Raw genomic sequence first — 72089 nt, forward strand, 5'->3', positions numbered from 1 at the left:
TCACATCATGGGAGTGCCAGAAGGAGAAGAGAAAGAACAAGAAATTTGGAAATCTAGTTGAAAAAAATAATGCACGATAACTCCCCTAATTTTGTGAAAGAAATAGACTTGCAAATATAGGAAGTACACAGAGTCCCAAACAAGAAGGATGCAAAGAGATCCATGACAAGAGACATCATAATTAAAATGCCAATGGTTAAAGACAGAGAGAATCTTAAAAGCAGCAAGAGAAAAGCAGTTAGTTACCTACAGGGGAGCTCCCATAAGACTGTCAGCTGATTTCTCAAAAAGAAACTTTGCAGGCCAGAAGGGAGTGACAAGAAACATTCAAATTTATGAAAACCAAGGCAGTCATGAGTAGTAGAGCTTAGCAAGAGGACCAGGCCCAGGGGAACATCAGGAATGTGTCCAGGGCCAACACAAAGTAGCTTTTTCTAATTGTTTTAATTTAGTTTTATAGTCAAGCTTGATAAGAGCGGAACTGACTCCACTGAGAGAGGGCACCTCCAACCAAGGGGATTTTGGCATTTAAGGCCTCTATTGGGAAAGATTACAGGAGCTTTTGATGGCTGATGTAAGAACACAAAATGAGAAATGGAATCATGAAACTTCCTTATATACTATTTATAACATCTAAAATACAATGTGTACAAGTGATTTTGGAAATCCTGTGCCCACCTAACCTGGAAGCTAAGTTTTTTTGTCTAGATAGTACAGGGAACAACTCTAAATACTTTTCTTCTTCTGCTATGGCTTGATTCAGGTCCACATGATTTCTTTCTTGGACTCCCAACTAATTTCCTTGTTGTATACTTTCCTCCCCAAAATGTATGTACTACCTTTTATCAGAGTATCGCCCACCCTTGTTTAGGGGTGTCATAATTGCTTTCTGGGTTTCTTGGCATGTCTTTTAAGTATCTCCTTTACCCCAACTTTGCTTTCCTCAAGGTATCTTCTAACTCCATCCTACTGAACCTTTTGACTTTTGTGTTTTTATTTGATTTTATCTTTGCTTAGGTTCTACTAATGTCTGGAGTGCCCCACCTCACCCTAGTCTGAAAAGTTCCTTGTGAATTGGTAACTTCTGCTCACGTTTCAAGTGGTCTCCATGTCCTTCCCGAAACCTTCATTAATCCTTCCTCTTCTTTCATGTTCCACTGTTTCTTGGCTGAGTTCTCCCAAAGGTGTTCCCATACTATTCCATGCTTATCTTAATCTTTGCACTTATCATACTGTATGAAATATTTTTCTCTGTAAATCTGTATCATTTATTACAATTCTTTCTTCATTAGACCAAGAGTAGGGACATAGGTGTGTGGCTTAAGCCAATAGAGAAACACTCCTGCTCATCCCTTTGGCCCCAGCATCTGTCATCATCTATAACTTATTTTAATTTAATCAATACTACATGTAACTCAGAAACTAACCTTTTTTTTTTTAAGAGGGAGGAAGGATGATAAATTTTGTAGCAAGAAGTATAACATTGTGTTTGTCAAAATTCCAATGAGGCTAGGGAAAGCAGACTGGCCTAGCAGGGTTGTTCCCAGGGAGAGGAACAATCAGATGAAAGTGATAAAAGTAGGCTTCCCATGAGGCTGAGCCTTGTGGAGAAGTTCACATTTCATATCTATAAACCTGCTGGCAAAAGGCCAAACCAATGCAGCATGCATGGTGCAGAAGTGGAGAGAAGAGTGAATTTCAGAGACAATTTCTCATATATATTTTAAGAGTTCAGTACAGAATATTTAAGACATTCTCATATATAAAAAATTTGATTTTTTTTAATACAAAATTTTATATTGATATAAATATGTATAAATATATATTTATATAAATACAGACTAAAATATTTCTATATAAAATATAAAACTAAGAAATACTCTCATTTTTTAAAAAAAATCCACCAATTTCAGATTATCTGGAAAAATGACTACCTGCTTTTGAAGTGCCCCCTAAGTGACCACCAAAGAGAATTTCAAGCACATTATGAACTTATATTTTAAGGCAGACCATCCTGAACATATCTTACAAATTTGATAACAATCTGGCTAACAGTATTTTCCCCAAATGTAGTTGCAAATACAAAGATTAAATTTTTTCTGATTTATATAAATTTATCCTCATGAAAACCATATACAAATGCTGTTGTCATCTGGTTTTTATATGAGGAAAGTCGGACTCAGTGATGTGAAATAATAGAATTTGAACCCTAGCATATTAGTTTGTTTTTTTTAAATTTATTGTTGTTCCGTTACAGTTGTCGTGCCTTTTTCTCCATTGGTCACCCCTACCCCATCCCCCCACTCCCACAGTCAATCCTCCTCTATTGTTCGTGCCCATGAGTCCTCTATTTGTGTTCCTTTGCTTGGCCCTTTCCCTCCTTTCCCCTGTTACTCCCCTCCCTTGTCCTCTCTAGTCACTGTCAGTTTGTTCTTTATTTTCAAGTCTCTGGTTCTATTTTGCCCATTTTTTGTTTTGTTGATTAGGTTCCACTTATAGGTGAGATCATGTTTGAATTCTGAAGCTATCATACTGTATCTTCAAGCATTTTTTGTCAATGTTGGTCTTATACTGCACACTCTTTCAATGGAAATTTTTAAAGCTTAACTGCTTGAAAATCTTCCTCAGCCCTAATCGTTTTCTATGGTGTTTCCCATTTTTTTATATTAGGTTACATAGAGCTTGTTCCATCTAAAAACCAATAGGTTGGCATCTGCTTTTGTGACTAGTCTTAACTATTGTAGACTCTTTTGGAAGGCTTGGATTGTTGATATATCTCCTCCTGATGTAGAATTTTCCACTTTTGTTCCTCTGGACATTCAGAAAGTGTTCTTTTATTTCATTTCTTCTCATGCTCAACTCCTGTTTATGTTCTACCCCACCCCTTACCTCCATCCCCACCCTCACCTTCAAAATATTTCAGAAATATCTCAGACACACTTCTTAGCATGCAAGAACTTTCATAATTTGTTCCAAGCTTATCTCTCTAGTCTCATTTCCGATTATAAAATATTAGTCTTCCCTCCACACACCCTACCCTCCAGCCACACTGAATTCACTTTTCTCAAAACATACCAAGTCTTTTCATGCCTCTTCCAGGAATGCCATTACTTTCTTTCTCATGCCAATTACAACTCATCATTCAAGGTCAAGCTCAAAGATTGATTCATCTGCATATAGTCTCTCTTCCTGCACCCCATCATACATTATAGGTCTTCAGTTCCTTGAATGTAAATTCTGGGGTCAAATGTGTTTCAAATTGAGTGTTTTGAATTTTAGAAAAGTAACATGGTGCCTTCATTGTCTGTTATGCAACTTTCTCATTGCTAGAGAAACAACACATTCAAATGCTTTAATATTTCAGTAGCAAAACATACACAAAGTAACACTAATTGGACTAAAGTTTATACATTATCCTGCATCAGATCAGATCAGGTTTTGCTTCCAAATGAGCTATTTTCACCTTTCAAATTGTTTTGAACTTTGTAATTGTGAATAAAGGACTATAGACTTTGTGTTACTGAATTAAATATATCAAGACAAAGTAGAGTTCATCTCACAGATGCAATAATTATTTAATATTTAAGAATATATTAAAATAATGCACCATTTAGTAGCTCAAAAGGGAAAAAGGGTTTCTTGACTCAACAGTTTTTAAAATGGCATTGGACAAAATCTAGCATTCGGTGCTTATTTCTAAAATAAAGGAATATGTGGATCCATACCATATATATGCCTAGATTTTTTTAATGGTATAACATTAAAATTATCTTCATTAAAAGTAACAGTACATGAGAGCACCTTATTTAACAATGTTATGGAGGTATTAACGAATTCAATTAGACTAGAGGAAGAAATAAAAGTTATAAATATTTTAAAATTACCTTCATTTTATTTGCAGATATATAAGATTGTATACCCCAAAAGATAAACTACTAAAAACCATTCAAAGCAAGAAGCTAATTCAGTAACATTGCTTGTTACAAATTTCTTTCATAAAATCAATAGCTTTCCTATACATAATCAAATAAAAATATATTGTAATATCTTATTAATAATAATAACCAGAAAGATAAAATTATTAGTAATAAACACAAAATGTGCAGAACCTATATGAATAAAAAAGGTTTTTTAGTTAAATTATTTTAAATTGTTATTCTATTACAGTTGTCCTCATTTTTTCCCCTTTGCCCTCCTCTGCCCATTTCACCCCCTGCTTTCACAGTCAATTTCCACACTGTTGTCCATGTCCATGAGTCATTCATACATGGTTTTTGTCTACTGACTTCCCCTTCCCCTTCCTCCTACCATAATCCACCCCCCGCCCCTCTGGTATCTTTCAGTCTGTTCCATGTTTCCATGCTTGTAGTTCTATTTTGTTAGATTATTTTGTTCATTAGATTCCTCTTATAGGTGAGGTCGCATGGTATTTGTCTTTCACTGCCTGGCTTATTTCACTTCAAATAATATTCTCCAGTTCTGTCCATGCTGTCACAAAAGGTAGGCGTTCCTTCTTTCTTTCTGTGGTGTAGTATTCCATTGTGTAAATATACCACAGTTTTTTTATCCACTCGTTTACTGATGGGCACTTAAGCTGCTTCCAGCACTTGGCTATTGTAAATAATGCTGCTATGAACATAGGGGAGCATAAGTTCTTTTCAATTGGTGTTTCAGGATTCTTAGGGTATATTCCCAGCAGTGGAATTGCTGGATCAAAAGACAGTTTCATTTTTATTTTTTAAGGAAATTCCACACTGCTTTCCACAGTGGCTGCACCAGTCTGTATTCCCATCATCAGTGCACCACAGTTCCCTTTCCCTCATATCCTTGCCAACACTTGTTATTTGTTGATTTGTTAATGATGGCCATTCTGACAGGTATGAGGTGGTATCTCATTGTAGTTTTAGTTTGCATCTCTCTGATGGCTAGTGATGTTGAGCATCTTTTCATATATCTATGGGCCATCTGTATGTCCTCCTTGGAGAAGGGTCTATTTGGATCCATTGCCCATTTTTTAATGGGATTGTTAGTCTTCCTGGTGTTCAGTTGTATGAGTTCTTTATTTCGGAGATCAAACCCAAAGTCTGAGAGGAAAACATAGGCAGGAAAATTTCAGGTATCACATATAGCAATATATTTGCTGATATATCTCCTAGGGCAAGGGAAATAAAGGGAAAAATAAACAAATGGGACTATATCAAATTAAAAAAGTTTTGGCAAGGCTAAAGAAACCATTATCAAAATGAAAACAGAACCGACTGTATGGGAGAACATATTTGCTAATGATACATTGGATGAGGGTTTGCTCTCCAAAATATATAAAGGAAAATGGGTTTTAAAAGAAGATATAGATAAATGGAAAGATACTACTGTATCCTTATATTTTAATATAATATTAATGTGATTTACAATAAAAATACTGGTGAGGATTTTGGAGGGAATTTGAAAAAATGCTGCTAAATTTCATATGCAAATATCCTAGTATATTCTGAACTAGAAGAGTATTATGATGAATATGACAGTGAGGAAGGAAGAACAGGATGAGGCCAGCCTTATCAGATAGATATTTTATTGTAAATAGCATATTATGAATCTACAAAGATTAAAACAGTTTGGTACTGGCAAATAAATACATAAGACAGTGGAACAAAATAGAAAGTACTAAAACAAATCTGAATATTTCTGGAAATTTAGCATATTTTAAAGGCTATATTTATGATCAATGGGGGGAAGCATGTTTGTTTAATAAGTGGCTTGGGGAGAACTGACCATTGGGGAAAAAACTTCATTATTTACACCAAAATAAATCCCAGATATATTTAAGATAAAAACATAAAAATTTCATAAGAAAACATTAGTACAGAGAGGGGAGAGAAAGATGGCAGAGGAGTGAAAGGGAGTCACGCTGACCTCCTCCAAAAACCAAACTGGAATTGCAACTAAATAATGGAGTAATCACCTGGAAAGCAGTGGAGCGATAGTGGGAGAGGAGCCTTGGTGCCGCGGACAGTGGATTCGACTCTCACACATCCCAACGGGTGAGAATTGCGGTGGAGGCTTGAGAGGGTGGGCTGGGTGCGCACGGGCACTGGCACCAGAGGGACATTGAAATGGCCAGTTAGCGTCCCCCCAAGAAGAACGGGGTCTGAATCATGAACAGGAACCCCTAAACTACAGCAGCTAAAGCCGAGAAAATACAGACAAAACGCAACCCCAAAAAGCTTAGGGGCGCTCTCTGCCAGAGACAGGTGGCTGGGGATGCAAAAAGACATTTAAAGGGCAAACGCAAAGTTGCAGCGGCAGCCACCCTCCTTGATCGCTGGGTAGAGGCGACAGCAGGGTGGCCTGGTGCCTGGGAAAAGACTGGTGAGGAAAACTTTGTGAAGAGAATTGACACGGCAGCTGGTGGAGCCAGGGTGATAATGCACCTCCCACTCTGCAGCTACCATCTCGCTCAGGCATAAGGGAATCAATGAACCTGCCTTTTGTGTGCTCCGCACACAGCTTGTAGGCGTGTGAGCTATGGGGCTGAGTGCAGACTGGCTGGGAGAGCCTTGAGGAGAGACTGGAGACGGAGGCGTTGGGGAAAGAACGGGAGGAAGAACCGGGGAGTCCCGACTCCCTCAACGTTCGGTAGTCTCCATTGTGGGCTGGAAAGGCGCGACCCCAAAGAGGCAGAAGCGGGGTGCGCATGAACCAGACTGCCTGAGATTGAAACGCAGTCCGCATAGGGGTTGGATCCTCGGCCGAAGGGGTCACAGAACTGCCTAGAGGCCCCTGAGGGGAGACTAGAAACGGAGGCATTGGGGAAAGAACGGGAGGAGGAACCGGGGAGTCCCGACTCCTTCTCCTTGCCGAAGTCTCCATTGCGCGGGAAGAGGCCACACCCCCAAAGAGCCAAAAGCCGAAAAGCAAACATAGACACCCCCAAAACACCCAGAGCAGGCGCGCACACTTGCGCCGAGTGACTGGCGAGGGTTGGCGAGTGTGTGTGTGACCCACGCGGGCTGGCGAACGCTTGCACCTGCTGGCAAGGCCTCAAACAGACTGGCACCCATACAGCCTGCAAGGGATTGCACAGAGGGGCAAGGGCAGGCATAAATTGACCTCCCCGCTGCGATTGCGGAGCGGCCCACAAAATAAGTAGAGCTGCCCAGAGTCCCTGGAGGAGAGACCAGAAACAGGATTAACCGGAGAGTCCTAGAGCTGATTTCCTCCCATTTCCGTAGTCCCCATTTGGCGAGGGCAAGCAACGCACCCAAAGAGCCAAAAGCGGGGAAAACACACAATAGAAGACCCTAAACTGACCAGTGCCGCGAAGCTCGCATGCCAGGGAGGCCAGATGAGCACGGGAGGTCGTGAATAAGCCCCCTGGTCTGGGGCAAACACATGCAAGCCCAGGCAGGTGGGGGACCCTGCCGGGCTGGGAACGCGCTCAAGGAGCTCTCGTGAGAGCGCAGAGAGATCCCAAAAAATAGCCCAGCCCTGACCGAAGGGGTCACAGAGCTGCTCCAAGCAGGAGTCAGACACAGGCATTAGACTCCTGAAAGGCTCAAACAAACAACCCAAGGCCCTATAGGGTCAACAACTGACATCATCAGAGGCAAGCCCAGAAAGAAAAGTAAAGGACAAAAATACTTAACAGACTCTCACAAAAATGGGAAGAAAAAGAAGTTCCCCCCAAATGAGTGGAAAAGGGGACTCCCCACAGAGAGAGCTCAATGAAATAGAGGCAAGGGAACTATCAGATATGGAATTTAAAACAATGGTTCTAAGGAAGCTCAATGAGCTCAGCCAGCTCAAAGAGAACTATGAGAAACTGCAGAGAAACTATCAGGATCTTACAGCAAACTATATCAGCTTGGAAAAGGACATAGAAACTATCAAGAAGACACAAGAGGATATGAAGAATACCATTTCTGAATTGAAGAACACAGTAGAAGGAATCCAAAGCAGGCTGGATGAAGCTGAGGATCGAATCAGTGAGATGGAAGACAAGCTAGAAAAAAGCTCCCAGAAAGAACAAGAAATGGAAGAACGGCTCAAAAAGAATGAAGAAGCATTTAGGGAAATGCAGGACAACCTGAAACGCAATAATATCCGTATAATAGGGATACCAGAAGGAGAAGAAGAGGAGCAAGGAATAGAGAACCTCCTCGAAAAAGTAATGATGGAAAATTTCCCTAATTTGAGGAGAGAAAGGCTCTCATGGATCCAGGAGGCACAGAGGACCCCACTCAAGAAGGACCCAAGGAGGTCCACTCCAAGACACATCATCATTAAAATGGCAAATGTCAAAGACAAAGAGAGAATCTTCAAGGCAGCAAGGGAGAAGGAGAAAGTAACATACAAGGGGGCCCCGATACGCTCCCTAGGAGCTGACTTCTCAACAGAAACACTACAAGCCAGAAGGGAATGGCAACAAATATTCCAAGCCATGAAAACCAAGGGCCTACAGCCAAGGCTGCTCTACCCAGCTAGGCTCTCCATTAAAATAGAAGGAGAAATACGGAGTTTCCCAGACAAAAGAAAGGTAAAAGAATACATCTCTACCAAACCAGCACTCCAAGATATGCTCAGGGGACTGGTTTAAGCAGATGAAGGAAAAGAATGAGACAGAGAGGAACACAAGTACAAAGAGAAAAGATGAGTAAGTTTCTATCAGTAATAACTCTCAGTGTGAATGGACTAAATGCCCCAGTCAAAAGACACAGGGTAGCTGAATGGATAAGAAAACATGACCCACACATATGCTGCCTACAAGAGACCCACCTCAGAGCAAAAGACCTACACAGATTGAAAGTAAAGGGATGGAAAACAATATTCCAAGCAAATGGACATGAGAAAAAGGCTGGCGTTGCCATACTTGTATCAGACAAAGTAGATTTCAAAGCAAAGACCATAAAGAGAGACCCAGAGGGGCACTTTATCATACTTAAAGGAAGAATCTATCAAGAAGACATCAACATTGTAAACTTATATGCTCCCAACATAGGAGCCCCCAAGTTTATAAGGAAATTGTAGGATGACTTCAAAAAAGATATAGATAGCAACACACTGATAGTAGGGGATTTCAACACCCCACTGTCAAAAATGGACAGATCTTCCAAACAAAACATTAATAAACATATCGTGGCGCTGAATGACACACTGAATCAATGAGACTTAACTGACATATATAGAACCTTACATCCCAAAGAAGAAAAATACACATTCTTTTCAAATGCTCATGGCAGTTTTTCAAAGATAGACCACATGATAGGACACAAAGCAAGCCTCAGCAAATTCAGGAAAATTGAAATAATACCAAACTTTTTCTCAGACGACAAGGCCTTGAAACTCGAAATCAAACTCAAAGAGAAACTTCAAAAACTTGGAAACTCATGGAGACTGAACAGTACACTATTAAACAATGAATGGGTCAATAATGAGATAAGAGAAGATATCAAAAAATTTCTGGAAACAAATGAAAATGAACAGACAACTGTCCAAAACCTATGGGACACAGCAAAGGCGGTCCTGAGAGGGAAGTTCATAGCAATACAGGCTTACCTTAAAAAGATAGAAACATTTCAAATAAAAGACCTAACACTACAACTTGAAGAACTGGAGAAACAACAACAAATAAATCTCAGAGCAAGTAGAAGGAAGGAAATAGTCAAGATTAGAGCAGAACTGAATGACATAGAGACAAAAAGAACAATTCAGAGGATCAACCAATCCAGAAGCTGGTTCTTTGAAAAGATTCATAAAGTTGACAAGCCTTTAAGCAGACTCATCAAGAAAAAAAGCAAGAGGACCCAAATTAATAATATCAGAAATGAAAGAGGAGAAATAACAACTGATACCACAGAAATACAAATGATTATCAGAAACTATTATGAAAAATTATATGCCAAGAAATTTGAAAATCTTGATGAAATGGACAAATTTTTAGAAAAGTATAATCTCCCAACACTGAAGGAGGAAGAAACAGAAAGCTTGAACAGACCGATAACAGTTGGGGAAATTGAAGCAGTAATCAAGAAACTCCCAGCACACAAAAGCCCAGGGCCAGAGGGTTTCCCAGGAGAATTTTACAAAACATTTAAGGAAGAGCTAACCCCTGTCCTTCTCAGACTATTCCAAAAAATCCAAGAGGAGGGAAGACTCCCAGACTCCTTCTATGAGGCCAGCATCACCCTGATCCCCAAACCAGATAAAGACCCTACAAAGAAAGAAAACTACAGGCCAATTTCGCTGATGAACATAGATGCTAAAATCCTCAACAAGATATTGGCAAACCGCATCCAGCAATACATTCAAAAGATTATCCATCACGATCAAGTGGGATTCATCCCAGGGATGCAGGGATGGTTCAATATACGCAAATCAGTAAACGTGATACACCACATCAATAAAAGAAAAGAAAAAAACCACATGATCATCTCGATAGATGCAGAAAAAGCATTTGACAAGGTACAGCACCCATTTATGATCAAAACACTCAGCAAAATGGGAATAAATGGGGCATTCCTCAATGTAATAAAGGCCATATATGAAAAACCTACAGCCAATATCATACTCAACGGGCAAAAATTGAAAGCTTTCCCACTAAGATCGGGAACACGACAAGGATGTCCGCTCTCACCGCTTCTTTTCAACATCGTATTGGAAGTCCTAGCCACAGCGGTCAGACAAGAGAAAGAGATAAAAGGCATCCAAATAGGAAAGGAGGAAGTAAAACTATCATTGTTTGCAGATGACATGATAGTGTACATAGAGAACCCTGTAGACTCTACCAAAAAACTCCTCAACCTAATAAGTGAATTTGGCAAAACAGCAGGATACAAAGTCAACATTCAGAAATCAAAGGCGTTTTTGTACACCAGCAATGCAATAGAAGAAGAAGAAATCAGGAAAAATATACCATTCGATATAGCACGAAAAAAGATAAAGTACCTAGGGATAAATTTAACCAAAGACACAAAAGACCTGTATGCAGAAAACTATACAACATTGAAAAAAGAAATTAAGGAAGACACAAATAAATGGAAGCATACACCGTGCACATGGATTGGAAGAATTAATATCCTTAAAATGTCCATACTACCAAAAGCAATTTATAGATTCAACGCAATCCCTATTAAGATACCAATGACGTATTTCACAGAAATAGAACAGACATTTCAAAAATTTATATGGAACCATAAACGACCTCGAATAGCCGCAAAAATTTTGAGAAAGAAACACAAAGTAGGAGGGATCACAATACCGGACATCAAACTCTACTACAAAGCCACCATACTCAAAACAATCTGGTACTGGCACAAGAACAGACCCATAGACCAGTGGAACAGAATAGAAAGCCCAGAAATAAGCCCAGGTCTCTATGGACATCTAATATTCGACAAAGGGGGCAGAAGCATAAAATGGAGCAATAACAGCCTCTTCAACAAATGGTGTTGGGAGAGCTGGATGGCTACATGCAAAAAATTGAAATTGAATCATCAGCTGACACCATACACAAAAATAAAATCAAGATGGATAAAAGACTTAAATATAAGTCGCAACACCATCAAAGTCCTAGAGGAGAACATTGGCAGGAAACTCTCAGATATCCCACGCAGCAATTTTTTCACTGATATGTCTCCTAAAGCAAGGGACATAAAGGAAAGAATAAACAAGTGGGACCTCATCAAAATAAGAAGCTTCTGCACGGCTAAAGAAAACATCAGCAAAATGAAAAGGGAGCCAACCATTTGGGAAAATATATTTGCTAATGATACATCAGATAGAGGTTTGATCTCCAAGATATACAAAGAACTCACTCGACTTTACTCCAAGAAGACAAACGATCCAATAAAAAAATGGGCAAAGGACCTGGGCAGATGCTTTTCGAAGGAGGAGATACAGAGGGCCCAGAGGCATTTGAAAGGATGCTCTGCATCACTAGCCATCAGAGAAATGCAGATCAAAACCACCATGAGGTACCACCTCACACCGGTCAGAATGGCCATCATAAACAGATCCACAAACAACAGGTGCTGGCGAGGCTGTGGAGAAAAGGGAACTCTAGTCCACTGTTGGTGGGACTGCAGACTGGTGCAGCCACTATGGAAAGCAGTGTGGAATTTCCTCAGAAAGCTGAAAATGGATCTGCCTTTTGATCCAGCGATTCCCCTGCTGGGACTATACCCTGAGAACACCAAAACGCCAATACAAAAGAACCTATGCACTCCAGTGTTCATAGCAGCACAATTTACAATAGCCAAGTGTTGGAAGCAACCTAAATGCCCATCAGTAGATGACTGGATCAAAAAATTATGGTACATATACACAATGGAATACTACGCAGCAGAAAGAAAAAAAGAAGTACTAAACTTTGCGACAGCATGGATGGAACTGGAGAGCATCATGCTAAGCGAAATAAGCCAGGGGGTGAAATACAAATACCATATGATCTCACCTATAAGCGGAACCTAACCAACAATGCAAAGAAGCAAGGAAAATATGACCAGCAACACTGAAAGGAAAAGAAATCAACAGAGACAAGAGGGAAGGCGGGGGCAGGGAAAGGGAAGGGAAGGGGAAAGTCAAGGAACATATAGCAAGGACTCATGGACAAAACCAAAGGGGAAGAGCTGAGGGAGGGAAGGTGGGAGGTGGCAAGGGAAAGAGGTGGGGGGAAGGCAGAGACAAATGTATTTAAAAAGTAAATAAATTAATTAAAATAAAAAAATAAATAAAAATAAATTCCAGAACATAAAAAAAAAATAAAAAAAGAAAAAACAAAGAAAACATTAGTACATATATTTATAATCTTGGCATGGTAAAGAACTGTCTAGCAAGATAGAAAATGCAGAACTGATAAATGAAATTATCAATACATTTGGCCATATTAAAACAATAATTTAGAAATCTCTGATTTTGCTTGGGACAATGGGCACCGGATGCAGTGTGCAGATGATGTTTTATTTAGTTGTACTCTTGAAACCTGAATGATTTCATGAAGCAATGTCACCCCAATAACCTCAATTAAGGTAAAAAAAAGAAATTTCCCGTGTATGGTCAAAAAAACCTAGGAACAAAGTTAAAAAAAACAAATGATGAGCTAGGGAAATAGAAATGATGAACTAGGCAGAGTATTTGCTAACATCCACATTAGGAAAAGGAATATTCTTTATACTCTACAAAGCAATAAGTCAGTAAAAAAAAATTGCAGTCATTTCAACAACAAAAAAAAACAGATGAAAAGTTTGAACAGGGGTTTCATGACAAGGGAAATCTAATGGCCAATAAACATTAGAAAATTATATTCTAATTTTTATAATTAAAGCATGCAAATTAAAATAAAGATACTACTTTCACTTCTCAGTTTGGGAAATACAAAAAAGTTAATAATATTCAGTGCTGGCAATTATATAATGAAACAGATCATCTCCTGTCCTTGGGGCTCATTAGACTTGGATATTACCTTGTCAAGGAGAGGTATAAGGGTTTTATGTAATAGTGAAATACAATATTTATCAAGAGGTTCATGGTTTAAAAGTGTGCTTTCATTTAATCATTATAATAATCACCATATCATAATAAAAAACCAAGATTTATAAAAATTATTATGATTTATTCAAATTAATTTAGCTAGTGAGGGATAAAGTCATAATTTGAACTTGGATATTCTGACACTCAATTCAAGGCTTTTCTCACTGACCTAGATTAGTGGTTGCATTTTGGTGGGCATCTAAGTGTTTTTTCATATCTAAATCCCATTCATTTATCCAACAATATTTATTGTGCATCTACTGTGTGTCAGGAACTAGTCTAGATATCAGGGATAAAACAGCAACTGAAACAAAATCTCTGGTTTCATAGTTTCACTAGGAATCTATATCCTAGTGAAAGGAGAGAGAGAAATAAATTAATTTATAGTATATAGGTTGGTGATAAGTGCAATTAATAAAAATAAAATAGGAAAGGATAAGAGGTGCTGGCGGGGGTGGCATTTTTCAATTATAGGTAAAGGTAAAACAATACATAGACTAGAAAAAAGTATTTGACTAAATATCTGAAGAAAGTAAGGTAATGAACCATGTGGATATTTGGGGAAGGAGCCTAGCCCCAATGTGGGAGCATGTCATGTTTGAGAAACAGGAAGAAAACCAGGTAGCTGGAGGAGAGTGACTAGGAGCTACAGTAACAGGAGAAAATGGCAGAAAGTTAAGGGGATGGAGAAAGCAGATAATGTAGGACCTTTGGCTTTTTCTCATTGTCACTGGTGGGCATGGCCTCCTAAGAATATGTAGGCAGGAAGGATCACTATGTTGGTGGCCCATGGGTATCTATGAAGTCACAGAAACCAACTATAACCTACCTCCCGCTTCTTAGCATGCCTCTTTACCTCTCTTCCAGTACTAACTGGGTTCTGCCTCCCAGGAGCAGTCTATCTGGCCCTTTTGCCCTTTTGCTCCCATGACCCAGAGCTCCTTACCTGGTGAGACTTGAAATAGTCCTCTTGGCAGGCAGGGAGGCACAAGCAGATGGCCGGCCGCAATCTGATAGCAGGTAGTAGGTTCCAGAGAAGTGAGCTGGTGAAGGGAAAGGATGACTGTCATACTCATTAAGTAAGAGGACTTTATGAGGGAAAAGGCACTAATCTCAATCATGGCTGGTGTTCAATGACTGACTACAGATGGAGATAACTACTTGGGCTGGAGAGCTGTCAGCAGAGAGGACAGAGAATGCAGAGATGTCTATTCCAGAGGCTGGGGTCTTCCCATCGATTTCCTGCTTTATGGGGAGTCAAACAGGATAAGAACAAAGAAACTAGGATCTGGGCACAAGTATCATTTTGAAGCTGTGGATGTATTATTTGCATCTCATTTACACTAATCCACTTAGTAGTCTCAGGCCTGGTGGTGATTACTTGGTCTGAGAGATGTAAAGAACTAAGTCCACTGTTTGGTACAGTAAGAATTAGTTTTTATCACTGCTGCTATTGCTTTTATTGTTAGAGCTGTAAATAACCAGTAAGAGAAATCATATAACCTTATAGATTTCAAGTTTGGTTGGGTTTTTTGTTTGTTTGCTTGCTTTTGGGGGGATTGGTAATGAAAGTCTTTTTTTCAAAATAATTACAACAAATATCTTCAATATATACATGAAAATATGAGTAGTATTTTATTATCACAAAGTGATTATGTAGGTTCAAATTTATGTTTACTTATAAAATCAACCAATGAGAATGAGGCCATTTCAATGAAAAAAGAGAACATACAATAATTTGAGTATGTATGTTATTTATTAAATTTATTGGGGTGACATAGGTTAATGAATGTATGGGTTTCAAGTGTATATTTCTGTGATACATCATCTGTATATTGCATTGTATGTTGACCATATAAAATCAAATCATCTTCCGACACCATAAATATATGACCCCCTTTTACCCTTTACTACCCACACCTCCTATCCCTATGGTAACCACCGTACTCTTGCCTGTGTCTATGAGTGTTTGTTTGTGTTTCTTGTTTGTTAATTTGTTGCTGTCAGGTTTGTACTCCACATCTGAGTAAAATCATATAGTTCTTAACTTTTCTGTCTCTCTTAATTCACTTAGCATGATATTCTCAAGGTCCATCCATGTTGTTGCAAATGGCAGTATTTGATCTTTTCTTATGGCTGAGTAGTGTTCCATAGTATATATGTACTACATCTTCTTTATCTAATCTTCTGTCAAGGGACACTTAAATTGTTTCTATGTCTTGGCCACCATGAATAATGCTGCAGTGAACATAAGAGTGCATATAACTTTGAGAATAAATGTTTTCAAACTGTTTGGGCAAATACTCAGAAGAGGAGTTGCTGGTTTATATGGAAACTCTTAAATTTTTGAGGAATCTTCACATTGTTTTCCGTACTGGCTGTGCCAGTCTATATTCCCACCAGCAGTGAATTAGGGTCTCTTTTTCTCCTCAGCCTCTCCAAAGTTGCTAGCACTTGTCTTATTTGTAATAGCCATTCTAACTGGTGTGAGGTGGTATCTCATTGCAGTTTTGGTTTGTATTTACCAAATAGCTAGTGAAATTGAACATATTTTCATATATCTGTTGGCCATTTTCATGTCTTCTTGGGAGATGTGTCTTTTCAGGCCCTCTGCGCATTTTTTAATTGGATTGTTTGTTTATTCAGTGTTGAGTTGTATGAGTTTCTTATATATTTTGTATATTAACCTCTTGTTGGAGCTGTTCTTTTCAAATATCTTCTCCCATTTGGTTTGCCGCCTTTTTGTTTTGTTGGCAGTTTCCTTTGCTGTCCCACTCATTTGATATATTCCCATTCATTTATTTTTGCCTTTATTTTCCTTGTCTTTTGGGTCAAATTTATAAAATCTTCTCTAAGACAAAGGTCCATAAGTTTAGTACATATATTTTCTTACTATGTAATTCCTTGTTTCAGGTCTTATATTAGGTCTTTGATTCATTTTGAGTCAATTTTTATATATGGTGACAAACTGTAGTCTAGTTTCAATCTTTTACATGTAGCTTTCCAATTTTACCTGCACCATTTATTGAAGAGGCTTTCTTTTCCCCATTGTATGTTTTTGGCTTCTTTGTGAAAAAATTATTTGCCCATATACATGTGGATTATCTGAGCTCACAATTCTGTTCCATTGGTCTTTGTGTCTGTTTTTCTGCCAATACCATGCTCTTTTGATTATTGTTGCTTTGCAGTAAATTTGAAATCAGGGAGTGTGATATCTCCAGCTTCATCTATTTTTTTTTCTCCTCAGGGTTGCTTTGGCTATTCAGGGTCTTTTGTGGTTTCATACAAATCTAATAGTTTTTTATTCTATTTCTTTAAAAAATGTAATTGCAATTCTATATTATTTATTTTTCAATATATTTTATTGATTATGCTATTACACTTATCCCAATTTTTCCTCCTCTTCCCCCCTCCACACGGCACCTCCATTCCTACCAGCAATCCCACCCCCTTAGTTCATGTTGATGGGTCATGCATATAAGTTCTTTGGCTACTCCATTTCCTTTACTGTTCTTAACATATCCCCTGTCTATTTTGTACCTACCAATTTGTGTTTCTTAATCCCTGCAACCTATCCCCAATCATCCCCTTTCCTCCTTCCAACTGATAACCCTCCAAATGATCTCCATATGTATGATTCTGTTTCTGTTATGTTTGTTATTTAGATTCAGTTATTGATATTGGTGAATTTATTGCCATTTTAATGTTCATCGTTTTCACCTTCTTATTCTTACATAATTCCCTTTAACATTTCATATGATAGTGTCTTGGTAATGGTGAACTCCTTTAATTTATTCGTGTCTGAGAAGCTCTTCATCTGCCCTTCAATTCTAAATGGTAGCTTTGCTGGATAGATTAATCTAAGTTTTAGGTCCTTGCTTTTTATCATTTTGAATACTTCTTTCCAGCTCCTTCTTGCCTGCAAGGTTTCTTTTGAGAAATCAGCTGATAGTCTTATGGGAACTCCCTTGTAGGTAAGTCTCTCCTTTTCTCTTGCTGCTTTTAAGATTCTGTCTCTACTTTTAATCTTGGGTAATTTAATTATGATGTGTCTTGGTATATTCCTCTTTGGATCCAACTTGTTTGCAACTCTCTGTGCTCCCTGGACATATATGTCTTCACCAAATTTGGGAAGTTTTATTTCATTATTTTTTCAAATAAGTTTTCTATTTCTTGTCTTCCTTTTCTCCTTCTGGCACCCCTATGATTCTGATGTTGGTGCCCTTAGAGATGTTCCAGAGGCTCCTTAGCCTATCCTTTGTTTGGGTTTTTTTTTTTTTGGATACTTTTTTCTCCTCCCTGTCCTGATTGAATGCTTTTTTTTTTTTCTTTCTTACGTTCCACATTGTTGATTTGATTCTCAGCTTCATCTCCTCCACTGTTGGTTCCTTATAGTTTTTCTTTATTTTACTTAATATGGCCTTCATTTCTGCCTGGGTCTTTTTTATGCTGTTGAAGTACCCAATGAGTTCCTGGAGCATCCTGACCACCAGTGTTTTGAACTCTGCATCTAATAGGTTGCTTATCTCCATTTTGTTTAGTTAGTTTTCTGGGGTTTTATTCTGTTCTTTCATTCAGGCCATATGTCTTTGTCTCCTCATTTTGGCAGGCTCCCTGTGTTTGTTTCTGTGTATTAGGTAGAACTGCTTTGACTCTCTGTCTTACTAATGTGGCCTATTATAGAAAAGGCACTGGTAAATTGTGTGGGTGGAGCCTTACATAATCGCCAGGGCACAGCAACCCATGTCACCACTCTGTGGCTGTGTGGAGGAGAGCTCAGAGAGGGGACAATGCCACTGCCTGGCCTCTGGAGTTTTGCCTACGAGGAAACTTTCTCCTGGCCCTCACCTTGTTGCCAGTCACTTCACTTTCTCTCCATATGCCACTGGTGCCCTTCCCACTATTTCCTTGGTGCTGAACTCCAGAGCAGGTGGGTCTGCATGTGTCCTAAGTCTGTTGTGGAGCCTTTAAGAGGAGTCTCTTGAGAATCCTGCAGTTTCTTCCACTGCCCAATCCCTACTGGATTTTACAGCAAGAAGTTATGGGGACTTTTGTTCCTGGTGCTGGAACCCTGGGTTGGGTGGTCTGGTCTCGGGCTGGGATCCTTCACTCCCGAGGTATCCCTCCTGATTTTTATCTACCACACGTGGAACTGGATGTGGGACCACCCATTCTGTGCCTCTGCATCTTTCCATGCCTCTCTGTGCCTTTCCATGCATCTCTGAATCTCTGCCCCTCGTACTTGTCTGGATGAATGTGGGTTCTTTAAATCCTTGGTTGTTGGACTTCCATACAGCTTGATTTTCTGACAGTTCTGGATAATGTTGTTTTGTAGTCTAGTTGTAAGTTTTGCTGCAGTTGTATGAGGAGACGAGGTGTGCTTATGTATGCCTCCATCTTGACTGGAAGTTGTCATTGGAATCTTAATGGGGATTGCATTAAATCTGTATATTGCTTTAGGTGATATGTGCATTTTGATTATGTTGATTCTTCCAATCCACGAACATGGAATATCTTTCCATTTCATTGTGTCTTTTTAAATATCTTTTAATAATGCTTCGAACTTTTCAGTTTATAGGTTCTTTACATTCTTTGTTAAGTTTATTCTTAGGTGTTTTATTCTTTTTTTGTGATTGGAAAATGAATTGTTTTTTCCATTTCTTTTTATTAAATTTCATTGTTAGTATACATGAATGCAGTGGATTTATTATTCTTTTTATTTTTAAATCATGTTTAGTCTATTACAGTTGTCTCAGTTTTTCCCCCTTTGCCCTCCTCCACCCTTCCCACCCTGCCCCCCTCTCCCACAGTCAATTCCCACTCTGTTGTCCATGTCCATGGGTCATTCATATGTGTTCTTTGTTTACTCTCTTCTCTTTCTTTCCACCACTGTCCTCCTTCCCCATCCCCTCTGGTCACTTTCAGTCTGTTCCATGTTTCCATGCCTGTGGTTTACTTTGTTTGTTAGATCATTTTGTTGAATAGATTGCACTTATAGGTGAGATCATATGGTATTTGTCTTTCACCGACTGGCTTACTTCACTTAGGATAATAGTCTCCAGTTCCATCCATGTTGTCCCAAAAGGTAAGAGTTCCTTCTTTCTTTTCTTTTTTTAATGCAGATTGATTGTATTCATTTATTTTTTAAATGAGAAAATCCATTATAAAATATTAATAATTTTATTTATTTTATTTTATTTTTTAAAATTTTATTTTAATTTATTTTTTCAAATACATTTGTCTCTGCCTCCCCCCCCCCACCACTTTCCCTTGACCCCTCCCTCCGTCCCTCCCTCAGATCTTCCCCTTTGGTTTTGTCCATGAGTCCTTGCTATATGTTCCTTGCCTTTCCCCTTCCCTTCCTTTTCCCCTCCCCCCTCCCTCCTTCCCTCTTGTCTCTGTTGATTTCTTTTCCTTTCAGTGTTGCTGGTCTTATTTTCCTTGCATCTTTGTATTGTTGGTTAGGTTCCGCTTATAGGTGAGATCATATGGTATTTGTCTTTTGCCCCCTGGCTTATTTCGCTTGGCATAATGCTCTCCAGTTCCATAAATTCATTATAAAATCTCAGCAATTAAAACTACATGATACCAGCACAGAAATTATCAAGTAGCTCAATGAAATCCAATGAGCATTCTAGAAACAAATGTATATATCTGTCTAACAATGTAATATATGATTCAATTGATATTTCAAATCAATGGGGAAAATAAGGCTTATTCAACAAATAAGGTGCATGGACCACTATTACTTAAAATAAAACAAATATAGAGCCCTATTTCACACATTATACCAAAAATATTTAGGTAAGTTAAAAATCAATATGTAAAAATCTAAGGAGTTTTAAGGGAATGCAGTGGATTATTATACATTGATTATATATCCTGGAACTTTACTGTATTTGTTTATTGTTTCTATTTTTTTTTTTTTTTTGGTGAAAACGACAGATATGAGACGAAACAGAATTTTACTTCTCTCACCTTAGGGTTTTGGGGAGATACTTCAAGGCATCTCTGGGATGAAGGGCAGGTGATATTGCATCTCCTCCCTACCCCCAGCTTGCTGCAACAAAAGTAGTTTTACATTTATGTATTTTTTATATTGGATTTCCACTAAAGTTTTTATTTGATAGATGCATTCCATCACTGTTAATGGCAGCAAAATATTCCACTGCATCATGTAGGAGGCAGTGGGGAGAGATTCTATTATAAAACAAGGTCTCTGGGTATGAAAGAGTTTTAAAATAACTGTTATTTTCAAACACATGATTTATATAAACAAAGATACTGAGTCTTTTTATGGGCTAGGGCAGGCCTGGCATAAGGTCACATAGTGCATCTGTGGCAGAACCCAGGTTAGAGCAGTTATCTGCTCTAAATTTTGCAAGTGCTCCTATCCCACTCAAAATAAATGTCAAAATCTACTCTTTTCCTGTCATTATTTCTATGACTTGTTCTTTTACTATTCTCTCCCTTAGTGTGGCCACTCCAGCCACCCTAGCCTTCTTGCTGTTTCTTGTACACAACAGTTATGTTCCTAACTTAGCCTGGGAAGCTCTTTCTGTTCGAAGTGCTCTTCTCCCAGACAGCATTATGGCTTACTGCTTTCTCTCATTCAAATATTTGTTCATATGAAAACTACTAAGACTTGACCTCTGTATTTAATACTGTAAGCTTCCTGCACATCCAGCACCCCTGATGTTCTTTACCCTGTCCTAACTTTTCCATTTTCCACATAATTTCTCATCTTCAAGTATATGACATTTTCTTATTGTCTTTCTTCCTCAATTGCATGTGAGTTCCAGAAAGGCAGATATGTAGGTCTGTTTTGTTCTCTTCTGTATCCTAAGCACCTAGAAAAGTGTTTGGCACTTAGTAGGTGCTCAGTAAATATTTTAGTTAAATGAAGATCTATTCTCTCAGTCTGGGTTGTCTCCTAGAACTTTTCTCTTAACTTATGTTCTTCTCTCTTCTGCTCAATGTATCTCCATTCTCTGCCACTTACTCAGAATTTTGGACACATAGCCTTCTCTTACACTGACAGACCATAAATTTCTCATGGCATTTTGGGATTTAGTCACTGTGACCTTCATGTATGGCTTGGATACAGGAATGTCAATTGTTAAAATGGACAGTTTATAAAGACTGCTGTGGCCTTACTGCCTAAAACCAAAAGAGTTCCCCTCCTTTTTTTAATAGGCAGCAGAGGTTGACTTGAGTAAGGAAATTGGCAGGAGTAATTGGTTTCCCTCATAAGAGAGAGATTTACCCCCCAAAAGTAGCCATTATAAATAAAAGTTACAGTGAAATTATTTTATTAAATCTGTATACCCCAAGGGTGAGTCATGAAAGAAAGAAACCAAAATCTCCTCTGCAAGATAGTGGATCCTATTAATTTCAAAGGCAAGACTGGCCCCATGCTTTCCATTCCTCAATATGGGTTTAGGCATTAGGTCTGAGGAAACAAAATTTATGTCTCTTTTTTAGAGATGTGCTTACTTTATGGTAGACAAGTAAAGAAACAAGGAGACCCACATCTCTCACTCCTGGGAAAATAAATGGAAAACTTGAATTGAAAGATCTAAACCTACCTCCTTCCCCTGTGGAAAGCTGGCAATGGTGGAAAGAAACATAAATCTGAAGTGATGGCCTGGAGAAAGAAAGGTAAAAGAGGAATGATTGAGATTAAAACAGATCACTTGATTATCCAGGGGGTCAAAATGGAAAGAAGGGTGAGATTCAATGAATCTCTTTAGTAATGCAGGGGTAAAATTGGCATTGGGGTAGTAGATGATAGTGGTAGAGTATGTGGGAAAACATTTTGTTGGTGCCTTTCTTAAGTGTAGTTAGTGGGAGAAATCCCTCCTGAGATGAGAAGGCACATAATTCAACACTGTTCTTAGGATTTCCCAAAGCCTGGGAATATCCATTGAGCCTAACTGCAGGAACACTGTACCAAAGTAAAAAAAAATGCTAAAATAACTCTGGTTTCCCTTATGAGTTTATCCTTTGGTCAGAGGTCCATCCTTACCTTAATCACACACAGCTGTAAGTACCCATAGCCTTTGAGTCCCCAAGCAACAAATAAGAAGCATGGGCTCAGTTGGACTTGGCTCGAAGAGAAAGAGGGCAAGGAAGAGAGATATACATCCACACTCCCCAGATAAAGCCTAACTATGGACTTACTCAACTGCTGAGTGCTTTGTAGCAGTTGTGGATCTGTTTACATTGAAGTCCTCTCTCTCTGTCTTCAGTGGTTCTGTGATTAGGTTTCCCTCTCCTTCAATAAACAAAAACAAAGACCCCATCAACTTCCTGTAATGTCTGCTTCCAAAAAATTCCTTTGGATTTTTCCCTCTTTCCAGCAGCCTCTGCTCCATGAGTAGTACCTTTCCTGAATCAGAAGGCTCCTTTAAAGAACCACTCGGAAATACTTGGGGTGAATGTTTGGGCATGTGGGTGTGGATAACTGGGATGTCAGGGTGGAAATAAGTTTTGGAAGAGCCAAGGAAAGAAAGGTGTAGCAGTTTGCTCACTGGAGGCCATGCCCATAGATGTAAAAATCAGGCTTTATTTGAGATTTATGACCAATTGTTAGTTACAAGTTAGAACCAGTCCCTAACCATGATTGCTTTTAAATGGCTTCAGGGAAGAAACTAAGCCTTAGTTGAAAACTGACTAATATAGGAACCTTTAAATGAGGAAAAGGAGTGGATGGGGGTGTGGTGAGAGGCAGGGAACAAACTCCACTAACTAAAGTTAACTAAATGTTCTGATTAATAGAGAGATTTCTGAGCACAGTCTCCTAACATTCTTGCTCTTGAGTCATAAACACTGACACAACATTATTTACTCCTCCTGAAACCCTTTTGAGGGACTGTTGTTATCTTTTTTTTCTGTATGCAGAGAAACTAAATCTCAGAAATGTTAATTGACTTGCTGAAAATTAATTGACCTACAACTCAAAGCCAGACTTTTGATTCCAAATACTGTTGTTATTTTTATTTCTAAATCAGCTATATCACTGTGTCCTCTAAGACATGTTTATTATAGAAGAACTAAAAAAATTAGAATATAAGAAAATGCTCTTCAAAATGAACTTGTCCAAACCATAGTATAATTATGGACCCCTAATAATGGCTACCCTTTACTGACTTTCTATATTCTAGGCCTTTTACATTCATTATTTTGAATACCCCCATTTTTACAGAGAAGGAATTTGTGGTTCATAAAGGTTAACATACTGTATGCTTCATTTATTTGTCATGTCTATTATATGTTGTATGTCTTCCTGCAGTAAATTAGTAGAATTTAATCTCCTTAAAGACAAGGATTCCCAGTGTCTAAAACAATCCCCAGCATACAGTAAGTGCTCTAAATTTTTTTTTTACATGACTGCTGGTATCATTCAGAATTCTCCAGATAAACAGAACCAATAGAATATGTATGTTTTAAGGAACTGGCTCACAGGGGTGTGGGGGCCGGCAGGTCCAAAATTTGTAGGACAGGTTGGAAAGCTGGAAACTCAGGCAGGGTTGACGCTGTAATTTTGACAAAAAATTGGTTCTTTTTAAGGGAACCTCAGTTGTTGTTCTTAAGGCCTTCAACTGATTGGGTGAGTCCACTCACATTATCGAAGGCAACCTTCTTTACATGAAGTCAAATGATTGTAGAGGTTAACCACATACCAAAATATCTTCACCAGCAACCCCTAGATTAGTGTTTAGTTAAATGACTGTACTATTGCACAGCCAAGCTGACACATAAAACTAACCATCAGAGTGGTCAAGTTCATACAGTTAATTTAAGAAAGTGGTGTAGCTGGGACTTAAATTCAGGTCCCTGTGATTCCAGAGCCTATTGTATTTTCTTTATACCATAAGAATGTCTAATCTGGAAGGCATTTTACAAACTACCTAGTCCAATCCTACAAAAGTAGATACAAAGATATCAAGGGTGAGCAGAAAAAGGGAGGAGTAAGTCACACAAAGTTGCTCAAATTAAATCTCAGATTCCCAGAACTGTGCTCATTCTATGATGATTGGGATTTGTAGGACCTGTTCTGAATACTTGCTTTTATGATCCAGGAGAGAGCAGGACACTGGAGAGGGTGTCAGAGACTAAGCTGAGTATGTACTAAGAGTGACATAGGCTATATTCTGGAAATATATTTTGAAAAAAAAGCCGAGCTTTTTTAAACCTTATTTTTATAGCTTATGAACTAAGTTTGGGGGGAATGCTGGAGGGAGGGGGGTACTAGGCAGAGGAGGATAAAGGGAAGAAAAAATGGGACATCTGTAATAGCATTATTATAGCTTATTATAACATATGTCCTCATTTTTCCTTTCTTTGCCCACCTTCCCCCTGCCCTCATCCCCTCTTCTCTCTCTGGCTATCACCACACTGTTGTCTATGATTATCGGTCATGCATATATGTTCTTTTTTTGGATCTATTGGCTACTTTAATTTATATTTTAAGTGTATTTTATTGATTATGCTATTACAGATGTCCCATTTTTTTCTTCCCTTTATCCTCCTCTGCCTAGTACCCCCCTCCCTCCAGCATTCCCCCCGAACTTAGTTCATGTCCATGGATCATACATATCAATTCTTTGGCTTCTCTATTTCCTATACTATTCTTAACCTCCCACTGTTTATTTTGTACCTACCAATTATGCTTCTTATTCCCTGTACCTTTCCCCCCACTCTCTCCCTCTCCTTCTGTGCTGATAACCCTCCATGGGTTCTCCCGTTCTGTGATTCTGCTCCTATTCTAGTGGTCATTTTGCGGTTCATAGTTTTGATCTCATTTTTCTTAGATAAGTCCCTTTAACATTTCATATAATAAGGGCTTGGCGATGATGGACTCTTTTAACTTTACCTTTTCTGGGAAGCTCTTTATCTGCCCTTCCATTCTAAATGATAACTTTGCTGGATAGAGTCGTCTTGGATGAAGGTCCTTGCCTTTCATCACTTTGAATACTTCTTTCAAGCCCCTTCTTGCCTGTAAGGTTTCTTTTGAGAAATCGTCTGATAGTCTTATGGGAGCTCCTTTTTAGGTAACTGTCTCCTTTCCTCTTGCTGCTTTTAAGATTCTCTCTTTATCTTTAATCTTGGGTAATTTAGTTTTGATGTGTCTTGGTGTGTTCCTCTTTGGGTCCAACTTGTTTGGGATTCTCTGAGCTTCCTGGACTTGTACGTCTACTTCCTTGGCCAGATTAAGGAATCCTTCATAATTTTTTCAAATAAGTTTTCAATTTCTTGCTCTTCCTCTTCTCCTTCTGACATCCCTATATTCAGATGTTGGAATGTTTAAAGTTGACCCAAAGTTTCCTAAGCTTCTCCTCGTTTTTTAAAAAATTCTTGTTTCTTCATTCTGTTATGGTTGAATGTTTATTTCTTCCTTTTTTTCCAGAATTGTTGATTTAAATCCTGGTTTTCTTCCCTTCACTGTTGGTTCCCTGTAAAATTTTCTTATTTCACTTTGCATAGCCTTCACTTCCTTTATTTTGTGGCCATATTCCCTTTTTGTGACCATCCTGATTACCAGTGTTTTGAACTGTGCATCTGTTCAAATCTCTTTATTTGGCTATCTCTTTATTGCTTAGTTCTTTTTCTGGAGTTTTCTTAAAAAAAAAGATTTTATTTATTTTTAAGAGGGGGAAGGGAGGGAGAAAGAGAGAGAGAGAAACATCAACGTGTGGTTGCCTCCCATGAGCTTCATACTGGGGACCAAACCCAGGCATGTGACTTGCTTGGGAATCGAACTGGTGACCTTTTGGTTTGCAGGCTGGCACTCAGTCCACTGAGCCACACCAGCCAGGGTCTTTTTCTGGACTTTTGATCTCTTCTTTCATTTGGACCACATGTCTTTGCCTCAGCATACCTGTTACATTGTAAGAAGCAGAGCCTTAGGTATTGGCCAGGGCAGGGCAGCCCACTTTACTGTGTTGTGGTGCTGCATGTGGGGGAGGGGTCAGAGAAGGAACAATGCTGCTGGCTCAGCTCTTCCCTCACTTTCAGTCTTTTCTCCTACTACACACGAGCGAATTACATCTTTTGAGGTGTGCCCTGGTGCTCTTCCCAGGTGGGTGGGCTTCTGTACATTCTAGAACCCTGTCGGCCCCTCCAACGGACTCTCTTGTGAGACTGGCAGTTTCTCCCATGATGGCAACCCCCACATATTTTACAGTCAGAAGTTTTGAGGCTTTATTTTTCCCGTGCTGGAACCCTAGGTTGTGTGATCTATCTTGCTCCCCAGTTATTCCTCCCAGTTTATCAACATGCGAATGTGGGACTGCTTGGTCTGCCAGCTGCTGCCTTGTTCACTCAGTCCACCAGCTGCTACCTTGTTGCATGTCCTCTCCACCCCCAGCTGCCCATCTCTGCCCCTCCTACCTTCTGGATGAATGTTTCTTCTTTAACTCCTTGGTTGTCAGACTTCCATACAGTTTGATTTTATGGCAGTTCTTGTTGGTTTCTGTTTTTAAATTGGTTGTTGTACTTCTTTGGTTGTGCAAGGAAGCAAAGCATATCTACCTACACCTCCATTTTGGGTGGAAGTAAAAGCATGTATGTCCTTTAGCTAATCCCTTCACTTTCTTTCATCCAGTGCCCTCATCACCACCTTTCCTCTGACAGCTGTCAGTCATTCCGTGTATCCAAGCCTCTGTCTCTATTTTGTTTCTCAGTTTATTTTGTTTTTTAGATTTCACATATAAGTGAGACCATGTGGTATTTGTCTTTCTCTCACTGGCTCATTTCACTTAACTTAATAGTCTCCAGGTCCGTCCATACTGTCTCAAAAGATAAAAGTTCTTTCTTTTTTATAACCATGGAGTATTCCATTGTGTAAAGTACCACAGTTTTTTATCCACTCATGCACTGGTGGGTACTTGGGCTGTGTAAATAAAGCCACTATAAAAATAGGGGTGCATATACTCTTTCAAGTGAGTGTTTCAGGATTCTTAGGATATATTCCCAGTAGCAGGATCACTGGGTCAAAAAGCAGTTTCATTTTTAATTTTGTGAAGAAACTCCATACTATTTTTCACAGTGGCTGCACCAGTCTGCATTCCCACAAACAGTGCATGAGGGCTCTCTTTTCTCCTCATTCTTTTTCTTTCCCTCTCTTTATTATTATTACTATTATTATTATTTTATTTATAAATCATGTTTATTCTATTACAATTGTCTCAATTTTTACCCCTTTGCCCCCCTCCACCCATCCCACCCCACCCCCCACTCCCACAGTCAATTCCCACTCTGTTGTCCATGTCCATGGGTCATTCATACATGTTCTTTGTCTAGTCCCTTCCCCTTCTTTCCACTATTGCCATCTTTCCCCATCCCCTCTGGTCACTTTCAGTCTGCTCCATGTTTCCATGCCTGTGGTTTATTTTGTTCCTTACTTTATTTTGTTGAATAGAGTCCACTTATAGGTGAGATCATATGGTAATTGTCTTTCATCAACTGGCTTATTTCACTTAGCTTAATATTCTCCACATCCATCCATGTTGTCACAAAAAGTAGGAGTTTCATCTCTCTCTCTTTCTTTCTTAAATGTAGATTGATTTTATTTTTTTAAATGTCAAAGTTAATTATAAAATATTTAAAAAAATTTAAGAGGAGAATCAAGATGGCAGAGGAGTGAGGAGTGATTAAAAGTTTGTAGAACTTTTTTCCCTAAAGAGAAAAGAAACCTATTAACCATGTTTTAGATGTGTTGCAAATACTTTTCTATTCTATTCCTTGTCCTTTAATTTTTTATATGTATATTACTATATAGTTAAATGTTTAATATAGTCATAATGTCAATATTTATAACTTCTGGGTTTGAATATGTTACTTCAGGTCATGAAAAATATTACTTCAAGTTTCTTCTAAAACTCCTTAGATTCTACATATTCATTTTTAACTCACCTAAATATTTCTTGTATAATGTGTGAAATAGGGCACTATATTTGTTTCATTTCAAGTAATAGTGGTACATGTACCTTATTTGTTGAATAAGCCTTATTTTACTCAGTGATTTGAAATATCAACTTGATCATATATTATATTTTTGGACAGATATATATGTTTGTTTCCAGAGTGCTCATCATATTTCATTGATCTAGTTGATTACTTCTGTGCTGGTGTCATGTTGGTTTAATTGCTAAGACTTTATAATGGTTTTACATTTTTTAAATATTTTATAGTTATCTTTGACATTTAAAAATAAATAAAATCAACATGCATTTAGGAAAGAAAGAAAGAGAGAGAGATGAAACTCCTACCTTTTGTGACAACATGGATGGAACTGGAGAATATTTTGCTAAGTGAAATAAGCCAGTTGATGAGACAATTACCATACAATCTCACCTATAAGTGGACACTATTCAACCAAATAAAGTAAGGAACAAAATAAACCACAGGCATGGAAACATGGAGTAGATTGAAACTGACCAGAGGGGATGGGGAAAGAGGACAATAGTGGAAAGAAGGGGAAGAGACTAGACAAAGAACACATGAATGACCAATGGACATGGACAACAGAGTGGGAATTGACTGTGGGAGAGGGGGTAGGATGGGTAGAGAGAGGTAAAGGGGTTAAATTAAGACAATTGTAATAGAATAAACATGATGTATAAATAAAAAAATAAATAAAAATATGTTTATGACAAATATTAATTAATTAATTAATTAATTAAAACCATTATTAAGTCTCAGCCATTAAACCAACATGACACCAGCACAGAAATAATCAAGTAGATCAATAAAATATAATGAACATTCGAGAGACAAATGTATATATCTGATTAATATATGTATGATTACGTTGATATTTCAAATCACTGAGTAAAATAAGGCTTATTTCACAAATAAGGTGCATGTATCACTATTACTTGAAATAAAGCAAATATAGGGCCCTATTTCACACATTATACAAGAAATATTTAGGTGAGTTAATAATCAATATGTAGAATCCAAGGAGTTTTAGAAGAAAATTGAACTAATATTTTTCATGACCTTAAGTAAAATATTCAACCCTAGAAGCTCTAAAGTAAATATTGACATTATGACTATATTAAACATTTAACTATATAGTGATATACATATAAAAAAATTAAAGGACAAGGAATAGAATAGAAAAGTATTTGCAACACATCTAAAACATGGTTAATAGGGTTTTTTTTTCTTTCTTTTTTATGGAAAAAAGTTCTACAAACCTTTAATCAATAAATTGGTAAAGAATACCAAAAAGTCATTTAAAGTTTTTTTAAAAAATAATATAAACAGGCAAGAAATATACTAAAACAGGTTTCATTTTAACCAATAGTAAAGGGACAATTAAAATAACATCATTGTCATAATCAGATTAATGAGTATTAAAAATATTGGTAATATCAAGTATTGGCAACTGTGAAAGGAACTGGGTATTCATAGACTCTTTATCTTCATCTTAAAGCAGTCCCTTTAGCATATTTGGCAGTGCTGGTTTGGTGGAGGTGTATTCTTTTAGCCTTGTTTTGTCTGGGAAACTCCTTATTTTGCCTTCCATTTTAATGGAGAGCCTTGCTGGGTAGAGCAGTCATGGTTGCATGCCTTTGCTTTTCATTCCTTGGAATATTTCTTGCCAGTCCTTTCTGGCTTGCAGTGTTTCTGTTGAGAGTCAGATGCTAGCCATATCGGGACTCCCTTATATGTTACTATGTGTTTCTCCCTTGCTTCCTTTAGGATTCTGTTTGTCTTTGATGTTTGCCATTTTAATGATGATGTGTTTTGGAGTGGGCCTCATTGGGTTCCTCTTGAATGGTTCCCTCTGTGCTTCCTGGACTTGGGTGACTTTTTCTCTCCTTCACTTAGGGAAGTTTTCCATCATTACTTTTTCAAACAGGTTCTCTATCCCTTCCTCATCCTCTTCTCCTGGTATCCCAATTATACAGATATTATTATGTTTCAGGTTGTCCTGCATTTACCTAAATCCCTCTTCATTCTTTTTGAGTCTTTTTTCGTGTTCTTTCTCTTTCTGGGAGCTTTTCTCTACCTTGTCCTCCAGCTCGCTGATTTGGTCCTCAGCTTCATCTAGCCTGCTTTTGATTCCTTCTACTGTGTTCTTCAATTCAGAAATTGTATTCTTCATTTCTTCTTGTCTCTTATTGATAGTTTGTATGTCCTTTTTTAAGCTGATATAATTTGCTGTAAGTTCCTTGTAGCTTCCTTCTAGTTTTTGGTAATTCTCTCTGAGCTCACTGAGCTCATTGAGTTTCCTTAGAACCGTTGTTTGGAACTCAGTATCTGAGAGTTTACTTGCCTCTATTTCATTTAGTTCTCTTTGGGGATTCCTCCTTTCCCTTCGACTGGGGGGTGTTTCTTTGTCTTCCCATTATTTGTGAGACTCTTCTCTTTTGCTTCTGCTTCTTAAGTTGATCTGTCTTGATTTCCTGACTTTGTGGTGTGAACTTCTATGGTTGGAGACTGCTGTTTTTACTTTCCGGATCTGCCTCTGATGATGTCATATGTTGACCCTGTCTGACCTTAGGCAGTCTGCTCGAGAGTTCCATGAATCTGCTGTCTGTGGCTGTCTCCTTCAACTGTTAATCTAGTCACTCTGCACTCTGCAGGCCATCTTAGACAGCTCAGGGTGGGGTGGAGTCCCCTCCTGGTGGGGATATTGAGTCCTTTCACACTACTGACATATGGGTGGGGGAAGTCCATGCTGGGATCCCAGCAGCTACTCTCTTAGTTCTCTTCCCAATGCTTCTCTCCCCAGTCTCTCCTCAAGTGTCTCCAGACCTCTCTGCGTCCCCTTTAGCCAGGGATCTACTGTCTGTGGCTGCCCCTCTGCACTCAGCAGTCAGCTTTGACAGCACAGGGCAGGGTGGAATCCCACCTCAGAGCCGGGCTCTTGGATCCTTTGACACTGGTGCTGCTCAGGGGGAGTGGTCTCTGCCTGAGCAGGATGGCTGCTGCTGCATGGGAGATGAGTCAGCACCGAGATCCCGCGGGCTACTCTCCGAGTTCTCTCCCCAAGGCCTCCTCCCCAGTCTCTTCAGGCATCTCTAGCCCATTCTGTCCCTGCCTTTTCTGGAGACCAGGGTAAGTGGCTGCAAATAAAAATTTATATGTTGGCCCTTTAGAAGGCTCTTTGCATCGCCAGCCGCCTGTCCCTGGCAGAGAGCAACCCTGCCGTTTTTCGCAGCTGGCTGTTTTCTGTGTACTTTCGGGCTCTGGTGCTGTGGGCTAGAGATCCCTACTTTTGGTTTAGACCCTGCTCTTCTCAGGGAGATCCCACTGGCTGTTTCAGTATCATTCTGGTACTGCCACCCGTGGGCACCCTGCCCACCTTCTCAGGTCTCTACCGCACTCCTTACTAGTTAGATTGCGCTAAAGCTGATTCTTCTGTCTCCAAGGTTACAAGGCTCCTCTCTCACTAATGTTCAGTTGTTTGTTCCAGGTGATTTCTCCACAATTTAGTTGTTATTCCAGGTTGGTCCTGGGAAGAGGTCAGTGTGACTTCCACTCTCTCCTCTGCCATCTTGATTCTCCTCTTTTCTCCTCATTCTTGCCAGCATTATTTGATTGTTGATTTATTGATGGTAGCTATTATGGCAAGTGTAGGATGATAACTCCTCTTGGTTTTAACTTGCATCTCTCTGATGATTGGTAATAGTGAGCATTTTTTCATATGTGTATTGGCCATCTGTATATCCTCTGTGGAGAAGTATCTATTCAGGTCCTTAGCTTATTTTTAAATTGGATTGTTTTTCTTCCTGGTGTTGGGTTGTGTAAGTTCTTTATTTGATTTGGATATCAAGCTTTTATCAGGTGTATCATTAACAAATAGATTCTTCCATACAGTGGGTTCCCTTTTCATTTAGTTTTTGGTATTTTCTTCCTGTCTTCTAGAAGTTTATCACAGATACTTAATGCTACTGAATTTTTACTTTAAAATGGTTAAAATGGCAAATTTCATGTTATATGTGTTTTTTAATTGCTGTTCAGTTACAATTTTCCTTCCTTTTTCCACATTGCTCTCCTATATCCCATCCCCCCTCCACTCCCACAGTCAATGCCCCCCCCCATTGTCCATGCTCCCACATTGTCCATGCCCATGAATCCTCTTTTTTGTGTTCTTTTGTTTGCCTCTTCCCCTTCTTTCCATCATTACTCCCTTTCCCCCTCCCCTCTGGTCATTGTCAGTTTGTTCTTTATTTCCAAGTGTCTATTATATTTTCCTTGCTTGTTTTTTTTTGTTGTTGTTGATTAGATTCCACTTATAGATGAGATACGGTATTTGTCTTTCATTGCCTGGTTTATTTCAGTTAGCACAATGCTCTCCAGTTCCATTCATGCTATTGTGAAGGGCAGGAGCTCCTTCTTTTTTTGTGCTGTGTAGTATTCCATTGTGTCAATATACCACAGGTGTTTTTTTTTTTCATTTTTCATTTAGGTTTGTTTTATTTAAGTTTAATGTTAATTTCATGCTGTGTTTCAGTAAGAACAATACAGATTCTGTATGTGTGGCTCCAGTCAGATACAAATTAGCTTCAAGTTACACATAGTGAACAAAAGAAGTTGAGCGAACGAAGGAAGGGGGCCAGGAGAGGGAAGGAGAAGAAACAAAGAACTGAACACCCATGCAGGCTTTTCCATACCACCTTCAATGCTAACCTGCTTCAGTGGGAGAGTAAAAGTAGGCAAGAATGAGCAGCCACTGGTTGTTGAACTTTTACTAGCACCATGCTTTTCAACAACATTTCAGCAGAATTTGAAACACTTTTTATGGTAAAACCATTACAACAAACTCCCCAAACAACCTTTAACTACTTCAAGCTAAAACCCAATTAATTTTAAACATTGGTACAAAATCCAATTTGAACAATTAGAAAAAAGAAAAATGATCGCACATATGCCTCTATATGTGATTAACCTCTCTCTTAGATGCTTGCTTCACCTAGAAGTCTACTGGCTTTCAAATGTAATTTCCATTTCTAATGGTTACCTTGCCAATCTGGCAGGAGACAATACAGTAATGCTGAAAAATCCTCGATATAGTCCTGTTAGTGTCTTAAAGGACCTAAAAACTGGATCAATAAAACCCACAGAAATTCACTCTTGCCTTTAAGAACTTTTGAAAACTGTTTAAAAAACACAACAACAACAGGGCAGGAACCTAAATTCTGAGACCAAATGTAAAAGTCAGATTTGGTGGTTCTCAGTGACAATGGGGGAATTTTCAAGGGGGGAGGTCGGATGAGAAGGAGTGGGGTGGTCAGAGATGGTTTCTCTTGTTGGCTTTTATGTCTCACTGATTTTCATCTTCCACATCCTGCAGTGCTTCTTTATTCTGCTCTTCACCACCACCTTGCATGCCTGAAGTCCCTAGTGTCAGATTATCATGTAACAACTGCATGATAAGTATAGAGTCCTTATAGCTTTCTTCATTCAGTGTGTCCAGTTCTGCAATTGTCATCAAAAGCTGCTTTTGCTAGCCTGCAGGCATGGTCAGGGGAATTAAGAATTTCATAGTAGAATATGGAAAAATTGAGAGCAAGACCTAAGCAAATGGGATGCGTTGGTGGAAGTTCTGTCATTGCAATATCACTAGTAGCATTATAAGCCACTAGGCTGTTCTCTCCAGCCTCCTTACTGTCATTTTCTGTGGCAAATTCAGCCAGATACCTGTGGTAGTTCTCTTTCATTTTACAATAGAAAACCTTGGACTTGCCAGTGGCTGGAATGAGGTGTTTGTCCAGTACATCCAGAATGTCACAACAGATTAACTTTAGTTCAGTCTCAACCATTTGCCGATATTCCTGAATCATTTTTAGTTTGTCTTCTCCTCCCTTGTTTTCTTCTTTTTGTTAAGTGCTGCTTATTATTCTCCAGGAAGCCCTTCTAGCTCCAATCACATTTTTATATGCAACAGATAGGAGGTTTCTTTCTTCAACTGTCAACTCCACTTCCATACCTGCTACTTTCTTCACTGATTCCACCATTTTGTCATATCATTCAGCCTGCTTGGGCAGCTTCGCCTGGTACACCAGATCCTCCCAATCATCCATAGTGGCAGCATCTCTGGCAGGGTCTGCACAGTGGATGGAAGTGGATAGCATCTCTGACTCTCTCAGCCTCTTGCTCCACGTCCAAGCCTATATGTATCACAGTTCTTGATCCACTCATTTACTGATGGGCATTTAGGTTGCTTCCAGCACTTGGCTATTGTAAATAATGCTGCTATGAAGATTGGTGCAAATATATACTGGAAATCAGAAATCTAGTTAATTTAGCAACAGACTTATGTATTTGATAGGTTTTTTCCACAATTCAGAAATTTTACATTCAGATATACATTACCTTATTTAATCCTCAAGTAAACAATGTCAGATAGTAAGTACTATAAATACTTAAGACCTGCTAAAGTTAAGTGACTAGTCCTGAATTATGTAATTAGAAGATACAAGAGCTAAGACTTGAACTCCAGGGCCTTAATTCTTATCTTTGACTATTTCAGTATGAAGATTGATAATGATGAAAATAATAAGACATTATATATGAAGAACCTTTGTTCACAGGCCTCTGAAGGGGAAATCTAGAGGCATTTTATGGCATTAATTTATTTATAATAAATGATTTATATCATTAGTCATAATCATATGTTATATGTATCATTAATATTTTAATATAAATCTATTCCTTCGACTTATTATTTGGCAAGGCCGTAAAAGATGTAACATAAAACAAGTAAGTATATTAGAAAAGAGGGAAGAGCTCAATCATCGAACTGTGTTGGGGATGATAGGTATCAGCACCCCTTAGGGAAGGGCTGGACAGCTAATAAAGTGGCTAAATAGAATATTTCAGGGTTCACAATATAAAGGCATTTGGTTTGTTCTCTCAGTACAAAGGGAACTATCACTGGTTTGGTATTCAAAAGACCCAGTTTCTAGTTCTGCTTTCTGCCTATACTAACTGAATGCACTTGAGTAAATTTGTTCTGCCCCCAGAACTTTAGTCCTATTTAAAAAGAAAAATAGAGGAAAAGATGGCAGAGGAGTGAATGGGAGTCACGCTGACCTCCTCCTCCTAAGACCAAACTGGAATTGCTACTAAATAGTGGAGAAATCACCTGGAAAACAATGGAACTATAGTGGGAGAAGAGCCTTGGAGCCACAGACAGACAGTGGATTCAACTCTCACACATCCTAACAGGTGAGAAGTGTGATGGAGGCTTGAGAGGGTGGGCTGGGGACCCACGGGCACCAGCACCAGAGGGACATTGAAACGGCCAGTTAGGTCCCCCCGAGAAGAACGGGGTCTGAATCATAAACAGAAACCCCTAAACTACAGCAGCTAAAACCAGGAAAACACACAGACAAAATGCAACCCCGAAAAGCTTAGGGGTGCTCTCTGCCAGAGACACGTGGCTGGGGATGCAAAGAGACATTTAAAGGGCAAACGCAAAAGTTGCAGCGGCAGCCACCCTCCTTGGTCTCTGGGTAGAGGCGGCAGCAGGGTGGGCTGGTGCCTGGGAAAAGACTGGTGAGGAAAACTTTGTGAAGAGAACTGACACGGCGACCGGTGGAGCCCCGTGATAACGCACCTTCCACTCTGCAGCTACCATCTCGCTCAGGCATAAGGGAATCAATGAACCTGTCTTTTGCGCGCTCCGCACACAGCTCGTGGGCATGTGAGCTGGGGGGCTGAGTGCAGACTGGCTGGGAGAGCCCTGAGGAGAGACCGGAGATGGAGGCATTGGGGAAAGAACGAGAGGAGGAACTGGGGAGTCCCATCTCCCTCCCCATTCTGTAGTCTCCATTCTGGGCATGCAAAGCGCACCCGCAAAGAGGCAGAAATGAACCAGACTGCCCGAGATTGAAATGCAGTCCACACAGGGGGTGGATCCTTGGTCGAAGGGGTCACAGAACTGCCCAGAGACCCCTGAGGAGAGACTGGAAACAGAGACATTGGGGAAAGAATGGGAGGAGGAACCAGGGAGTCCTGACTCATTCTCCTTTCCCTAGTCCCCATTGTGTGGGAAAAGGACACACCCCCAAAGAGCCCAAAGCCGAAAAGCACACAATAGAGAGCCCAAAACCACCCAGTGCAGGCGCACACACTTGTTTCAAGTGGCCGGCGAGGCTTGGCGAGCGTGTGTGTGTACCCGCATGGGCTGGCGAAGGCTCGTGTGGGCTGGCAAGGCCTCCCACAGGTTGGCACCGATGGGGTCTGCAAGGGAGTGCGCAGATCGGGGAGCACAGGTGTAAATTGACCTACACAGGACGCGAGTGCTGAGCAGTCCGCAGAAATACTGGATCCTGGGCCGAAGGGGACACAGAGCTGCCCAGAGTCCCTGGAGGAGAGACTGGAGACAGGATTAACTAGAGAGTCCTGGATCTGACTTCCTCCCATTTCCGTAGTCTCCATTTGGCAAGGGCAGGCAAACGCATCCAAAGAGCCAAAAGTAGGGAAAGCACACAATAGAAGACCCTAAACCAACCACTGCTCCGGTGCCCACTGGCCTGGGGGGCCAGATGAGTATGCAAGGTTGCGAAGAAGCTCCCTGGGCTGGGGCAAGCACCTGCGAGCCCAAGCAGGCGAGGGATCCTGCCGGGCCAGGGAGCACAATCAAGGAGGCAGCATGAGAGTGCAGAGCGACCCACAGAAATAGTGGATCCCTCGCCGAACGGGTCACAGAGCTGCAAAAAGCAGGAATCAGACACAGACAGTAGACTCATGCAAGGCTCAAACAAATGAGCCAAGGTCATATAGGGTCAACAACTGACCTCATAAGGCAGGCCCAGAAAGAAAAGTAAAGGAAATAAATGAATAAAAAATCAACCAATCAATCAATAAAAGACCTTCCCACTACCATAGAGGTTTAATCCACAAAGTCAGGAAATCTAGACGGCCCAATTGAAGCAGAAGCAAAAATAAATAAACAAACAAAAAAAAATAACAGACTCTCACAAAAAAAGGGAAGAAAAAGAAGTTCCCCCAAAATGAGTGGAAAAGGGTACTCCCCACACAGAGAGCTAAATGAAATAGAGGCAAGGGAACTATCAGATACTGAATTCAAAACAATGGTTCTAAGGAAGCTCCATGAGCTCAGCCAGCTCAAAGAGAACTATGAGAAACTGCAGAGAAACTATCAGGATCTTACAACAAACTATATCAACCTAGAAAAGGACAAAGAAACTATCAAGAAGACACAAGAGGATATGAAGAATACCATTTCTGAATTGAAGAACACAGTAGAAGGAATCCAAAGCAGGCTGGATGAAGCTGAGGATCGAATCAGTGAGATGAAGGATAAGGTAGAAAGAAGCTCCCAGAAAGAAGAAGAAATGGAAAAAAGACTCAGAAAGAATGAAGAGGCATTTAGGGAAATGCAGGACAACCTGAAACGCAATAATATCCATATAATAGGGATACCAGAAGAAGAAGAGGAGCAAGGGAAAGAGAACTTCCTCAAAAATGTAATGAAGGAAAATTTCCCTAATTTGAGGAGAGAAAGGGTCTCCTGGATCCAGGAGGCACAGAGGACCCCACTCAAGAGGGAGTCAAGGAGGTCCACTCCAAGACACATCATCATTAAAATGGCAACTATCAAAGACAAAGAGAGAATCCTCAAGGCAGCAAAGGAGAAGGAGAAAGTAACATACAAGGGGGCCCCGATACACCTAGGAGCTGACTTCTCAACAGAAACACTACAGGTCAGAAGGGAATGGCAACAAATATTCCAAGCCATGAAAAGCAAGGGCCTACAGCCAAGGCTGCTCTACCCAGCAAGGCTCTCCATTAAAATAGAAGGGGAAATAAGGAGTTTCCCAGACAAGAAGACTAAATGAATACGTCTCTACCAAACCAGCACTGGAAGATATGCTAAAGGGACTGGTTTAAGAAGATGAAGGAAAAGAGTGAGAAAGAGGAAAACACAGGTACAAAGAGAAAATGAATGTTTCTATCAGCAATAACTCTCAATGTAAATGGACTAAATGTCCCAATCAAAAGACACAGGGTAGCTGAATGGATTAGAAAACATGACCCACACATATGCTGCCTACAAGAGACCCACCGCAGAGCAAGAGACCTACACAGATTGAAAGTAAAGGGATGGAGAAAAATATTCCAAGCAAATGGGAAAGAGAAAAAGGCCAGGGTTGCCATACTTGTATCAGACAAAGTAGATTTGAAAACAAAGGCCATAAAGAGAGACCCAGAGGGGCACTTTATAATACTTAAAGGAAAAATCTATCAAGAAGACATCGACATTGTAAATTTATATGTTCCCAATATAGGAGCCCCCAAAAATATAAGGAAATTGTTGGATGACTTCAAGAAAGATATTGACAGCAACACACTGTCACAAATGGGGATTTCAACACCCCACTGTCACAAATGGACAGATCTTCCAAACGAAACGTTAATAAAGATATCCTGGAGCTGAATGACGCACTGAATCAAATAGACTTAACTGACATATATAGAACCTTATATCCCAAAGAAGAAAAATACATATTCTTTTCAAATGTGCATGGAACGCTTTCAAAGATAGACCACATGATAGGACACAAAGCAAGCCTCAGCAAATTCAGAAAAATGGAAATAATACCAAACTTTTTCTCGGACCACAGGGGCTGGAACCTGGAAATCAATCTCAAAGAGAAACTTCAAAATCTTGCAAACTCATGGAGACTGAACAGTAGACTATTAAACAATGAATGGGTCAATAATGAGATAAGAGAAGAAATCAAAAATCTCTGGAAACAAATGAAAATGAACAGATAACAGTCCAAAACCTATGGAACACAGCAAAGGCAGTCCTGAGAGGGAAGTTCATAGCAATACAGGCTTACCTAAAAAAGATAGAAACATTTCAAATAAAAGACCTCACACTAAAACTTCAAGAACTGGAGAAACAACAATAAATCCCAGAGCAAGTAGAAGGAAGGAAATAGTCGAGATTAGAGCAGAACGGAATGACATAAAGACAAAAAGAAGAATTCAAAGACCAACCAATCCAGGAGCTGGTTCTTTGAAAAGATAAATAAAATCGAGAAGCTTTTAAGAAGACTCATCAAGAAAAAAAGGGAGAGGAAACAAATAAATAGTATCAGAAATGAAAGAGGAGAAATAACTACTGATACCACAGAAATACAAAAGAATTAAAAATAAATACCTATGTGTATACATGTGTACATATGTATACATGTAGGCATGTATACATATGCTTACATGTATATGTGGGCATATAATTTATTGCCTACATAAACAATGTATTGCCTACATTGTTTATGTAGGCAATAAACAAGTATATGCCTAGAAATTTGAAAATGATGAAATGGTCAAATTTCTAGAAGATATAATCTTCCATCACTAAAGGAGGAAGAAACAGAAAGCTTGGACAGACCGATAATAGCTAGGGAAATGGATACAGTAAGCTAGAAACTCCCGGCACACAAAAGCCCAGGGCCAGACAGTTTCACAGGAGAATTTTACAAAACACTTAAGGAAGAGCTAACCCCTTTCCTTCTCAGACTATTCCAAAAAATCCAACAGGAGGGAAGACTCCGAGACTCTTTTTATGAGGCCAGCATCACCCTAATACCAAAACCAGATAAAGACACTACAAAGAAAGAAGACTACAGGCTAATTTCGCTGATGACCATAGATGCTAAAATCCTCAACAAAATATTGGCAAACCACATCCAGCAAGACATTAAAAAGATTATCGACCATGAACAAGTGGGATTCATCCCAGGCATGCAGGGATGGTTCAATATACGCAAGTCAATAAACGTAATACATCACATAAATAAAAGGAAAGACAAAAAACACATGATCATCTCCATAGATGCAGAAAAAGCATTCGATAATGTACAGCACCCTTTTATGATCAAAACAGTCAGCAAAATGAGAATAAATGGGGCATTCTTCAATGTAATAAAGACCATATATGAAAAACCTACAGCCATCATCATACTCCACGGGCAAAAACTAAAAGCTTTCCTCCTAAGATCAGGAACACGACAAGGATATCCCCTTTCACCGCTTCTTTTTAGCATCATATAGGAAGTCCTAGCCTCAGCGGTCAGAGAAGAAAAAGAAATAAAAGGCATCCAAATAGGAAAGGAGGAAGTAAAGCTATCAGTGTTTGCAGATGACATGATAGTGTACATAGAAAACCCTGTAGACTCTACCAAAAAACTCCTCAACCTAATAAGTGAATTTGGCAAAACAGCAGGATATGAAGTCAACATTCAGAAATCAAAGGCATTTTTGTACACCAGCAATGAAATACAAGAAGAAGAAATCAGAAAAATAATACCATTCGATATAGCAACAAGAATAATAAAGTACCTAGGCATAAATTTAACCAAAGACATAAAAGAGCTGTACGCAGGAAACTATACAACATTGAAAAAATAAAATAAGGAAGACACAAATAAATGGAAGCATATACCGTGCTCATGGATTGGAAGAATTAATATCATCAAAATGTCCGTACTACCCAAAGCAATTTATAGATTCAATGCAATCCCTCTTAAGATACCAATAACATATTTCACAGAAATAGAACAGACATTTCAAAAATTTATATGGAACTGTAAACGACCCCGAATAGCCTCAGCAACTTTGAGAAAGAAACACAACGTAGGAGGGATCACAATTCTGGACATCAAAGTGTGCTATAGAGCCATTATACTCAAAACAATCTGGTACTGGCACAAGAACAGACCCATAGACCATTGGAACAGGATAGAAAGCCCAGGAATAAGCCCAGGTCTACATGGGCAACTAATATTTGACAAAGGGGGCAGAAGCATAAAATGGAGCAATAATAGCCTCTTCAACAAATGGTGTTGGGAGAGCTGAACGACTACATACAAAATCCTGAAATTGGATCATCAGCTGACACCATACACAAAAATAAACTCAAGATGGGTAAAAGACTTAAATATAAGTTGCAACACCATCAAAGTCCTATAGGAGAACATTGGTAGGAAACTCTCAGATATCCCACACAGCAATGTTTTCACTGATATGTTTCCTAAAGCAAGGGACATAAAGGAAAGAATTAACAAGTGGGGCCTCATCAAAATAAGAATCTTCTGCATGGCTAAAGAAAACATCAGCAAAATGAAAAGGGAGCCAACCATATGGGAAAATATATTCACTAATGATACATCAGATAGAGGTTTGATCTCCAAGATATATAAAGAACTCACTTGACTCCACTCCAAGAATACAAATGATCCAACCAAAAAATGGGCAAAGGACTTAGGCAGATGCTTTTCCATGGAGGAGATGCAGAGAGCCCAGAGACATTTGAAAGGATGCTCGGCATCACTAGCCATCAGAGAAATACAGATCAAAACCACAATGAGGTACCACCTCACACCGGTCAGAATGGCTATCATAAACAGATGAACAAACAGCAGGTGCTGGCGAGGCTGTGGAGAAAAGGAAACACTAGTGCACTGTTGGTGGGAATGCAGACTGCTGCAGCCACTGTGGAAAGCGGTGTGGAATTTCCTCAAAAAGCTGAAAATGAAACTGCCTTTTGATCCAGTGATTCCCCTCCTGGGACTGTACCCTAAGAATTCCAAAACGCCAATTCAAAAGAACCTATGCACCCCCAATGTTCATAGCAGCGCAATTTACAATAGCCAATTGTTGGAAGCAACCTAAATGCCCATCAGTAGATGATTCAAAAACTTATGGTACATTTACACAATGGAATAGTACACAGCAGAAAGCAAAAAAGAACTACTACACTTCGCAACAGCATGGATGGAACTCTAGGACATTATGCTAAGCAAAATAAGTGAGGGGGCGAAAGACAGATACCATATGATCTCACCTATAAGCAGAACCTAACCAACAATACAAAGATGCGAGGAAAATAAGACCAGCAACACTGAAAGGAAAAGAAACCACCAGAGAGAAGAGGGAAGGAGGAAGGGGGCGGGGCGAAAGGAAGGGAAGGGGAAGTCAAGGAACATAGAGCAAGGACTCATAGACAAAATCAGAGGGGCAGAGATGAGGGAGAGAGGGAGGGAGGTGTCAAGGGAAAGTGGTGGGGGGTAGGCAGAGACAAATGTATTTGAAAAAATAAATAAATTTAAAAAATGAAAAAAGAAAAAAAGAAAAAAATATAGCAGTACAGTGTGATTATTCTTTTTGGATTGCGGGTTTCTTTGAGAATATGTGAAATGCTATGGCCTCTTTACCTCAAAAGACGTACTTACACACCAAATTTTTCCCTTGTTCAAGAAACTCTCCTAGGTCCCTGTGTCATAACCATGGATACACACTCTCTATATGTACAGGTTGAGAGCCCATGAATTAGATGATGTCCAGCTGATATGCTGTGCTCTAACCCAGCCTGAGAGAGAGAGAGAGAGAGAGTGCGGGGTGGCGGTGCTGGCTCAGGGAAACTAGAGACCTGTGTCTGGGCATAAACTACCCTGAAAATAAGGTCTGCTCCTTTACTAATTTGGAAACTTGTGCTCATCTTTCAGACATGCCCATAGCTACACCTTAAATTCACTTTTACTCTCTGCTTAGACAGGACCAATGGGAACAAGTTCTTTTGTACCATTTTGGGTAAGCATAAAAATAAACTAAGAAGCTAATGGTATTTGGAGTTGTCCCACTCTCACAGCTATTGCTCAGTTGTTATAGTAGCTGTTTGTTTTCTGTTCTGGCTGGTGAACACAGGTAGGAAAACAGAAATACTTCACACAAAATTGATGGAGCTAGGTGGGAAAGAAATCAACTCAGCTCACTGACTAAGAGTGACTCACACAGTCTAAACTGGGGCTATGACAGGTGGCAAGACATGAATAGGGAAATGGACTCAGTCAGGGAAAAGGAAAACACAAACCTCTAGGTGAAAAACCTGAGCATTTTGACTGCTGAACTGTTTGGAATTATTCTAACGTTTTTAATAGCTATTTTGACCTCTTTGGGCTTACATTTCTGCAGTAAGTGAGTCAGTTCTAACTCTACTACTGATTGGCCAAGGAGTCATGAACAAAGTTCTACATACCTCTGGTCCACAGTGTCCCTTTCTGTATGTTCAGAGAGTTTAGGACCAGCTTATCACCAAGGACATCTTCAACTCTGACAATTAGTATTTTAAGTCCTTTTGAGTGTTAGGTCTCCTTTCTCCTCATTTTGAGATTCAGAACAAAACACAACAGTGGTCCCCAGGAGCCACAGAAACAGAGCCTGATACACAGTGGGCATCACTAATACTTGTTGAGTGAGTAAAATTAAAATGATAGTAAGCTAAGACTTATTGAGCAGTTGCTATGTACCAAGATAAAGCTGAAATTTTTATTGGAGACCTGGAGAAGAAGGCCCTGTCTGATTTATCCTCATGCCCTTTAGATTGTTATCATGATCACAGAGCAAGTAATTGCTGGAGCTAAGATTCAAATTCAAGATGGTTAGCTATTCAATCCATGTTTTTAAATGGCTATACTCATGCAACATGTGCATCATAAATATTTACAGAAGTAAGCAGACTTGGGTTGGCAAGTAGGTTAAGCCATTTTTTTTCTCCTGGTCATTTTAGGACCTCATTAGGTAAGGCAGTGGTTTTTATATCACATCAACAAAATCAGAAGCCATAAAGGTAGAAGAAATGAGTTTAACTCTGGAATCTGAATTGTACTAGCTTTGTGAGTTTTAGGTAAGAATGTACATTCTCTGAGCTTCCATTTTTTCATCCATCAAGTAGGATGAATAACTGCAAAGTCACAGGGTTGTGGTGCACACATTAAAAATGCAAAAGTGAAAGCTTTAAGTATTGTCTTTCACAAATCAGAAGCTTGATCCAGAACTGAGATTAAGCTTTCATTTCCTGAAGATTAGAAAAAACAGGCCCTGAGAAAGTGGGAGTCAGGCAGCATAAATGCAGAGGGGACAAAGGTTTAAGGTGAAATAAGAAAGCTTAGGAAACATGAATGCGGTCCTGGAGAGAGGGTAGATAAATGAAGGAAAAGTATTTCTTCCCCGTCTTGCACCCACTTAGTTTCTCACATTCAGAGGTTGGTCTTTAGCAGGTCGAAGAGCTCATTATTTTTATCATTTCTCATCAAATTTTTTTTTGTTTCATGGACAATTCAAGTATCCAAATAATACAAAAGCTGAAACTTCTTCTTTTTGTCTGAAATTTATGTGTTGCCACCATATAAAACCAGAGATTCCATAACTTTCCAGCTCGAAGGGATCAGAAGAAGCCATAGGGCTTCCCTTTGGTGGAGGAAGTTTTGGTGTTAGATTTAATTTTGCTCACCAGTCAGTGTCTGGCACACAATAAGAGCTCTATAATTATTGCTTGAATAAATCAAAGTGTTACTTGGTTTTTCAGAACTAATTTTGCCAAAACAAAGATTACCATTTTTTCAACAATTTTGGCTGGTATCACATAGTTACAGCCACCAAACTTACCCCTCTAGGAGCCAGTGACAAAAGGCTGACAGACTGGCAAAAGACAGACATATTCATGGACAAGTAATAAGCAAACACAGATATTAAAGGCTCTCTGAAAACCAAGACATAAGTGCTTATTCCTTAGTCTTCACTCTCTCCTTTTGTGTACTTAGCATGAGCCTGGTGTTTCATAATACACATTTCTGACAGCATTTTCCATGAGTCTGCTTCCACAGAGATGTGTAAGTTAATTTAGTAAAAATGCAGACATTGATTCACAGGCTTACAGAATATAAGGCCTGTAAGAGCCTTTAGCTTCAACCACTTTATTGTGCTGAGCAAGGACCCTGTGGTCAAGAAAGAAGAGGGTAATTGTTCAAGACCACAGAGTCAGAAGCTAAGCTGAAACTTGAACCTAGGACTTCCATGGCCAGTATAGTTTCTTTTCTCTTCCATTGCCCATTGATATGTAAACCACTGATGTGAAGGGTATCTAACCCACATCCATGTATAAAGGCAGAATCAGAGACCTTGATTTGCTATTAATTTACTAACCAGGTTTTTTAATTTAGCATATGCAACTGCTATCCTGATGATATCCTATAAAAACAGGACTCTCCCTCATTTTTATGAGTTCTATATCTGCACTCTCCGATATCATACTCATTAGCCACATGTGGCTTTTGCATACATTTGAAAATGTTTAATAGAACTTTAAATGAGTTCCATATCTGCACTAATACAGTAGTCATTAGCCACATGTGGCTTCTGAGCACTTGAACTATGGCTAGTGTGAATGAGGAACTAAATATTAAATTGTATTTTGTTTTAATCCATTTAATGTGAATAGCCATGTGTGGATAATGCCTACCATATTGGGAAGCACAACTATAAAATGAGAACAAGGATCCCTGCCTTGTCTTCCTTCCATAATTGATAAAAATGGAGGGGGCAGAGTTCTATCAGTCTAAAATAGTGGAACAAGCTTCAGGTTCAGACAGACTTGACTTCAAACCTTGACTATACTACTCACTAGCTGTCTGCCCTTTAGTAAGCCCCTTTATAACTTGAAAACTTAGTTTCTTCATCTGTAAATTGTGGAGAGAGGTCCCTATCCTCATAGACTTTCAAGGTAAAACCACGTGAGATTGTCCAGTACAGGGCCTAGCATGGCAATGTGCTCAAGGTCTATGGATTGTTGGTTTTTTTCTCTTCTGTTATCAAAGCCATCAGTGATCCAGCTTCAAAGGTGGCCTTGAAGAAGAAGCACTCCTGAGGGAAAAAAAGGACACATAGTGAGAGGTGGGGTGGGGATTAAGAGTTAGAAGTGGAGACCCAGCCAGCAAAGTAAGAATACAAGCAGGTATGCACTAGAGAAACTCCTTGCAGCAAAGGAATGTCAAGGTTTGAGACAAATGAAGGACCTGAAGTTAGAAGTAATGAGACTTGAGTTATTAACTCCACTTGGAGCCTCAGTATCTTCATCATTAAAATGGTATAGAAGTATGCGGTGATGGTGGAAGGTAGTCACTAAAATACAAAATCTCTGAAGTTCCTCTGGCCTTCCAACTAACCCAGTCTGTGGCCCTCAAGGCTAGCAGCTCCCCTCACCCTTAAGGTTCAGCCTTACCATCAGGACCCAGAGTGGGCCTTACCAGCCCTAGCTCATTTTTCTATGAGCAAACTCTCCTTCCTAACTCTCTTTGGACTCAGTTGTGCAGTCCTCATAAAGCTCTGCCCCAATTTTATGCTCATCCAAATGCTCCTCACCCTTTTAAGCTTACCTTAAACACACTCTTTCATGAATCCTGGTCTGATCCACTAGATAAAATTATTATTCTCTATATTTTCTTGACAGCCTGTATTTTAAAGGAAGACAATGGGGAATGGCAGGTGCATAGAACTAGAGTTTGACCAGGACTTGAGGTAAGTTGTTTTACCTTGCAGGGTTTCAGTCTTTTCTCAATAGTAAAACAAGGTGGTAGCAACTATTTTTCCAGGGCTGTTATGGCAATTAAATTAGAGAAAAATGTGTCAGTGCTTTGTAATCTGTGAAGGGCAATACACATAGGAGAAATTAACAGACAAACTTTTATTCCACTTTGCTTATACCTCTAAGGAGCAATTACTTGTCTGCCATGTTTCAGACTCAGATATTGACCTGTCTGTCTCCCTTCTCAGATTTTGACCTCCTGAAGGTTCCAGAATGTATCTTAGTTATGTCAGTATCTTTAGCCTCCAGGGTAGTGCCTGGTACAGAGCAAACACAAAGTCAGCCTGCAAACAATACATTTAACTCATATGGAGCTGAACCTTCAGTAGCAATACTATTTTTTCTTGTTTTATTTATTTATTTATATAGTGTTTTTTTCCATTGCCATTTATCCCTCCTATACCCCCTCCTCTCTGCAATCACCACAGTGTTTTCCATGTCCATGAGTCCTTTTTCCTTTTTGCTTGATCCCTCTACCCTCTAATGCTCCCCCAGAACTGTCAGCCTGCTCTCTAGGAGTCACTTTCTAGTTTGCCCATTAGTTCAGTTTGTTCATTAGATTCTACATATAAGTGAAATCAAATAGTGTTGGGAAAATTGGAAAGATACATGCAGAAAAATAAAACTAGACCACATTCTTAACCACACACAAGAATAAATTCAAAATGAATTAAAGACTTAAATGTTAGACCTAAAACTGTAAAAATCCTGGAGGAAAACATAGGCAGTAAAATCTAAGACAGTGCTTGTAGCAATATTTTATCAGATATACGTCCCCCAGACAAGGGAAACAAAAGAAAAAATAAACAAATGGGACTACCTCAAACTAAAAAGTTTTTGCACAACAAAGGAAACCATCACAAAATAAAAAACAAACAAACACTGAATTGGAGAACATATCCACCGATACATCTGATAAGGGGTTGATATCCAAAATTTATAAAGAACTTATGAAACATAACACTAGGCAAAACAATCAAATTTAAAAATGAGCAATAATACTATTTTCATTTTATAATTCAGTCCTAGAAAAAATATTTTCTTCATGCATAAAAACTGCTAATGCTGCTAACTTTGTGTTGGTTGTCTGGAAGCTCAAGATACAGCAATTAATTATATTGGTATTAGTCACAATGATTTTTCTCACCCTCTCCTTGGTTTCCTTATTCTATTCATGACACACCTTGGATGGCAGGTATTTTTGTTGTAAGGAGTAGCAAATACTTTGTGAAACTGCACAATGATTTTGTACATGGGCTCTAGGGACAGACATACCTTGATTTAAATCATCTGCTATTTCCTGTCTTGGTTGCTTTGATCAAATTACTTCATTCCTTTGAGCCTCATTTTTCCTATAAAAGTAGGACAATAATGTGTACCTCAAAGAGATGCTATAAAATTTAATGAAGTAATGCACAGATCCTGGCACACCATAAGCACTGAGTAATCAATTGGTATGCCCATGTAAGACTTTTCTTCTTGTCTTTTCTCCAAGAGTTAGGTAAAAATGAACATACACATCCATGATTATATTTTACTCTTGCCGCTTCCTATTTCCGGAACTAGAGGCAAGGCCAGTGGCCACCCAACCCCACAAGAAGGCAGCACAGCAAGTTATATAACATGTCTCCTTAAGGACATTGAAGCAGGGGTAGACAAATTAAGCCATTTGGCCAAAGCTTGTAAACTAAGAATGGTTATTCAGTGTTTTAAGAAGAAGAATAAGAATAAATCACCTGTTACCTGCAAAGTCTAAAATATTTTCTATCTCACTCTTTACAGAAAAAGATTGCTGACCACTGACCTAGAGATTCAGCCATGGATACCTTTGCTCAAAGCAGAGAAAAGCACAATGTAGTATTAGAATGAGGATGTGAAGTTAAATGATGTGGATTCTTGTCTTACAGCCCAGAGACATTTTGAACTCAACTGGGATAATATATCTGACACTTAATGTAGGTGTAGCTTTCTTTCTTCCCCTTATTTGTTTATTGAAGTGCATACATTTTTATAAATATGGGGTTTCTATTTCAGGGAATGCTTAGTTTTGCTCTCTTCTACAATCCTTTCTCTTCAATTGGGCTAATCAGTACTATAATATCCTCTACCAGAGGAACACCTCATTAGACACCCAGTAAGAACTCAATATATACTTCCTTACTGTTTTTACTTGAAGTGCAGAAATGCCAGAAACATCTTCAAAGAGAGGTCCCCTTTTTGTTTTGGTGTCTCTTTCCTAGGTTACATTCATGAAATTTTAGAGTAGCTTGAATATCCTAAAAACAATAATTATTTCTGCCTTCAGTTACATGCTATCTTTACTTTCTCTCTAATCCAGAAACAATTTTGTAACACAAACAATATGGTCCCCCTCTCCCACATTCAGATAAGAACACTGAGGCTCAGATATTTACATCACTGTAATAGAGTCAAGCCCAATCCTGTTTATTCCCCATTTTTTCTTTATATTGTCCCTTAGTAAGTGGTTAAGAAAGCCTTCTTCGGGAAATAAGGTTATGGGAAGAGAAACAGTAGACCCATCATTCTATGACTTTAATTCCCTGGGTTTCTTTTTTAACTGGGAAATTTGGGGATGTCAGGTCAAAGAGAGAGCAGCCTTCTGGAAATAGGGATAACTATATTTTTCCCCACAGAGGGGGCTGAATAGGAAGACTAATGGATCCTCAGAATCATGTAAATAAGGAATATAAGCTCCTCCTATATGATCTGAACAATAATATCTGGTTTGCAATTTTCAAAAAGCTGGGTTGAACCTTAAAATTAGATAATAAATGTGAAAGGAAATTGTAAACTCTAAAGGGCTATATTATTGTGAAGATCTTATTCTTATACTCAGAAGAAGGACCTTGTTTTATGTGACACAAAAGATCTGTGCTAGAGCCATGTGTGATTCAATCTATCTTCCTGCACCTGAGCCTAATTCTCTTGCCAGTATCTTCACAGCAAACTCTATAACTAATGGCTGTCTGACAGGGGCATCCAACCTTTTGGCATCTCTGGGCCACATTGGAAGAAGAAGAGTTGTCTTGGACCACACATTAAATACACAAACACTAACGAAAACTGATGAGCAAAAAAGAGTTTTCAGTAATTTTGTGATTTTGTGTTGGGCCACATTCATAGCCACCCTGGGCTACATACAGGCCACAGGTTGGACATTCCTCCTAGAGTGTTAGGTGAGAAAAGAAAGAAGGTGAAGGTAGCCTCTGTAGATAGCATAAGCATTTCACCTTTTTTCCAAGGGAAGACCATCAACCCAGCAGGTAGATTCCTGTGTCCTTCTCACTTCCCTAATGTGGAATTATCATGTCTGCCTTCCATCATGGATGTAGGCAGCAGGAGTGCTGAGAATGTGGAAGAGGAAGAACACAAGTCATTTCAGTAAGAGAAGGAAGCTTCCGGACCATAATTAGTAATTTGTGGCTACCATTCAGATCACCTTGACAAACATTCCCTGAATTTCCTCTGGTCATATGGGTCATATGCCAGAATTGACCGTGAGTTGGCCCTGTCCTCCATGAACTTCCAGTCTTGTGGGCATAACTTTTTAGTTCAGCTGCAGCTTGAAAATTGCACAGAACATCTAAGTGCAACAGAGGTAGTGTGGTGGAACAGGTGAGAGAGAAACCTGCAGACACAGCTCCCCCATTCCTAGGGCTTATGCTGAACAAGATGCATTCAGTTTGAGGGGACTGTACTAATCATCAGGTCTGGAAACCACAGTAGTAATAATAATAATGTTTGTGCCAGTCACTAGACCAAGCATTTTTCACATATTAACTTTTTAATCCTCCCACCAAGTCTATGTAAATGGTATATATTGTTATGCCAATTTTCCAAATAAGGAAACTAAGACAGGTTGTCCTCAGAAGACTGCAAGGGAACTAAGTCATCTTGATTCTATAAATATTGAGCACCTACTATGAACTACACTCTATTCTGGTTCTGGAAATACAGAGGACCTTGGAAATATATAATCTGCTCAGACTATGGAAAAGTAGAAAAGTGAACAGACAGGCAGTCATCATTATGTATACAGTGCCTATTATATGCCAGACCCTATGATAAGCACTAATGTTAGATGATAAACAAAGAAGATAGTGTTACAACACAGAGTGACAAGGACCACAGCAGAGGTAAGCATTAGGGCTCTCAGGCTGGGGAGTGGTGGTGGGGGGGTCACAGAGGCCTTCCTGGAGAAAGTGGTTCTTTGGGAAATTGCTACTGCCCAGGTATTTGCAAGAGAACCTCTTTCCTAACTAAAGAGATAGATCTTCACCCTCCATTTCTCTGGCCCCTGGAAACTCACAGTTAATTTTATTCTCAGGGTTAGGTCAAGCTTGAGGGGCTTTCTGCCCACATGCAGGTCAGGGAATTCAGCCCCAGAAGCCTTCCTCTCAATTCCCCTCTCCTTAGCAAAAGGTACAATCTGTCCATCTGTTTTGCCTTAAAAATATCCTCCATGATCCCTAAGTAAAAAGGAAAGACTGGCATCTCACTGCAGCAACTGGCTCATTGTCTCCATGGGGAGTACCTTCAGACAGCTCTTGCCCGGAAGTTTTGTCTGCAGCATTTTTCTATCCTTTCATTATATTCATATTTATTACAAGGGCATAAGCGATGTCTGAGAGTCTGTCTGCTTAGCACAGCAGTAAGACTTATTTTATATTCAAGATGAAATTTGGGTTTTTTTACAAAATAATCTTCAGCAAGAATGTTTGTCTAAGTACAATATATACACATGGGTATGTAGGGAAGAGGGGGCTTTTGTACATGACTATACGCAGTAAACTGTGTTTTTGTAACCGTGTGTGTGTGTGTGTGTGTGTGTGTGTGTGTGTGCATGTGAACATGGGCTGGAAGAGCAGGATTTCAATGTCCATAATCTCACCCATAACCACTACATTCTTCTGGATTAAAGCTAAGCCACCATTCAATGTTAACTGAAACTAGAGAATCTTATAGAAAATGTCAAAAACCAAAACGTGGAATTTAGAATTAATGTGAAAGGCATTGGTAACCACTGACATTTCTTGAACAAGGTGGGATGTAGAAAGTGATGTTTTGGAAGATGGATTCCGAGAAATGAGGCAGAACCTTTGGACTAATTATCTGATTGTTTACTGTCCTGGTTCTTGAAATCCAAACAAAACAACAGGAAGCAAGTTGGGCTTTCCTGAGATCTAGGATCTTTCTTGAGGTCATAGTAGCCAGTTTTGTTGAAGTGTTGATATGGGAGGAGGATACAGGGTTTGACTTTTATGAATATCATAAATGAATTTGCTGCAGTTATCTGGAGGCTGACTGTTAAATCACTTGGCCTTTAGAAGCTTCAGTGAATTCTTACTTTATCTCCCTACTTTATTTAAGTATCTTTATGTCTCACTGTAGCTCAGTTTATTAGATATGCTCATTATTTAGCTAAATGTTTCTCTTTAGTTCTCTATGCTACTTTCTCCCTCCATAATATGCACACAAAATTCAATGCTAAAAGACATCAAAGGTGGTATGGATGGGCAGAGTCATGTTTATTTAAACAAATATGCACATATGTAGAGGTCTTTTCCTGGATATATTATGTATATGATTTTATAAATGTCTCATTTTACCCTCATATGAGAAAAAACAACTTCCTTTGTTTATTTAACATTTAAAAGATCATGGACTTTACCATAGGTCAATAACCATTGGAAAAAGCTTAATAGACTCAACTATATGAAAAAAAAATCTTCTGGATTGAAAAAAGTTGTCTAATAAGGACACTAATCCTTTATCTGTCATGTGAGTTGCAAATATGTTCCCATTTTATTGTATTTTGACTTTTATTTTCCTACCTTTTGTCAGAGAAAATATTTGCATAATCTTGGAGTGGAGGAGACCTTCTTAAAAAGACAGAAAATTCTAAAGCTATGAGGGAAAAGATAGGCATGTTTGACTACATTAAAGAAAAAAAGTTAAGGTTTTTATATTGTCTCTCTCCAGGCAAAAGAAATGCTTAGGAGGGGGAGCATGTTGAAACAAGGCAAAAAAATCAAGCAAAGAAAAAGAAGTATCAGATTAGCATTCAAGTAGGTACAGGAAGGGCAGTTTGACCTGAAGCTTGGGGTTGTAGCTAGAACTAGAAAGGAATGGAAGAAAGCCTGTCTGGGGAACAGTAGTGAAAAAGGCTGACTCATTGTTTAAATGAGAGTTTAGGGCTGGGAGAATGACCTTAATAGAGAAATCCAAGTCTTCATCTAATAGACTGAAGTACTGACAATAATAGGATAAGGGTGGGGGAAATCCAGACACTCCAGTGGTCTTGAGACCATATCCTTCCAGCGTAATGGCCTCTAAGGGTCTCTGAGAGTTTCCTCTAACTCTGCTCAGGAGCTTTACAAACCTAACCTGTCTCAGGGAATCCATTGAAGCCTTCCACCCTCACTCCCCATCTCAGGCTCCTTGGCCAGGTGCTCTTGACCCAGGTAATTTTTATGAACAGTTTGGCAGTTGAATGAGGAGAAACTTTTGGACCATTACAAGGGTTTTGCAAAATTAGTACCAGGTACTCACTGGCTGTGTGAACTTCAGCAAGTCATTTTCCTTCTCTGAGTTTAAGTTTCCTCATTTGAAAAAAAAAAAAAGGTTAATACTGCCTTCAAAGGTATTTCAAGGAATTAAGAAATCAGATGACTGACATATGTGAAGGGCTTCAGGGATTGTAGATACTAATAAAAACATAGGTGATTATTATGATGCTAAGTTAGGCAGATGAATAACCTGAAGTAAGACAGCCATGCCAAGCACTAACTTTACCCTACCCTTGGCATCTGCAAACCATTTTGAGTGGGTGAGGAGAGCCTGTGTATATGTAGTTTGGTGAGTTAAGAGAAGATCCTAAAGCTTCCAAAGCCCACCTGCTGCTAGCATTATCATGGCCCTCCATCCATGCAACTCATGGGGATGTCACAGTCTGAAAAGACATCAGTGAGATGATGTGTAGTATTTGTTCAGTATCATTAGAAAATTATTAACTCAGGTCAGAAAGCTAAGCAGAACTTGTATCATATTATTTTTGCTAATGCTAAGGAAGTGACCAACCCCTGGAGCTCCAGAAGGTCCAGAGAGATACTATCCAGGGAGTCCGAATTCTGAGGATAGATGAACAGTCAAGCCCATTTGGAACAAAACCACATAAACACACTCTTAAAACTGGCTGAGAGTGTGGGAGTAAGTGGCCTGTATGGGAATAAAACAAAATGATTATTAATCCTCACCTCTGTATAGACTCTGGAACCAGACTTCCTGGGTAGGAATCCTGGCTCTGCTATTTTAATGTCTGTGGGATGTTAGACAAGTTACTTAATCACTGTGTGCATCAGTACTAGCACTTATCTTACAGAATCCTTTTGTAAATTAATATTTTACAAATATTACATAAATTAATATTTGTAAAATGCTTAGAATAGTCGCTAGTGCATAGTAAGAGTTATATAAATGGTATTTCAAAATAATAATTAAAAAACAAATAATTTTATTGGTAGGGCATTTAAAATCTTTTTCTCCCTTAATCAGGCCCCTGTCTAGCTCTCCAGCCTAATTTATTACCATTTACTCTTAAAAATACACCTTCCAATAATGAATAGGTGCAAAGATACCAGGTGACTGTGTGCCTTAGACTTGGCCTGGAATATCCCTCCTATCATATTCATTAAGAAAATTTGTCTTCTGACTCCTTCCAGTCAAGATGGCAGATGGCTGTTCTCATCTACCTTAATAATCACATCAAAACTACAACTAAATTACAGAACGACCATCATTGAGAATCACTTGAAGACTACCTGAACAGTAGTCCTATAACTAAGAATATATGTACAGATGAAGCCATGTCAAGACTGTGGTAGCTCACCAGTGTGGTGAATGAAGATGAGGGAGCACTGCTCTGGAGTTCTCTGAATTGGGAGCCAAGATGTTCTGGTAAAAAAAAAAAGTATAAAAAATGAATGACAAGATGTTCTCCCTTTTGGCAGGCATCTTCTCTATCTATCTTCAACACCATTCAATATCTCATCTTTGACTCTAACCAGGTTAGGTTTATGACTATGAGAACAAGTTCAACATCTACATGGACACAAAGTCTGGGATAGTTTCTTGGGTCATGATCAACAAGAATATCAGCATTGGTTTATCCACCATCACCATCATGGTCAGTTCCCTGTCCCTTTATTGCATCTTCATGTACAAGTACATGGGGTCACTGTGCTATTCTATGTGGGTCATCACCTCTGAGTTCACCATCTTATTTATAGTCCTGCTCATCAATGGGACCATCAAAGAGCAGTTCAAGGAGCTGAATTAACTGGACTTGATCTTACAAATTCCCTCACTCTCCAGCACTTCTTCTGTCTGCCCTTTATCATCAATTATACACATACCCTGTAAAACAACCTCAAGACTTTCAGCAAGATAGGCCACTATGAGCACTCCTCCATCAGTACACTTGATTTGTTACTGCCTGTTGGGCTGGAAACATGGTATTGCAAGTTAAACTGAATTTTGCAAGGAAGAAGAGAGAGAGGAGGACAGCACTCCCCACCCAGTAAAAGAGCCCCCATTTCCCTGCCTACCTTCTCTTAATTCTGCTTGCCTTTTTGGTTCTTAAGTTTTATGCATTTAAGAGTGATTCTTGCCCTGGCTTGTATAGCTCCGTGGATTGAGCTCCGGCCTGTGAACAAAGGGTCACCAGTTTGATTCTCAGTCAGGGCACACGCCTGGGTTGTGAGCCAGGTTTGGGGGGGAGGGGCAACCACACATTGATGTTTCTTTTTCTCTCTTTCTCCTTCCCTACCCGTCTCTCTAAATATAAGTAAATAAAATATTTTAAAAATAATGATTCTTGGTGGGGGAAGGACTGTATTGGTCACTTATTGTATATGTGTGTGTTTGTGACTGGTTTTAGCACTGAATTATATACTGCCTTTGTGCTAAAAAAAACCTCTTCTTTCAAAAGCCATCTCAGGCATCACTCCTTCCAGAAAGACTTTCCTAACTATTGCCACCTTGTTTTCCCACTCCCTTGACCTAGGCACTCATTTTTACAATCACTGGAGGTTGTACACAGTCATAGCTCACATTTTGTATTTTATTTTTTGTTTATGGAACTGCTCACCACAGTTAAACAATAAGATCCTGAATGCAGAGACCATAATCTTTTTCATTGGTTTCTTCTCAGCCCTTGGGCCCATAGCTTAGTACACAGTAGGAGCTCCAAGTATGTTGTCTGACAAGGCTTGAATGCAAAACATTATTAATAACTGCTGATCTTGGGCCATTTGTGTAATAACTTGGTACAATAGACACTATCATTAGCCTCATGTTATGGATGAAGAAATTGAAGCTAAGAGAGGTTAGAGTACATCAAAGTTTCAACCAGCTAATGAATAACAGAGCTGGGATGTAATTCCAGGCCTTTTTAAACACAGTGCTCTTTCCAGGGCAATGTTTTTGTTGTCTGTGTGATTTTATTACTAGTGGTAATGGTTAATGTTTATTGACTATTTGTTATGTTCAAAGCACTAAGCTGAGCCCATAACACAGATTGTCTCATTTAATCCTCTAAATAATTCTATAAGGCTTATGCCATTATGATACTCATTTACAAATGAGGAAATTGGTGCATACAGAGGTGATACAATTTGCCCAAAGTCACACATAGTTTCAACCCAGTATAAATTTATAGCAAGAAGCTGTAATCCTCTACTAATTCTCAACTGAGACTTAGCAAGAGTGACTTCCTTCAGATTCTACTGCCACAAAATGAGTTTTTGAACCCATACCCTAGTGTCTCTGAAGATCTTCTCTATCACAACAAGTGATTTCATTAGTGACAAAGAAATGAAGAACTTTTTTTGAGTAAGGTGCCTCTAAGGAATTGGAATTCAGTTTACTGAGTAAGTTTACTCAGCTTGGGATTTAGGAACCATGGCTCCTCATGGAGGAAGTGATGCCTGGTATGTAGGGGAAGCCATAGGCTCAAGTTCATGCCCTGTATTCTGTCTTCAGAAATTTACAATGAGCACATGTTACCTTTCCTGATGATAAAGGAGAGGCAGAAACAAATGACAATGGTGTTGAGGGGAAATCAATTACTGAAATGAAGCTCCAGTCAAGCAAGTTTCAGCAAGGCAAATACTTTCATCTTCTGCTTAGCCAAAGATAATCTCCTTAGGCAAGTATTTATTTCATAGGAAAGGACAAGAGAGATCATCATTTTGATTTCATTTATTTGGTGCAGTCATTGGAAGTTGCTCATCTTCAAATGGGCAATGATAAATAAAATATATTATCTGATGTCCCAGATTTATGAGCAATGATGCATCAATCGCAATTCCCTGTGAGTGTCTAAGAACAATTCATGAACACAGGAAGGAAGCAAGGCAAAAAGCAGAACTTGGGAGCTTTCTTGTTAAGAGATAACTTGGTAAGTAAGCAAAGGGACCCCTTAGACAAAAGTGTGTGTTGTAGTTAATGTATCAGAGCCAGCCAAATCCAGTGATTCAAGGCATCACTCAATCATGAAAAAAGCTGTCATGACTATAGGTCTCCAGACCTCCCTGACACGCTGATTTATGAGGTCTGTCCAGAAGATATCCAGCCATGTAATATGAAAAATAGAGACATTTATTGAAGAAGATACAAGATAGAAGAAATATTAGACAAGGACAACGATGGCTCAGTCCCCCTCAAAGCAGTCACCTTGGGACCTTACGCAGTTCTCCCAGTTGCCATGAGCTGCCCTATCGTGTTTTCCTGAATCTCATCAATGATTTGAAATATCTTCCCTTCCTAAGGCATTATTAGTTTTGGGAAAAGGCAGAAGTCACCACATCTGGGCTGTAGCAGGGCTGAGTCACCTAGGTGATTTTATGTTTCACCAAAAAACTTTGTAGGAGATGTGATGTGTGAGCAGGTGCCTTGTAGTGATGAAGTTGCAGATCACCAGTTGCCCATAACTGTGGCCTTCTGAATCATCTGAATAGGTTCCACAGAGGAATGTTCAAGGTTAATACAAAATTTGGTGCATATATTTTTCTCTACTCACTCAGTTATTTTGAATGTGATGTTCACACAACACACATGCTCACTCAATGATGTCTACTGCCTCCACTGACTAATACAATCAAATCGTCATTGTTAATGCATGTGCGTTCCAGTCCACCCTCCTTGGCTAACAGGTTGCATCATTGTCATGCAAACCATTCTTGTCATATTAAAAATTGCTGGATTTTTCCCAGAAAGACCTCATATCTCCTTAGGAGACAGGACAATGAATTGAAATAATCAAGCTCAAGGGCATTGCAATTTTGCGTTGCCTTAGCAGGTTAGGAAGATAAATACATGATTCTCTGAGACCCTGAGCCATACAGGAAAGCTCTGCAGAGTACCCACTGGCTGTTTGGGAAGCTGAAGTTATGGAAGAACTCAGGCCAGAAACCAGGACCTTTGGCTGCAGGCCCAGTGTTCCTACCACTTCACTTTAGTTAATTGTATATACTCATCATCTCCATAGGTGAGGGAAGAGAGCATTTATATATATGATTGTATAGAGTGTACATAAAAATTGCAGGTAGCTCTTAGCACTTGTTTTCAAGAAGAACGATGGATTTGCAATCTGAAATCCCAGGTTTCACTCCTACCTATGCCATTATTTAAGTGATCTTGGGGAAGTCCTTTTACTTGTTTTGAATCTTACTTTAGTCACCTATAAAGTAAGGAGACTGAAACTTTTCTAGTAGGCTTACAGGCAGATTGTGCAGGTTGTCTGATGTATAGAAAAGCTCTGGAGAGATAGTCAAGACAGTGGATCACATACCCCTTCCTAAAGCATTCCCCCCACCATTCATTAGCCACAAAAGCTTCTGGTTTTGCATTTTAACTGGCTTTTATTTTGTGTCCACAAACATTTCTTGAACATTTTCTATGTGTAGAATGTCATTCTAGGTCCTATGAGAGATGAAGAGATAAGCCTTTCCCAGCAATATGGAAAGGTAAATGAGTGATAACTAAAGCTACAAAAACTAAGCTACGGGCCAATGGCAAGTGGGCTTCTGTCTCCAAGTCAGCCTTTCAGCATGCCTCACCTCGGTCATTGTTTAAGATCTCTTACTAACCCTGCTTCCTTCAGTATCCCCTTCCCTACACTATCCATCCTGTATATGGTCAAAAGGTGCATCGAGTCAAAATTCTTCTGCTTAGCACTCCGGGGTCATCCCATCCTTGTCCCAGTGACCTTCTCTCTCACTGTTATTAACTACCCATGATCCACAGGTTTGGTTCCTTATAGAGCTCTCTCTCTCCATGACCACTCACTTTCAAAATACTGCCCTCATTACAATCTTTCTTCTCTATTTATCTATTTCTTTGTCTATAGTCACTCCACTTTCTCATCGTTCAGATACCAGTTAAATTTCCACTTCTTCTTCAGAGTCTATCTCCTCTGAGTTCCTAAAATCAGAACCACATAGTTCAGCTCTGAACTATTAAAGGCTCAAGTGATCCCAGGCTTTTTGTCCTGCCCTCTTAGTTGGACCTCAGTTCCTTGAAGGATGGAATCAAATAATATTTTCTAGTATATGATGGTTGATTTTTGTTTGTTTTATTTGTTTTTGTTTTTGCCCCCCAAATTGGGACCTGCAGTCTCACATTAGTTGATGTATGACTCAAAAAATGATTTTTTGGTTTCCAACATATTGACATTTCTGAAATATTGAAATAATTACAGCAGTTTGTGATAGGAATTTTCAATCTACTTTTAACAAAAAAAATTTCTACTGCAAATAAAATATGACAGAGACCCACAGTATAGAAAACAAATCAAAGTGGGGCTTTCCTGGATGAATGGGGAACCATCCCTTCTAGGTAATTTCTATGATACATTCACAAAATACTTTAGGGTTCATGACATACATTTTCAAAATAACTGTCTCAAAATACCAATGGGCCAGAACATGTTAAATTAAGATACATATTTGCTTATTGATAACTTAAGTAATAAATGTCATAACTCAGAGATCCAGGGGACCTGACGGGCTGTGAGGCCATAGTTTGGGCAACCTGCTCAACATTTCCTTATAGTAGGGGTTATGAGTTACGCACCAACAGAGAAAAATAGGGGAAGCTCAAAAGGACCTTGGAGAGGTATGAGGATACCATATGATTTCATTTATATGTGGAATCTAAATAACAAAATAAACAAAATTGAAACAGACTCACATACACAGAGAACAGGCTAATGGTGCCAGAGGGGAGGGAGGTTGGGAGCCTGGGTGAAAAAGGTGAAGGGATTAAGGAGTACAAATTGGTAGTTACAGAGTAGTCATGGGTATGTAAACTACAGCAGAGGGAATATAGTCAATAATATTGTAATAACTATGTATGGGGGTAGGTGGGTACTGTAAATATTATGCAAAACACTTTTTAAATAATATGATTGTCTAACCACTATGTTTTGCACCTGAAACTAATACAAAATAATATTTAATGTAAACTGTTATTAAAAAACATAATTTAAAAATAAGAAAAAAGAAACTTACCCTGCCAAAAAAATAAATGAGGAAACCAGATAGCTAAATATCAGGTGCCTGGTTAGGAGCTCTCCCTGCCTAGAGAAGGCTAGGGTCTCAGGCATTCCGCAATTCTGCCACTGCTCTGTTTAAGCCTCTTCACTGCCAAGGGTAACAAGTCTCCTTTCTGAGCACCTGCTTCTCTTAGGGTCCATTTCCCACTATTTTAAACTGTTTCCAATAATCATCTTACTGTGTTTTTCTCTGTTTCTGGTATCCAAAAAGTCAGACATTTTCACTGAGGGAATTCAGTTTTTCTTAAGAAAAAATATGAGCCCATACATCAGTATCCATGTAAGACACCACTATGGACCTTTCAGAAACTCATACAGAGCCTACAATCTATTTGGACATTGGAATAGTCTGGAAATTTTTTTCTGCAAGATTCTCAGTTTGTCACACATCTCATTTCCAAAGCTTATATCTGGGCCACTTTGGTGATCATCTGTGGTTTATAAATTATGTTCTCTATATTTGTTGACCCACAGAAGTATTTTGGGAGGAAGCTGTGCTGTAAAACTAGCCCCCGGTTTCTCAGTTTTAAGAATAATAATTAACTAATTATCACTGTTCTAAGTGGTTTGACTGTATTAACTCACAAAATTCTCACAAGAACCCTATGAGATAAGTGCTATCTTTATCTTGTTTTTACATGAGACTGAGGTACAGAGAGGTTAAGTAACTTGCCCAAGGTCAGACAGCTACATAGCCACAGCGCTAGGTTTCAAACCTAAGCATTCTGAATCCAGAGCCTGAGTTATTATCCATACATTTTACTTTCATGTCAACTTCTTTTATTTTTTTCTGCTGATAAATTATTTTAAAAATTATTTTATTTTTTATTTTTATTGTTCAAGTACATTTGTCTCCATTTTCCCACCACCACTTTCCCCTGCCCCTCCCAACCTTGGCTCCATCCATATGTCCTTCATACAAGCTCCTTGATTTGACCCTTCCCCTTCCTTTCCCCGCTACCCCCCTCCCTCCTTCCCTCTCGTTTCTGTTGGTTTCTTTATTCTTTCAGTGTTGCTGGTTATATTTTCCTTGCTTGTTTGTTCATGTCAACTTCTTTTATATGAAGAAACTGAGGCCTTGGGAAGCAAAGTAACTTGTCCACATTAATGAAGTGCTTCTTCACCCTCCAAAGGACAATCTTCAGCCCCTCCTTGGCTCTCAACTGCCTTCTAGGGCCAGAGCCAACAGGAGTAGCAGATGTTGAAAAACAATTGTCTTGGAAATTAGTGGTTTGGATTCAAGTAATTTCTTTTTTTATTAAGTCTCTCTGTGACCCTGGGGAGGAAGACTCTTCTCTTTGCATATCAGTTTTCCCAACTGCAATATGATGACTTAAAAGAATGGACCTCAAACTTTTTCCAATTCAAGTCAACGTACAAATTCTTTGTAGATTTCTTTTTGCTTAAAATGTTAAAGGGACTTATCTAAGAAATAGAAGATCAAAAACTATAAAGAGTAAAATGACAACGAACTCACAACTATCAATAACTGAACCTAAAAAAACATAAACAAAAATTAAGCAAACAACTAGAACAGGAACAGAATCACAGAAATGGAGATCACATGGAGGGTTATCAGTGGAGTTGGGGAGGGGGAGAATGGGGGAAAAGGTACAGGGAATAAGAAGCATAATTGGTAGGCACAAAATAAACAGGGAAATGGAGAAGCCAAAGAACTTATAGGTACAACCCACGGACATGAACTAAGGAGGGGAGGGGATGCTGGAGGGTGAGAAGGTACAGGGAGGAGGAGGATAAAGGGGAGAAAAAAATTGGGACAACTGTAATAGCATAATCAATAAAATATACTTTAAAAATAAATTTAAAAAATTAAAAAAACCTCACTTGTATTTTTGTATTTTATTCCATAACAAATGTCTTTATTTTGACATAATTCTTCTGTATCTTCTAGTAAATTCAATTGTTCAGGAGAAAGTGGTCCTACAGTCCATGTACTTCCAGCGCAGAGGTAAGTGAGGACTCCTGATGTATATAAACTCCAGCTGCAGAGCCAGTGATCTGAAAGTTGCCTCCCGAGGTCCTCTCTGCTCTGACATTTAATGGACTTAGAAATCATTCCTTTAATACAAAAAAATCAAGTGCCCTGTCTTAATACTGGTTTAACCTGTAATGTTAGGTAAAGGAAAAGAGGAAGGACATAGGAGAGCAAATGGGCTGAGTATATCACCTGAACTCCCTGAGACTCTTTACTCCTGCTCCACTACAGACAAGGTGTGTGACCTTTGAAACAGATTATTTTTAAGATCACCTCATCCAACCATTTCTTTGAGTGTATGAAGAATCTGAGATATAGGGAGGGGAAGGCATTACTTGATGTCACACAGTAAGTAAGTAGTGAGGTTTTGAGTAAAACCATGCCACCATGTTAAACCTAGAGAGTCATAGCAGTCACATCAAGTTCCTGGGTCTCTCAGCTTTCATTTCTGAAATGAAAATAGAAGTTATTGTTATATCCCTGAGTTGTTATGCTGACTGATGAAACAATGAATGTAAGAGTTCTTTGGAGTGATCACTTACTGTCATTAGAGAAGGGAGGGAGGGAGTACCCAGGGCACTGAGAACCTGAAGATGGGTGTGGTGACTGATGGAGAATGGAGCTTGAAATACATCCAGGCAAGGGAAAAGCCTCAGAAAGGGGAGGTAGGGATCTTTAAAAAATCTTTCCTCTTGCTACTGGGTAGCTTAAGCTATTGGATTTGCTTATAACTAAGTAAAAGTCTTGTTTGTTTTATTTAACAAATACTTACATAATATTTACTTTATGATGAGCACTGCCTCAAGTGTTTTGCAAATATTAACTTAGTTATTCCTCCTGACAATATTATGAGGTGGGTTATATCACCATCCCTATTTACAGATGATGTAATAGAGGCACAGGGAGCTAAAGTAACTTACACATGGTCACACAGCTAACAAATGGCAGAGAATAAATTTTAACACAGGGCTTTTTCTCTTGAGAATACATGCTCCTGACAGCTAGCTGTCATTTATTCAGGTGAAATTAATTTTATGCAGGATGGTGTCATGGAAAGGTACAGATTCTAATCTAAGTTTTGCCACTAAAAAGAGTTTGGTAACATTGTGTAAGTCATTCTCCCCTATTTGCCTCCTTATTTGTACAGTGATTTTCCTTTATTTTGCCCATTTCTGATCCTTGAAAAGCCCAGAATTCCTTTTTTTCCTCAGAGACATTTTCTCAAGCAAAAGCTTTGGTTTTATTCCCTCAGTCCTACTCCTAACCCATCCTGACTTATTACCTCCAAGGAATAATGCTCTTTAAGCATAGAGAAAGTTTGATTGGAACAGATAATCTTTTACAGCCTCTAGATGCCTCAGCAAGAGTAGCGCTCCAGGGAAGTTCACTTTGCTGTTGTTCATTTAGATTTAATAAGATAACTACTATCTGTTATTTAAATATTATTGGGTTATTAAAAGCATTAACAATTTATTTATTTTTCATCCTGTTTGTTTACTGTCTATTTGGGAACAGAGTGTCATTAAGCAAGCATTATTGAACAGATTTTTCTTGTGCTACAAATGTTAATGTAATTTTGAGAGGCAGCTCAAGACACTGCCACCATTTCCCCATGTGACCCTGGGCACATCATTTAACTTTGATGACCCTGGGTAACCAGCCAGGAGGCAGTTCTGTTGATCACTAGAGCACAGGCCTTGACTTTTTACAAAAGTAATGTGTTATGGAGCAGAAACACGCCTCTCATGTATGCCAGCTGCCAACCATTTCACCAATTAAGAAACAAGGCAGCGAAAAAGAAATTGGCCATGGACCCACTGTAATTGGTCAATACAGGAGTATAACTATTATACCGGAAGTCTTGTGAGGACAAGTACTGGATATAATTTTTTCCACAGTCTCCTTAATACCAAGCGCAATCCTAGGCCTAAAGATGGCTATTGAAAAATACTGTAGACTGCCTGATTGGCATAACCTGGGTCTCCTGTCTTCTAGGTGAGTCTTGCCTGTCAATTATAACTTTAAGCAGCCTTATAAATTAGCATGATCATAGAGGCCTAGGGCCAGAAAGAAATCAGATTGTGAAAGAGGCAAATTTTCTTTCAGTGAAAAATACCGAAATCTCCCACATAACCATGATCCTTATAGCCCTGGTGCTATTCTTCATGCTCCGGCCCTTTAGAATACCCAACAGGCTATTGCTCTCAATGTGTTGGGTGGGAGAAAGACCTTCAGAATAAGAACCAGGGAGGAAGGTGTGGCAGCTGAGGAAATGAGGCCAGTGTGGTGCAAGACATTTTATCTCTGGTTTCATTAGTTATCTATTCCTTCATAACAAGTTATCTTAAAATAATATGCAATGATTATTTAACTGTGGGTAAGAAAGCCAGGCATGCCTTATGTGGGTGCCTCTGACTCAGGGTCTTTCAAAGGCTACAGTCAAAGGGTCAGCTAGAGATGCAGTCATCTTAAGGGTTAACTGAGGCACTGAGGCAGGATCAGCTTCTAAGCTTCCTCATGTGTTTGTTGGCAGGATTGAGTTTCTTGAGAGCAGTTGGGCTCAGTTATTTGCTAGCTGTTTAACAGAGACCTCCTTCAATTTCTTACAACATAGGCCTTTTGATAGAGCAGTTCACAAAATGGCAGCTTGCTTCATTGGTGAGAGCAAGTGAGAGGGCAAGAGAGAGAGAAAGAGACAGAGTAACATGAAACTTACAGTCTTTCGTAACCTGACCTCAGAAATGACATCCCATAACTTTTGCAACATTCTATTAATTATAAGCAAGTCACTAGGTTCAGTCCATAGTCAAGGGTAGGGAATTACAGAAAGGTATGAATACCAGGAGGCAGTGATCATTGCATGCCATTTTAGAAACTGCCTACCACAGTGGTTTTCCAAGCTCTAGTGTAAGCCCTGGCTTTGTACAAGGTAAGAACACCATGTGCCCAGGGAGAGCAAATGGTAGTGATCAGAATATTAGAGAGTTTGATTATAGCTCTTGCTCTACCACTTACTCCATGGTCTTTGGTAAGTTAACTCACCTCTGAGTTTCCCTGACTTCACAAGCAATACATAAATAAAATGCCTGCCTTACTGGGTAGTTGTTAGAATACAATGAGATTGTGGATTCTAAAGAGCTGGTAATCTAGCAAGTAGGTAGGTGTGCATGCATTATTTTGCAGACAGGGCCCACATGTTTAATCAGAGTTTCAAAGATACCCTTGACTCCTTAAAATGGAGTAAATGATTTATTTCACATTTAGTAGTTCTTACTGTTAATCATTCACTTAAGTTATATTTATTGAGAACCTACTCTTACAGGTACTGTTTTAGGCACTGGAGACACAGTAGTAGAGGAATTGGACAATAATCCCTGACACTTAACATTCTAGTGAGGAAGACAGAAACAAGGAGAATAAGTAAAATATATAATATGTTAGATAGTGGTAAGTGCTAAGTAATAGAAAAATAAGTCAGGAAAAATGGGTAAGAAATATTGGAAGAGTGGATATAAATTCAAGGTATGATAGCCAAAGAAAGTATCCCTGAGAAGGTGAGATTTGAGTGCAGACCAGAGGTAAGTAAGAGTGAGACATGTGCATATATGAGGAAAGAGGGAGTGGCAAGTGCAAAGGTTGTAATGTCTCTGAATTTTTCAAAGAACAGCAAAGAAACCAGAGCAGCTAGAGTGAGCAAAGTAAAGGGCAGTAGGATATGAAGCCAGAGAGGTGGGGGCTGGGGGAGATTATAAAGGGCCTGGTAGACCATTTTAATTAGTTCTCAATGCCATTGTTGATTCTCTCTTAAAACCACTCCTGGCTTTCACCACCCACTTCTGATGCCTCTTCAAGGTGCTTTTGTTCTCTCCCCTAAGGCCCTGATTTAGTTATTGCTCTCCTGGGTCAATTAAAAGCTGCTATTGCTGCCCTGCTCTCCTGATTTATTCTTGAAAATTCTCTTCATCCAAATTCTCTCAGAAAAATCCCTACAAAGCAAGGCCCATACATTGTGTATCACTGAAGTCCCAGCATCTAGCCCAATATTAATAAAATATATGGCAGAAAAGAGGCATTTAGCTAAAGTTTGTTGAAGGAATTGATTTTGTTACCTCAAGACTGTGAGGGGGTGATGCCCTAAATTGATGTGCTGTGCTAGTCAGTGTAGGTCACCCTCCTTTCCTGGCAAGAAGAGAAGAGTCACAGACTCAGAAATCATTCCAACAGGAAGATCACCCAACCCAAACTTTTCCTAAGCTACTACCTATTAAGTTTCTATGAGGTACTAGGCATGGTGTTAAATGATCTCACTTAGCCTTCACCACAACTATTTTTAAACATGGGAAACTGAGACCCAGACAGTGGGAAGGGATATGCCTAACACCACACAGTGAGTTGATGCCAAGGTGGTGGTTGTTGTTGATGCTGTTGGCCCACAACAGTGGAAATGGTCTTCACTCTCCTGCCAGCTTAGCATCAACTCCTATGACCAATAGCATACTTCAGCAAGACAGTTCTCAGATGTGATGGATGGATCGTGAAGCCATTGCTTAGACTCAATTAAGTTTGCTGCTCCAAAAAGCAGAAGGCAGTCCCCTTTAGAGGCAGAACTTATTGGTACTAAATCTCAGCTCATGGTTGGGACTAAATCACAGTCACTTATAGCAAATTGCTCTTACTCTCCATTTTCCTCTCTGTGAAATAGGATTATAACAACTACCTGGGGTAGAAGACATGAAAGGGTGGTCAGTAGGTTCTGAAGATTGAAGTAAATGTATATGAAATAATTTAATACCATTTCTGGCACACAGTTTAAATACTCAAGAAATGGCAGTTTTCTTACCTATCAGCCATTGATTGGCTCAAATCAGTTCCTGCTGGGATTGATATCCATTGATATTTTCATGATCATTGTCCACTTCTTTACTTAGTTTTTCCAAATTTCTTATCAGCAGCAAGCCAATTTGGTTTACAGCAGCACAATTCCAGAGTTCCTCAAGGCTTAAAATTACCCGCCCCCCCCAACCAGACACACACATTTCAAGAACTTTTGACAGCTGGGCACACATGTGTGTACACATCTACACAGATCTCTGGATAAAAATAAATATGAGCCAAAGGAGTAGTTTGCCAAATAGTAGGTTTGAAGAGGCCTTTAGTCCCCCTCCATAATATGCATCAGCCTTTCAAAGCCAACCCAAATACATATACACTGTGTATAAAATCAACGCACTTATCCAGACAAATGTCTCTCCTAATCACTGTTTATATGAAGATTCTGGAATCACAACCATCAGAGAAAAGTGGACAGGGCTCAAAGCTTACCACCCTTGTTTCCCCTCCTTCACTACACAGGGCACCCTGACACTATTCACTAATATGACATCGTCCCTGAAGAGGCAATTTCTAAGTAAACTTGAAATATTAGTTGCAGAAGAGCTCAGATAGAACAACTGGGAAATGGGGAGTCCAGGGGACAGAACAAAGACCCATGAATAGAATCTACAGGAGCCAAATTTCAGGTCAATGCGAAAAATAATTATGTGGTCCATGTTCATAGGTAATGATCTCCCTATTACTCTGTTAGAGTAGGGGACAGTGGCATGCTTTTTCAGTATCTGGCAACCCTGATGTTCTGTTAGTTTTGTGTGATCATAATGCTCCTAAAAGGGGGATCCAAAGCTTAGAATCCATGAATCCTGATGTTCAGTGTTACACTTTTGATGTCAGATCCTGCCTCTTGACTGGGTTGGGAACGCAGTTTAACCTCAAGTTCTGGGAAAAGTAGTGATACTACCTAAAGCAGAGTATGTCCTCATTTTCCTAAACTTCATTTTCTCAACTCAGAAACATCCACTATACCATCTCTACCATACTGTCACTGCCCCAGGGCTCCTGGGAATAACTTAAAGGAAGGAGCCCTAAGAGGCTGAGTTTTCAAGGTTTCTTTTAGCTCCTGCACCTGCTTTCTCTTCAGCCTGCCTGATTTCCTTTCAACAGTAGCCACTACATAGTATGTATGTCTGTGGGTTGTGGTATAGTGGTGGGAAGCAGTAATTTCTCTTGTGTGAGCTGGCTTGCAGGCAAGCTGAGGACCTATACTCTTTCTCAGAGACTTGCTTCATGTGTACCCTCTGCTTAAGAAGATTCAGTTTCCACTTACTTTATTCAATATTTGATTTTCTTGCCTCTGACGGGAAAGAAAAATAGAGGAAAGGTATAAAAAGAGGAAACAACCTAGAAAAGGCAGAAGAGGAGGGGTGGTAGGGCACTAAAACCACTGCTATGTAACCAGCCAACAGTGATACTGCATGTTTATGGGCTTTTGGTTGCCATAGAGATGGTTACATAACTCCAACTGGTGGTGAAATTTCATACTGCTTGTGGTGGCGATATTTCAGTCACTTAGGGCTACTTTTAAAGAGAACAAATAAAGTAGCTGAGGGGCCCTTTGTCTTGCAAGCTACAAACCTCACCAAGTTTCAGCCCTACACACCAGTCATTTTACAGTTTTTTGGTGTGTAGCAAAATGTTCCCAATTATTATCTGAGTAGAGCTGGGCACTAACTCTTCTCCTCGGCCCAAAATGGCTAAATGTGAGGCTCCAACCAAAGAGAAAAAATTAAAAATAAAAGGCACCCTTTTGAGATGGAAAGCGTGTGTGGAAATTTCCAACTTGGAAAGATTGTTTCTTTGGAAAGTTATGAGTTGACAAGAAAGCATGTATTCAATGGTAGAGTCCAAAGGCTAGGTATGTTCTCTCTGTGTCTCTCTGTCTCTGCCTCTGTCTCTCTTTCTCTCTCTCTCTCTCTCTCACACACACACACACACCCATACACTTGAACTCATATGCATGGTCATATTAAAACTCATCTTTTCTTCCAAGCACATTTACATGTATGCTCATGTACACTCACATTCACACATGCCACCAAAAACATACAAATTAGATTGCACACAAAATTCATTTACACACAAAAAAATACATTTGCTTGAACATGAACATTCATTCACAAATATGAACCTTGGCTTGTTCACAGACAATTCACTCATAAATCCACAAATATACATAATACTTACATACTTATATAGTATGCTTAACCATATGAAATTGCCAATGTTGAAGCATTATAAACCTATAAAAATAGCAATTCATGTAGTCCAACCTATACATACACATTCATATATACAAGAACTTATCATCTGCATTCATTCTCACAAACTGTCAGAATCTCACAAACCCACAAGTATTCATATTCCCTCTCTTATGTTTTCTCCCATGTGTTCCCAAACAAACATATTAGCTCTCACATAAATACCCACATGCATTAATTTTCTCCTACTATTTTCTCACATATGTCCTCACACATTCCTATTATTCTTTCTTTTACTTTTTCACACACAATCATGCATACTCAATTACATGTTAACATGCTGTAAGTCTCTCACTCATACACATATATCACTCATTCACTGATACACAGTATGGAGGAGCCCTGGACCCAGAATTTTATAATGAATAAATTGCTGTTTTTCCAAGTGTGTTCTCACTGGGCCCTTAGAAGCCACCCTAAGAAAGGAGGTCAGAAAGGAACTATTGTCTTTATTAGATAGATGAACTGAAAGAGAGGAAAAAAAGTGAGCAAAGTTCACACAGCAAGTAATAAGGAGAGACTTGAATCCAGCTGTTTCGGTGTCAAATTCAGTGATATTGCCCCTGTGGCACCTGTCCTCAATAGACAGGGTAGAGATGTTTTGGTTGAAAGCACTCTTCATGAGGGATTGAAACTGTAAACCTCTGCCTCTAGGTTTTAAATGATGCATTTGTCCCCTTTCTTATCTCACCTAGTAATAGGGTAGAGGTCATTTCATTTAACCAGATCAACATTTTTATCTCACTTGATACCCCTTTTGCCTCCCTAATCCTCCAATCACCTGTCACCCGGCCTTGCTTGTCTGACCAGTGAGCAATGCCAGCCCCTGCTTTATGACATTCATATTTTATTATTATTTATAGAGTGACAACAGCTTATCTGCACAGTGTACAGAGGAGCAAGAGAACCAATACCTGCTCTTAAGTTGAAACAATTCAGCCATGCTGATTATACTACACTTACATTGATAAGAAAATAGTATTTCAGGGTCAGTTGGGTTCTCCAGACAAATATTTCTAAAAGGATGCTGGAGCAGTGGACTTTGGAGTCAAAGATGCCAGAAAGTTTCTGACTTGAAGTTTATGAGAGTAGAAGGTTCTAGATTGAATGCTAGAGCTGGAAATATCTGGAGTCAGAAGATTTTGATCTAAAAGGATGTCAGATTAGAGATAATGAAAAAAAACTAGAATAGATCTTGTGTCAGGGAAAGAATGGTTCAGGGAGCTGAATTCATCAGCCAAACTATACTTGCTAACTTACTTTTGCCTCTCCAGATCCACTCTTCATTCTCCTCCAAACTGCTCTCTGGCCCAGGAGGCTGACTTGTACATTGACAAGCTCCAGTGCCCTCTGATTTCCAGTTGGGTTTGGTCAGGGGGAAACCTGGCAGACTATTGGAGGGAGGGAGAAGAGTGGAGCCAAGGCCTTTATTTTCCCAGCTCCATCCCTGCATTGTCACCTTGAGTGGCAGTACATCTCAACTTAAGGTCACAGCTCCTCAATCGATAGCCCCCTCCACAAGACTCTTTCATTTAAAATTTCAGTAACTCTTTCCTCTCACCCCTTCATGCTTAAGAGTGGTGACAAATACCCACTATAAATACTGCACTGGGCCTTGTGGTTATTCTACAGCCCCTCATCTCTTTGTAAATAGGTCCTGGTGTTAAACCCTCTCTGTATTCTCCTGATTTGTATGTAGTGTGCTTACTAGAGGGTTGGCCGAAATGTCTATCTGTTTTTTTCCATAAAATAAATGACGCATTTTTAATTTTCATTAATAATTTTATTGATTTGGATATTTTGAGTATTTCAGCTATCTGTCACATGGGAGAACTTTGATTGTTCTCAGTTAATCTCTTGATTTGATCACTATTAACTTCAACTGATCTACCCAACTGTGGAGCATCATCCAGCAAGAAATCTCCAGCTCAAAACTTTGCAACCACTTTTGACACGTTCATTCAGTCACAACACCTTCTCTATACACTGCACAATTCTTTTTCGGGATTTCAGTTGTGTTTTTTAATAATTTTTATTGTTATTCTGTTACAGTGGTCCCAATTTTTTCCCCTTTGCCCTCCTTCACCCATCTCACTCCCTTTTCTTGAAATAATAGAGCATGAAACATCACAAAATGTGTATTTTCTTCCATCTTCAATATTAAAACAGCTACACAAAAATTCACCACTTTTGATAAGTTTTTTAAAATGCACACTGATATGACAGCTGTCACAATATGATCTAACAAAATTGTGTTAAATGAATTTTAAGATAACTAAATACTACTAGAGCCATCATATGGAAAAAACCAAATGAACTTTTTGGCCAACCCAATATTTCTTTATGGGGCCAAAGTAC

The 72089-nt window shown here is 39.2% G+C and overlaps 1 long non-coding RNA gene and 1 pseudogene across 1 annotated transcript; one reads left to right on the forward strand and one right to left on the reverse strand.

Annotated features, from left to right (window-relative positions):
* The first annotated feature begins 18421 nt into the window (after positions 1-18421).
* On the forward strand, positions 18422-48816 carry LOC129071062 (uncharacterized). The gene is made up of 3 exons (XR_008529207.1): positions 18422-18454; positions 46814-46881; positions 48731-48816. It is a non-coding gene; the product is annotated as an uncharacterized LOC129071062 (long non-coding RNA).
* LOC129071061 (14-3-3 protein epsilon-like) lies at positions 33780-34571 on the reverse strand (annotated as a pseudogene).
* Positions 48817-72089: the final 23273 nt, after the last annotated feature.

This window comes from Pteronotus mesoamericanus, unplaced genomic scaffold, assembly GCF_021234165.1.
Source record: "Pteronotus mesoamericanus isolate MK-2021 breed Mesoamerican mustached bat unplaced genomic scaffold, CSHL_Meso_final contig_256, whole genome shotgun sequence".
NCBI classification, from domain to species: domain Eukaryota; kingdom Metazoa; phylum Chordata; class Mammalia; order Chiroptera; family Mormoopidae; genus Pteronotus; species Pteronotus mesoamericanus.